The sequence below is a fragment of the Saccopteryx leptura genome, chromosome 8 (assembly GCF_036850995.1).
Source record: "Saccopteryx leptura isolate mSacLep1 chromosome 8, mSacLep1_pri_phased_curated, whole genome shotgun sequence".
NCBI classification, from domain to species: domain Eukaryota; kingdom Metazoa; phylum Chordata; class Mammalia; order Chiroptera; family Emballonuridae; genus Saccopteryx; species Saccopteryx leptura.
In genome coordinates, this window is record NC_089510.1 from 2,945,667 (window position 1) to 3,016,206 (window position 70,540).

At 51.3% G+C, this 70,540-nt stretch overlaps 1 protein-coding gene across 9 annotated transcripts; it reads left to right on the forward strand.

The window, feature by feature from the left end:
* Positions 1–4,290: 4,290 nt before the first annotated feature.
* On the forward strand, positions 4,291–28,901 carry DIPK2A (divergent protein kinase domain 2A). Of its 9 annotated transcripts, none has more exons than XM_066347237.1 (5): positions 13,242–13,578; positions 14,255–14,405; positions 15,134–15,405; positions 22,034–22,337; positions 27,746–28,901. In XM_066347237.1, exons 3-5 carry the CDS (start codon positions 15,352–15,354, stop codon positions 28,075–28,077), a joined length of 690 nt encoding a protein of 229 aa, XP_066203334.1. In that variant the 5' UTR covers positions 13,242–13,578; positions 14,255–14,405; positions 15,134–15,351; the 3' UTR covers positions 28,078–28,901. The 9 variants fall into 9 exon arrangements, with proteins under 9 accessions (XP_066203340.1, XP_066203332.1, XP_066203339.1 ...); XM_066347239.1 differs by having other exon boundaries at positions 15,134–15,393; XM_066347240.1 differs by lacking the exon at positions 15,134–15,405.
* The last annotated feature ends 41,639 nt before the right edge of the window (positions 28,902–70,540 follow it).

Genomic DNA, 70,540 nt, shown 5'->3' on the forward strand with positions numbered 1-70,540 from the left:
ATCCTACAGGAATGCTGAACAGTTATTAACAATAAAACTCGTCCTTCAGGGCTATCTTATACAATACATAAGTCAGATCATTCACATTACTTAGAAGAGTTACAATTCACACTGTCAGGTGTGAATGAAATGAAAGTGAAGACCCTAATTAATGTCATTAGAAATCTGCTGAGCTGGAGCTGGCTTAGAGTAGGCATGGCCAACAGTTTTTGCCCCTGGGGCCAGATTAGAAAGAAAATTTTTTTTCATGGGCCGGACGAAATATTAAAAATAAAAAATGTTAAATACAAAAATGATTCATTTAAGTAAACAAAATTTTATTATGTAATTTGTTTATGAATAAATATGAGTGAAAAAATTTTAATATACAATATTATTTTAATAAAAATATATCTTAAGAAAAATATAATTACATACCATATAAATATCAAACTGTATCACAATCAATCAAAACAACATTTAATTAAGAGAATGAGCTTGAAGGGGTTATTTCACAAATAAAACAATTATTTTGTTTTACAAACAGCCTGGACACGTTTTCAGTTATCAACTGCAGCTATTGTCTATGCTACAATGCCACTTGATTCAGCACACTTGACCACAAAAATAACGAATTGTTTCACCTTGGGTGCGCACTGGCAAATTCCCCCTAAAAGAATGTGGGTTTCACATCGCAGCTAAATGTCGAACAGTTTGTATCGAGTACAGATGATTACAAAAGTTGTAAATCTTTATAATGGAATTTTTTTAAAAAAATAAAGAAGTATCGTGAATCCATTCGACCAGTTATTGGAAGTGAACCCTAGATTAGTCACACGTGGAATTCTTTTCCGCGTATCACTATCTTCTTAAATATCTCGATTCCCAATAATCAAAGACGCTTCCGCTTCTGAGTAGCTGAGATTTTAAAGTAGCGGAGAATATTAAAAATTTAATCGCGGGCCACATAAACTCATTACATGGGCCAGATTTAGCCTGTGGGCCTTATGTTGGCCACGCCTGGCTTAGTGGATAGAGCGTCGGTCCTGTATGCAGACGTCCTTGATCTGATCCTGGGTCAGGGCACACAGGAGAAGCAACTATCTGACTCTCTCCCCCTCCCTCTCCCTGTTCTCTCCCCCCCCCCCCTGCCCCCGCAGCCAGGGGCTCCATTCCTTCTGCATGGGCTGTGGGCGGGGGATCCAGGTCAGGGCACCTGTGGGAGTCTGTTCTCACTGTCTTCCCTCCACTCATTCAAGAAATATGCTGATAAATTCTCTGTCAGCAAGTGATTTTCACCATATAACTCAGAAGAAATAAAAAATAACTGAATCACACAAACATTCTTTTTTATTCCCAACTTAAACCAACAAAATAGTCTGGCCTTCACATCTCTAGAAATGAAAAAGAGAAAAAGAATAAGTGTTGAAGTCTGTCAAATTCTAGCAATAAAAATACCCGTTCATGCAAACTTAAGTTAAATGATAAAGAGACCACTCTCATTAAGAAAGACATTTTGCCCCAGAAGGAGGTGGCGCAGTGGCTAGAACGTGGGCCCGGGACCCTGAAGACGCAGATAAGAAACCCCAAAGTCACCGGTTTCAGTGCGGGCTCATCCAGCTTGAGTGCGGGCACACCAGCTTGAGCAGCATTGCTGGCTTGAGTGTGGGATCATTGACATGACCCCAAGGTTGCTGGCTTGAAACCCAAGGTCATCAGCTTCAGCACTGGCTCATCAGGCTTTGAGTCTGGATTGAGTGTGGGGACATGACCCCAAGGTTGCTGGCTTAAGCAAAGGGTCACTGGCTTGGCTGGAGTCCCCTACCCTATCAAGGCACATGTGAGAAAGCACTCAATGAACAACTAAGGTGCCACAACTATGAGTTGATGCTTCTCCTATCTCTCCCTTCCTCTGTCCTCTCTCATAAAAAAAAAATTTTTTTTTCAATAAAATATTTTATAATAATTGAAAATCGTGATATTAGTACTTTGACCAGAGGAAATGGCTTAACTTTTAGAATATTATGATCACAAATATGCAATACATTAAAATATACTTTTTTTTTTTTTTCCTGCAGGAAAGAATGCCAACCAATAGGGCTTTCATGCCCAAACCGCCCTACCTCAGGGAGGAATTCTGTAGGTCTGTGTTTCTCAAGTGACTGGGGAAGAATTTTGGATGTTAGTTTATGACCTGTCAGCCAACAGCCAGAAGTATTCTGTAGTTTATAGGGGAGGTGAGTAAAATATGTTAATTTACCGACCTTTTCCCAAGCCCTAGTCAGGTGCTTTAGAATAATCTGAGTTTATCTAACATAGCTCTCTTTTCCCCCTTGAGGAATGTGTTAAGTTCTTGAAGACGATTTTTCTTGAAAAAAAGTCTAGAAAAGTTCACTGAAAAGCACGGTCAGAGCTTTGACACAAATGTAAAATGTTTAGATAAAAAGCAAGTGTTTTTCAAAACCGAACTTGTATAGACTAGTAACCTTCTTCTCCGTCCACTTACCAAATGATGCCTATACACTCCCAAGGATTTGGAGGCTAAGAGCAGTTTAAGAACTCCAAAGACCTTTTCCATACATAGAAACAGTTCTCCTTTTAAATCCTCTCACTCGTCCCCTAAACAGTCTCTCACTAACCCGGATGGTCTCAGCTTCATCAGTTCACTGGCAAGCCGGCTAATGGATCAATCCTTCTAACTACACATACACAAAATGTATGTGTCGCTTTTGTTGTTTTAAAGCAATTCTGCATAAATTATCTCATACGAATGGAATGCATCTACAGGACAGGTACCAAAAAAAGATGCTAGAGGTAAGAAATTGGCAGCTGAGTAGTAAGTAAGTTGCCAACCTATCAGCAGGAGACCAATCAGGGCTGAACGTTCTCCTTGTGCAATGCGCATCCGAGATTCTGCTCATAACTTGAGGTTGTATGGAGTTTCCGGATGCCTGAGGGCAAGTTAAACCCAAATCACTGTAAAAGGTGGGAGACACAGTCCTTCGCTGAAGCAGCAAGAAATGTCTTGAGTCACTCTGTACTAGGTTTGCAGGCTAAATCTCCCAGTTTGTATTTCATGCAATAGCACTTAAACATCACTTCTACGCTGAATATATTAAATTGTCCAAAGGATATTTTTTTTCAGGTTTGAATTCTTAGACCATGAAGGACAACACATGAATCTCAACAGCCTTTCTCAGGAGGATGGCTCTTTTTACAACCAGACAGCTGCAGAGAAAAGTGAGTCCGAACACACAGTACAGGTATTTCTCACTCAGCCTCTGCAGAGCTGGTCTACACAGGCCAAGTCCTAGGGTCCCCTAAAAATCCCTGCTCAGCCTCTAGAATTAACTCGATTAAGGCCCAGACATTTAAAATATTGTATCGGGAACCACCTATCCGCCGCTCCAGGAGTAAAATGACTTTAACTCTTCCTATCCCAGCGCCAAAAGTAAAATGCATAATAGTATAATTATATTTCCGCAGCTACTGTTAAAGCGTCCGGGGCCTCTAAAACTTATACCCAAACAGGGGGCTGTGTGGTTCGGCGTCTCCGAACCGTTTCTGCAGCGGCAGCGCGCACCTGAGCCCACCTGGCTGCGCCGAGCGCCCGGCCCCGGCCACCGCCCCGAAACGTCCTGGCCCGCGGGGACCCCGGGGCGGCATCGGGGGACCAGGCTGGGAGAGCAGGCGGGGAACAGCGCAAACCTGCCAATGCTCAGCGCGCCGCGTCCAGGGCGGGCTCCTGGCGCCACTGGGGCGCGTTGGCGTTGGCTCCCGTTCACCCTACTGTCCCTTTAACGCGGCGTCCCGACGACTTCGATTTTTCCCGTGTCCACCCTGGAAATCTCTTGAGACGCTTCCACGGAAAGGAAACGCCAAAGACCAAGACTCCAGCTGGTCCCCACGACTCCGGGATTCGCCCCCTGTTCTCGGGAGGCCAGACCCCGCCCAGGGACTTCGGGAACGCTCGAGCCCTCCCGGCACGCCCCGCCCCGCCCCGCCCCGCGCGCGCCCCCCTCCCGTACAAGGCGCGGGGGCGGGGCCCGACGCCCCACCCACCTTCGCCCCACGCGCGCCGTGGAGGTCCTGCAGCTCAGGCCTCCCTCCGTCCCCCGGCTGCACCACGGGACGAGTCGGCCCCGGGGTCTTCAGCAGCCACGGGAGAGGAGCCAGCACTAAAGTCACCACGCCAGCGCGCCGCGCTCCTCCTCCGCCCCCCGCGCCCGAGCTCCGCCCCGCGGGGACGCCCCGCGAGCCCGCGCTTACGCTTTCAGGGCGGCGCGCGACGCGCTCGTCCCCCGGTCCCGCCCCCGTCCGGCCCCTCCGGAGAGCCAGCGCGGACGAGCCGGGCCGGGCCGGGCCGTGCGGCGTCAGGGGCGCGCGGGCGCCCGCTCCACCCCGCCTCCTGCACTGTGGCCACTTTTCGGTGTGAGACGCCGCAGCTCCTCGTCCCCGCCCGTGAGTCCCTCCTTCCCGCTCCCCCCCGGCCGCCACCGCCGCAGCCCCCGCGCACCGAGCGTGCAGAAGGCGTGCGCGCGCGCTAGAGCGCGCGGCCTGGGGTCCCCGCGCGCCCTTCCCCGCCCGCGCCTCTATAACTTGGCTGGCTGGGAGGAGGCGCCGCGGGAGGCAGAGGGCGGGGAGCTGGGAGGAGGAGCGCTTGGAGGAGGGAGCCCGAGAGTTGTGCAGACTAGTGACTGCGAGAAGTCGCCGCCTGCCCGGCTCGTCTCCTGCCCGCTGCGGGTCCCGCGTGCACACCCACTGCGCTCCCCGGCCCGGCCCGCACCCTCGCGCCTCCTCCCGTCCGGGGCCTCTGCGGGTCGCCCTCCGGGTTCCGGCGCGGCGGCGGCGGCGGGGGCGCCCCGCGGGTGCCCTCGCCCTCCGGGTGCGGACGGGCGGCGGCGGCGGCAGTGGCGGGCGGGATGTGGCGCCTGATGCCCCCGAAGCTGGGCCGCCTGTCCCGCTCGCTGAAGCTGGCGGCGCTGGGCAGCCTGCTGGTGCTGATGGTACTGCACTCGCCGTCGCTGCTCGCGTCCTGGCAGCGCAACGAGCTGGCCGACCGGCGCTTCCTGCAGCTCAATAAGTGTCCGGCGTGTTTCGGCACGAGCTGGTGCCGCCGCTTCCTCAACGGGCAGGTGGTGTTCGAGGCGTGGGGCCGCCTGCGCCTGCTGGACTTCCTCAACGTCAAGAACGTGTACTTCGCGCAGTACGGGGAGCCCCGCGAGGGCGGCCGGCGCCGCGTGGTGCTCAAGCGCCTGGGCTCGCAGCGCGAGCTGGCGCAGCTGGACCAGAGCATCTGCAAGCGGGCCACCGGCCGGCCGCGCTGCGACCTGCTCCAGGCCATGCCGCGCACCGAGTTCGCGCGCCTCAACGGCGACGTGCGGCTGCTCACGCCCGAGGCTGTGGAGGGCTGGTCCGACCTGGTGCACTGCCCCTCGCAGCGCCTGCTCGACCGCCTGGTGCGCCGCTACGCCGAGACCAAGGACTCGGGCAGCTTTCTGCTCCGCAACCTCAAGGACTCGGAGCGCATGCAGCTGCTGCTGACGCTGGCCTTCAACCCCGAGCCGCTGGTGCTACAGGTAGGCACGGAGCCCGGGCGGGGCGGCCCGGGGAGGGGACAGGAGGGCAGAGCAGGGGAGGGAGGGACGGCCCCGCTGGCCCGTGGTACCCGGCGTGGACGCGGCCGGCTTGCCCGGGCCAGGCTGCGGGCAGGGGGAGCGGCGGCGCCGGATCCCCCCCCCCCCCCGGGCGCTGTGCCGGATTGCGGAGGGCGACCCGGCGGAGGGGGGGGGGGGGTCAGCGCCCGCTCTTGGCACCTAGACGCGGCGCATCTCGGATTTGAGAGACCACGGATCCTTTCAACGCCAGAGGGAGCGCGTCTTGTCTGCTCCCAAAATGTCTCTCTCTCCTGCGATTGTTCCCTTCGGTTCTCCTCCTTCCTGGGCTTGCTGCTTTAATCTGCCGGCGTGACACTTCCACGGTGCAGCGTGTCCACGAGTCCTGGCACCTCTCCTTAGCCCCGATTGCCAACTGCGTCTCCACCGCGTTTGCTCGCCCCTGTAGCCCCCTGCGTGGCTCTCGTCCTGACTTCTTCGGGCCCTGGAGTCTGTCTTTGTTTTAGTCCTTAGCTCCTCGACCTGGCAAAGTCCTCGGAGGAGCTAATTTGGGGACAAGCTGGGGAAGATGAGAGTAGGAAAGGGGTGAGGGGTTGGGCAGGGGGCGGTTCATCGTGGCCCTTGGCTTGGGTGGGATTCAGAAACGGAAAAAGTTGAGGCTTCTTAGGACTGGGGGCTGGGGCCAAGGTTAAGGCCGGGACAGACATTTTCATCCGGCTTCTGTGACCTGCTGTGGTCATCTGGGGTCTGTGTGGCTGGCTGGCTGCGGGAAGGAGGTGAAATGTTAGGCCAGGGAGGGCGAGAAACTGGGAGGGAGGCCCTCTCGCCTCTCTAGTGGAGTTTTATTGGCTCTCTTGACTTTCTTTTGGAAACAAACGTGCCTTTTAGGGGAGTAGGTTGAGTACTTTTTCCTGGTGACAGCAAACAACGAAGCAGCCTAAAAAAAACATAAAACAAAAAACCCCCAAGACATAAAAAGAACTGTTTGCCTTTGGAGTAGTGAGTTTATAGACATTCCCACAGGGCTGGGCTGTAGGGTTTTTGCCTGGCGTCTTTGGGTAGTGGTTACAACTGGGGGGTGGGGGTGGGGGTGGCGTCCCTTCTGTTAACTGCAGGGAAAGTTCCTTGCTCTTTTTTTTTTTCCCTACCAGTCTTGCTGTGGTATTTTAAATACAAGAGGGAAAGAGTGACTTAAAATGCATCACAAATAAGTTTTGATACAATTTGCAGCCTTTCTGCAATGTCACTGATTGGGAGGGGGGGGTGCTGGTTGTACAGGGTTGCATAAATTAAGAGTGTGTTACATTCATTTATGTTGGCTTTCTTTCCTCAAATTCTGCTGCCCAGTTTAGCTAAGAGTCACCCGTTTCATGGGATTATAATTTTAACACAGAATAAATATTTTGCCTTAAACCAAACTTGAGTGTGGGTCTTGGTGAATTTTAAGGTGTGATTGGATATAGTCTGTAACCGGTGGAATTTAAAATATGAGTCGTGTATACTGCTCTGTTTGACAGAACTGGTTCAGCTTCCATCGAAGAAATGTGTTTGATAGTTTTAAAACTAGTCAGCCGCTAAAGTTTAAGGCTATCGTTATGATATGTACATTTGATTTGACACTTTTTTTTTTTTTCTTTTCATTTAAACTGCCTTTTTGTCTTTGAGAAATGGATGGTTATATGAGCAAGGTGGTCCCTGGAGAAAACTTGAGCCTTGTAGTTCGCTGCGTTAGATTAGTCTCTCAAATTTTCTGGGACCCAAAATTTTAATCAGGAGCCATAGTGGTCGTCATACACATTTTCTGCACTTATCACAGTGGCTGTCTTTTGAAAGATTTTTTTCCCCCTACTGGTGAGTAATTGACAAATTAGAAACAATAAATATTAAAACTAACATTTTAAGAAGGTATGTTATGTGTGCAGTTCTTTATAAACATAGGGCATTTGAATAAGAGAAACTTTGGCATTTGATTGGCAAGAAGGTAAACCTCTATTTGGGAAGGTTTTCAATTTTTGGAAGTTTGAAGTCTTGATGTCATATTCAGTGTACTTCATAGTGGAGGTAGTCAAGTGTGCTTGTATCTTGTTTTGTGAAGACCTCTGCCCTCAAACTTCCTCTTACTTAATTGTCATCTTTAATGATAAACAACTTCTTTATATAAAAAAATCAGTTATAGTCTTGTGATTTAAATTTAGTGACAATTGCTCCTCGTGGGTGGAGAGATGGGTGCTATAGGTAGGACGAGTTTTCAGTATGTGAGGAAATATACATAATGTAATAACATTGTTAGCTGGCATTTTTTAAATTGCATTTTTAATATCGGCAACCCAGTGGTATACATGCTATATGAAATACAAATTCACGGTCTTGTGTACCAGTCATATTGGTGTGTTTATTTTGTTTTGCTTGATGAGCAGGCAAATAGAAGAAGAAGACTTATTTTTAAAGAAGTGATCTTCATACAGCTGCTACTTTCTTTATAGAACCACCTCATCTTTGGTACAAACTATTGCGCTTTAAGAAGTGTGGACACGGCTTTGATGATGGTATAAGACCACTCAGATGGAAAGGAATCTCACAGCTCTGTCATCAGCTGGCTGCAAAGATTGTTACACACCAAGTCAAATCATCATGCTCCATACCTTTTCTTACCTAGACAACTGCATATGATTTTAGTACGTACACTGGTTTCTCTGAAACTGTTAATAGCTGTTTAGGTCAGTTTTGGAATATTACTTGATGATAGCAGAAAAACCCACTGAAATTTGGCCCCTTGTATATATTACTATACATATATATATATATATATATATATATATATGTGGTGCATATATTTTTTAAAATGTTGTAAGGGTGCATGTGTGTTTTACAGTTTAAAGAGGAATCACTCTTTTTTTTTCTTCCCAGGAGAGGGAGCTACTTCTTGAATTTTTTGGACATTTGGTGATAAAGTAGACTTTGTGCCTATCTTACATTGTTTAAAATTTAGTTACTTTGGAGAAAGTGTCTTTTGAACTGACATCATCAAACAATTTTTTAAAAAATATTTTATTTTTTGATTTTAGAGAGGAGGGGGGGGGGGTTGGGAGAAGCAGGAAGCATCCACTCGCAGTAGTTGCTTCTCGTAAGTGGCCTGACCTGGTGGCAAGCCCCGTGGCCTCGAGCCGGCCTCGAACCGGCAACCTCAGCATTCCAGGTTGAGGCCCTCGTCCACTGCGCCACCGCAGGTCAGACGTTGACAATTCTTCACAAAAGTTCCGATGTAACAAACATGTTTCCAAAGTAAACATTTAAAAAAATCTCCTTTCATAAGGTACTAATGAAAGAATTGAAAAAGATTAGTATCTGAATTTAACTCATTAAACTCACCTCAGAGTTTCTCTTCATCCTAGAAAGGATACATATACTAAACGGTAGGTAATGTCTAGCACAAAGGTACTTTATCTGTGTGGGCTACATCTATTTGTAATGTAGACTTCCCACTTGGCACGGCAGAGAAGCTCAACTATCTCTCCGTGGTTGGGTAAGCTCCCCTTAGTTTAGAGCAGCTTATCCAGAGAACTATTTTCTGAAAAGGCTTTCTAAACATCAAGCAACAAGGTAATGCTAGAACCTTTCCCTCCTCCTCTGATGCCTCCTTTTCATCCTGTTTTTACTTCACCAAGAAGTTATCACCAAGAAGGACTTTGTTGACTTGCAGATTGTGTAATGGCATTCTTCACATACTCCAGGGTGGAGGTGCTGGAGGTATTTGGTAAGATGCTGGTGTGTTTTCTGTTCCTGAGCTTGTAAATATTCTGCCCGTGTTTGTTCTTAATGTCCTTGGACGTGTGGACGTTGTGTGGGTGAGAGAAACACGGTGTCTGGGTTTCCCGACGTCCAGACTGTGCCTCCGACCGTATCAGCTGGAGATACGGAAGATGGTTTTGTTGATAGAAATAACGCAAGCTCTTGGCTGCGGAGGGAGGTGGAGGGGAGAATTTATATGACTGCTGTGTTTTGTAGAACTTGATTGGCCTGAAGTTTTCTGAAGCATGGTTTTCACGGGACGGATTTCATTTTTACAGTACGTACCTGTCATGATTTTAAGCGGTGCATTTTAACCCTTCATTTTACGCTCAGAACACCTTACGTAGTTAGTGCCTGGTGGATTGATTGGAAGCACTCCGTGGCTGCTAGACATTCAGTAGGTGTAAGGAACCTCAGTGCATTTGATCTGCTGTTCTGAAGTTCATTTGGATATGGGTCACCTTCAACAGGGACAACTGCTGCTATCACCCTTATCTTAGGTTGACTTAGTGCATTCCTGCATTATAGGATGAATTTTTACAGAAGACTTTGAGTGATTGTTGTTGGTTTTGCCCTTATAAAATGCATTTCCAGGGGAGCAGAACGTATTTTTAGGCTGGACTGCGTAAGCTGTACTTTTTTTGAAGATAACAACGTATTATGACCATTTAGCTAGCGACAGGTTGTTAAACTCTTTTTGTGGGGTTCGTTTTACTTCTCTTGTCAAACGAGACTTGGTTTAGATTCCTTCCCTGGTCAACCCCCAACATCCTGTGACTTTCCTAACTCTTCTTGACTTGAGAAAGTTTTTTTCCTACTTCTCTTCCGAACTTGACTTTCATTTGTGGGTTTAAACTCTTCTCCAGAGGGGGTTGAGTCCTTGTTAGGGGGACAGGTTGGAGGCCAGAATGGATAGATAATGCTCTTTCATGTTTGTTTTCCTACCCCCAAGTGTTTACACATGTGACATCAGATTAAAACAAGACTGCCTCTCCAGGAAAAAAAAAAAAAATGGCGGCCAAGGTAGCCAGTGCTGTGTGGGTCTGTGACGTTTAGAATGGACGGTCTCCGCTTGGTGTCAGAAGTTGCTTTTCCCACAGCAGCTCCGGGAGCCATGTGCTTCCCCGCCCCTCGTTGCTGTGGCAACTGCGTCCCCAGGCTTAGGTGTCCGGGGAGACAGTTGGACCGAGGGAGTTCTGCGTAGAGCACTTTATATAATAAACTCATAAGCTTAAGTCTGGAGGGCTTCCCACCCCCTAAACCCCCTTCACCCATTGGAGGCTTCCTTGATGCTTTTGACAGTTGAATGTCCTTCATGAAAAAGCGAACAAAAGTAATAAAATAATTCTGTGTACCTCAGGTCCACACACAGGAGGAAGACTCGTGTTTTGGAAAGACCGCAGAAAGAGAGAGAGCACCCCCCTAGGGAGGCGTCCCTGTTGGGTCGGTGGAGGGAAGTCGTTTGTCTGCGCTGACCTGCTTTCTGGGTTAATCCCTGTCTTCTGACCGTTGGGAGCCCTGGGGGTTCTTTCTGTGCCGGCCTCTAATCTCTCAACTCTCTGTCTTCCCCAGGCTTCCCCTGCCTGGGTCAGCACGTGTTCCTCCAGCCTGCTGCTGGGGACTAGAAAGCTTAATTTTTTTTGGGGGGGGGGAGGGTCTGCTTTCTGGGCATGGGGGTCAGTTTCTCGGGGGAATCTTCAAACTGGTTTTTTCTTATTCTCTCTCTCTCTCTGGCTCATGGTCTCTGGCTGATTTCCTGAGTTGCTAGCATTGCTGCTGACTTGTCCCAGAAGGCTGGCTTTTTTCATTTTCTTTCTTTCTTACCTTTTCACTCGTGATGCGTCTGTTAAACTCATAGGGCCTTAAAATATAAGCCCCGCGTTGCTACTGACACGTACGGTGACCTTTTGTTGGACGCGCGGTCATCAAATGTCTTAGACTGAATTGCTAGTGTACGACGATGGAGGGCCATTGTGCGTCCTCCTCATAGGCCCTGAAAGGCTTTGAATTAGGTGATCAATCTGTAGTTTATCCAATTTGTTCATCTTTTCTTTTCTTTTTTTTTTAACCTGTGAAATAGCTGGAAGCGCTTTGGGCTCACAGTCCTGGAGTTAGAGAGCGAAGAACTGAATTTATTTGTTCATTTGGTGGACAGTCTGGTCTCAGGCCTTTGGATCGGAAGGCTCTGGAAGGTTCTGGAAGGCTCTGTCTAGGCAGCTGAGGATGTGAACAACTAGAATCAGGGCAGTACAGCATGCGAAGTCCTGTGGAAAAAATGAGTACAGGACTCCTTATCAGATAAGTTATTTCGGGCAGGAGAGCTGGATGTATCTTCATGGGAGTGAAGACCAGGGAAGAGCTCTCAGAGGAGTTGCGTTCTGGAGGAGAGAAGTGGGGGTTCTGCCCATAGATGGGGGGCGGGGGGGGCCGGAGCTGTGACGGAGACTGTGGAGGGGGGTGGCATTCCATGCCCGCCTAAGGTTACTGGATGGCAGTGAGCAAGTCAGTGTTTTAACCAGTCAGATGGGAATGTTAACATGTATCCAAGAGAATTGTTTTCAACATTAAAGGAGATAGGATTATTTAGATACACAGAATATCGTCCCTTGTAAAGTTTTTTTTTTTTTTTTTTACAAAATACTGTTACTCTCTTAGCCGGGGAGCTCGGTTGGTTGGCGTGTTGTCCCAGTACACCAAGGTTATAGGTTCAATCTCTGGTCAGGGCACACGCGTGCGCACACATACGCTATACATGTACATGTACATATATATGTGTGTATACATATACGTATACATGTACATATACATATACGCGTGTACATACACGTATACATATACATGTGTGTATACATATACATATACATGTGTGTACATACACATATACATATATATGCACGTGTATACATATACATGTGTATACATACACACATGTATGCATGCGTGTATACATATACGTATACATGTGTGCATACATACATATACATGTGTGTATACATATACATATGTGTATACATATACATACTTACACGCATATATATGTAAATATTTTGTAAGAGATCTTACTCCATTGTTTTTTTTTCCTTTTAATTGACTTTATTTTTATTAAAATTACACAGGTTTCAGGTGCCCACTTCTACAACACGTCATCTGTACACCGTGCTGTGTGTTCCCCACCCCGAGTCAAGTCTCCATGGACCTTACTCCATTTTCTAGACAGCTAGAGACGTTGACGAGTTCTTTAGGGTGTTATGCTGACGTCCGTCTTAGAAACACGTACATTTTACTCTTCCGATCACAAATGGGCCAGTCTCACTCTCCCTCGACATAGACACACGTCCTGATTATCTGTGTGGCTGCTGCTTCAGGCTCTCATATTCTTTGGAATAGTAATTAAGGGGGGGGGGTAGGGACCTGTCCCATATAAAGTACAATGACTAGAGTATTGTAGGAAACAGGGTTTAGGTAAGGATTCCGCAGTACAGAACACATAATTTTAGTTTTTGTCTGTGATCATTGTTGCAGCTTCGTCATTCTACTTCGTACACTGATGAATCATTTTAAAAATAGAGGGGAAGCCTCGGTTATTGGTGGGGAGTTCTTAGACTCGGGGACAGGCTCTTAGAAAGGTGTGCCGTGCGAGGCGGGCGTGCCTCCTGGGGTCTTTGTGGTTTTCCTTCCCAGGGCTCCCTTGGAGCGAGGACTGTCACATGCAGGGGTGTGACAGGTTGGCGCGGCCTTGGGCTGCAGTGCCAGGGCTCGCCCTCCCGCAGGCCCTCGGGACACAGCCCACGCTGACAGGCGGAACAAGGGACAGTTTGTGCGGCCTTTGCTCTCTGGGGCGTGAGGTGTGGACAGCAAACAAGGTGCAGACACCAGCTCATTGCAGAAGTCCGTGCTGCAGAAGGAACAAAGCAGGTGCCTGCAGTGGGGAACTGGTTTGGGGAGAGAACGCTTTACATCGGAGGGCCGGCAGGCTGGCACGAGGTGTGAGAGGCAGGGAAGAGCCGGGGGCCCAGGGGGCCAGCTTCCGAGGGCAGAGGGCTTTCAGGCAGGACTCACGGGGGATGAAGAGGCCCCCGAGCCGGACCGCGCCTGGGACCAGGGAGGCGTGGCAAGCTCCAGGGTCGCTGAGGAGGTGGACAAGGACCATATATCCTACGGAGCCTGACTTCCAGCCACGCGTCACGAGTTCAAGGTTTTATTTTCAAAGCCACGGGGAACAACAGAAGTGTTTCTAACGGGGCCTGGTTTGTGGAGAATGTTTATTGTTTTGTGTTTTTGTTTTTTTGTTTTTTCCTGTATTTTTCTGAAGCCGGAAATGGGGAGAGACAGTCAGACAGACTCCCGCATGCGCCCGACCGGGATCCACCTGGCACGCCCACCAGAGGCGACGCTCTGCCCACCAGGGGGCGATGCTCTGCCCCTCCGGCACATCGCTCTACCGCGACCAGAGCCACTCTAGCGCCTGGGGCAGAGGCCAAGGAGCCATCCCCAGCTCCCGGGCCAACTTTGCTCCAATGGAGCCTCGGCTGTGGGAGGGGAAGAGAGAGACAGAGAGGAAGGAGAGGGGGAGGGGTGGAGAAGCAGATGGGCGCTTCTCCTGTGTGCCCTGGCCGGGAATCGAACCCCGGACTTCTGCATGCCAGGCCGACACTCTACCACTGAGCCAACCGGCCAGGGCCGTTTTGTGTTTTTTTTTTTTATAAGTGGTGAGAACTAAGTATATAGTTGTGGGAGAAAGCTGGGTGGTGTGGATTAGGATGGTGACGCCAGTATTTTTTTGGAGAAATAGCTGACGACTTGTTAAAGGGTGTAAGGTGGGAGGAACAGAGAAAAATAAAGGCTAAAGGCTATATCTCCCGGGTGTTTAGCCTGATCACCTACTGACTTGACAATCCCTGATTACGGCGAGGGGCCCAGGGAAGGAGCAGCTGAGAACAGGGGACCCAGCCAGCCAGCAGTTCTGCTCCGGCTGTTCATGAATTGAAGGCGCTTGGCGGCTGGTTTGCCCTTCTTCTGAAGGTCAGTGTTCTTTCAGCCTGTGTTTTAAGGGAACCAGGGAAGGTTGTCCTGTGCTACTTGGCAGAAATCAGACATTGACACACCAAACGAAAGTAGCCTTCTTAGGTGATGAGGCCAGAATGAAGTTTATGTTTCTTTTTTTTTTTTCTTTCTTTTTTTTCTTTGAATTTTTGTTTTATTGGGAGTCAAGTGTTTCAGTATGGTGTTTGTAGGTATATTTCCAACTTAGAAATGTGGATTACAATGGCTCGTTGTGAGAGTGGGTGAGAACCAGTGGAGACCAGTTTATGCAGATTTAAAATTTATGGCCACATGATGTTTTTGGGGTTTTTTTTGGGGGGGGGGGGCGGGGTGACTTTCTTAAGCCAGTGTCAACTGACGATTTTTTTTCTACTCAACCGAGTTCGTTATTTTTGTTGTTGTTGTTGTCGTCGATGTGTTTTGACGTTAGCTTCCAATTTTAGCTACAGCTGTTGGGTATGCCTCGCCGTGAACGTTACTGTTACTATTTTCAAGGCATTGCTTCATGGTGCTGGAATCTAGGTGGGTGGGACGTAGCATTCAGCAAATCATTTGTGGTGGATTGTGGCCACTATTTGGTGTAGTATATGTTAAAAAAAAAAAAAAAAAAAAAGAAAAGAAAAACTTAAGGTCTCAGAGTAATGTTACCGAAAATTAGGTAACCCTTAAATTATCCCAGTAATTGTACCCTCTTCCCTCCCCTCCAGACGGTTCCCAGAGCTGTGAACACATTTGTCTGTCACCAGGACAGTTGACTAATCTCCACGAGCAGCTGTTACAACATGCATTCCTGCCATGAAATGTGGTTCAGACTCAGGCTCTTACGAGTCGTTTTGAAACTTCAGCCGAACCTGGACGCGCGTGTGTTCTGTGCTTCGGCGAATGCTTAGTGTAATGAAATCTGCGTGTGCGCGTGAACGCAGCCATGGGGCGGTTCTGTGGACGGCCAGTCACCGGATCTCAGAGTGTATGTTTTCAGGTGAAGTCCATTTCTTCCGCACTGGGAATTTCCTTTTTTTTTTTTTTTTTTCTAAAGAAAACAAAACAAAAGTTTTGTAACACGTCTCTTCCTCCTGTTGGTTACAAGCCACTCATTGTAAATAAATAAATAGGTGCGTAAAACCCAAAGGTCACTTCAAGTGTACTTTTTAGTCACGGCTCCCCTGTCTCTTGTGTGTTTTCCTGCCTGTGTTCTGATTCGTAGCATCAGTGACCTGGTGGAGGATGTCTGTTGATCAACAGGTAACTGACACTGTAGAGAGCGGATGTTGGTTCATTCTCGTAGGTCAGGCAGCTCTGAAGGTGAATTCAGGCTTTGGCATCTCTGTGGGTGTTTTACGGTGGGCGGACCTCGCTGAGGACTTGGTCTGTGTTCTGTTCTAGCGTCTGGCCCTTCTTCCTCCTCCGGACTCTTGATACTTCAGCCGTCTCCTCCTCGCTCAGGGCACTGCGGCCACTGTGCCCCCCACCCCATCCTCCGTCTGTCTCGTGTGACCCTCAGCCCAGGTCGCACTTCCTGAGAGCACGTTACCCTTTAGTACGCCGTCCAACATCGGTCTCTGCGCTTCCTTGATGCACGCTTCTCCTCTGGGCTTAGTAACACTTTCCCTGTTTGTCACTTGTGTGTGTTTAATAACCGGCCCCCCAGCGCAGGCTGACAGTGCCCCCCGAGACCAGGGGCTGCTGCTTCCTTCACCTCCCGTGGTGGAGGGAGGCTGGACCTGGCGTCCACTTCCCCGTGCCTCCCTCCACGCTCTCTCCCTGCCTTCTCTCTGCTCCAGCTGGCGTGGGGGCGTCAGTGAGAACACGGGGGTTAGCCCACCGTCCCTGGCTGGCAATTCCAAATCTGAGAACCTGTTGAAAATAGGTTTTGTCAGATTTAAAATAATAATAATAATAATAATAATAATAATAAATGGGGGACCACATGAGGTAATGTGTGTTCTCTCTCCCACTTAGGATGAATAAGCTTACATTACATTTGCAGCATACGATGGTGGTGGTGTTTTTTTTTTTTTTGTTTTTTTTTTTTTGCGAGGTGCTGTCCAGACAGCTTGGAACTGTTGCATAATATGCATATGAAATGAGCACACTGTTTTCTTTCCAAAATCTGGAAACTTCTGACGCAGAAGGGTCCCAGACGGAGGGGTTGGATTCGCCTGATTTTTTTTTTTTTTTTTTTGGCCTCTTACTACCGGTGTGAGTTGAGGTGAATCCCTTCCACCGTGATGGATAAGGCTGAACTACCTTCGCAGCTCAGGTGGGCAGCCACCGTCTTGACTGGTCACACGTCAACATGGTATTGTGCTCGGTTTTCGGTCAAGAGCCAGGTGACCGGTTGTTTCCGCAGCTAGAATTTACTTTGTGCCGCCTCATGGTCAGTGGAAGGCAGAGTTGCTACGTTGTATTTATGTGTATCTGTGTTGTACCCGGTTGTAAGTTTCGTGTTTTTTTTGTGTGTGTGTGTGCCTGTGGACGCCCTCTCTATTTCTCAGAGAGTTTTAGAAGTCCGGTAGCTAATCTACGGTATCCCGTTGTAAATGAGAGACCGCTGGGAGGCAGGGGGGAGATGCCTCTCTAATTAAGGGGTTCTTGGCTCCGTGTGGAAAGGAGTTCGTTATCGGTAGATGGTCGATGCCTTTCAGGTAGTAGGTGATCACAAAGGAAGCATACCTCTGGATGGCGATCTCGATTTTTTTTATTTTTTTTATTTTCCCCAACAGATTTAATGAGGGAGTATTGAAGTGTTCTGGTAGGCTATTCTTTTATCAAGTAGTGTTCAATCTGCAAAGAACTTTTCATGCCTTTCTCCTGTAGTCCGTGTATTGCCGTGCTGAATATGTTGGTACGAATGTTATTCCGGCTCTACAGGGGAAGACGCTAACGCTCTAAGCTGTTTTGGCTTTGACGGGGACACAGACCGAGTGAGATATGAAGAGAAGGTGGGACCCTGTGGGTTTTAGGTTCGTTATTCTACTTACACGCAATATTGTCCTTTCAATGTAGAGTTTTATGCGACATACCATAAGGAATAGAAGATCATCTAGATTTTCTTAATCTTGATTATGGACATTCATGTCACCTTTTTTTCTTTTTTTTTTAATTAAGTGAGAGGCAGGGAGGCAGACAGACAGACTCCCACATGTGTACCGACTGGGATACACCCAGCAAGTCCCCTTACAAGGCTGTGCTCTCCCATCGGCGGCCACTGCTTCATTGCTTGGCAACCAAGCTATTTTAGCGCCTGAGGCAAAGCTTTGGAGCCATTCTCAGTGCCCGGGCCAACTTGCTCGAACCTTTTGAGCCATAGCTGTGGGAGAGGGAGAGAGAAAGAGAGAGAGAACTGAGAGGGGAAGGTTGGAGAAGCAGATGGGCACCTCTCCTGTGCTCCCTGGCCAGGAATCAAACCCGGGACTTCCACACTCCAGGCCGACGCTCTACCATTGAGCCAACTGGCCAGGGCCTTATTTTTTCTTAAAACGAAAGGTGACTATAGTAGTTTCGTTTGTTTTTGAAACCCTGTTTTTAAGCTACTGTTAACGCATATGAGATGGTTATTAGTATTATTTGGGTTTTATGATAGCCAAGAAATAACTTATGGTTTTCTGTTTAAAAAAACAACAACAAAAATATATCTAGACAGGGTGATTTATCATATGTTTCCTCTTTAAAATGCTTCCTTTATTTGTAAATTAACAGTGAGGGCAATTAACATTTCTTTAAATCTTAGCAGTTAACAATGTTTGGCTTGATATTTTTACAAATTTACGTTTAATATTTATATTGGTAGTGATACTCAGGAGACATTTTCCTTGAAAAATACAGTACTGTTATAACTGTTTTGTGCAGTTGTACAATCTTAAACTAATATTTAGTTTGATAAACGTTACATATTATACTCTATGACACACATTCAAGCTTGATGGAAAACCCTGAACTGTTCGTTGGAGTGCCTCTAATCCAACTTTAATTTAATTCACTCCACATGGAAGGACTCCTTCTGAACTGGAAAGTATCTGTATGCATTTCTTCAATGGTAAGTAATTCGTTAAAACGCTCACATTTTATTTCAGGTTACTTGCAACTATGTGTCTGTTGTTCTAATCTTAGCAGTGTGAAGAGCTGATGCTAAGATTTGGTTTCAAGTTCAAAAATTGCAGACCTCAGCAGTAGACTTCCTATCCGAGCTACTGTAGTTCATACACTGTGACCTGTGGTGGCACAGTGGATAAAGCGTTGACCTGGAAACGCTGAGGTCGCCGGTTCAAAACCCTGGGCTTGCCTGGTCAAGACACATATGGGAGTTGATGCTTCCTGCTCCTCCCTCCTTCTCTCTCTCTCTCTCTCTCTCTCACTCTCTAAAAAATTAATTTAAAAAAACCGCAAAAAACATACACTGTGGGAGCTTGGTGACCAGGAAGCAGGAAGTGTGTTTCTTACTGTTCGACATAACGTAACAGATCCGAGTTCCGACGTCTTAAACTCTGGTCTCCTGAGCTCCGCGTGAGGATGGTCATTTTGTTTCTAAGCCAGGGCTGTTTTCACAACACTCACCGTGAACGTGGGGCTTCCTTGCGCTACGTGCCGTGTGTGTTCAGTCGACCTCTCTTCTCGTTAATGAGATCGGACGACTGTGGCCATCCCACGAACAATTCTTTACCATAGACGCGACGGGGCGCGAGTTCATCTATTCAAAGTTCCTCCGAAAGATTTAGGTGGCGGACTCTGTGCGGCTCTCCGGAGAAGGAGGCTGAACAAGGGTTCCGGGGAACGTTGCCAGCCGTCCCCGCGTGGCCCTAGAGCTGCCCCAGGTGACCTGTGTGCCTGTATTTTTTTTTTTTTTTTTTTTTTTCTACTATTTTTTTTTTTTTTTTTTCATTTTTCTGAAGCTGGAAACGGGGAGAGACAGTCAGACAGACTCCCGCATGCGCCCGACCGGGATCCACCCGGCACACCCACCAGGGGCTACGCTCTGCCCACCAGGGGGCGATAATCTGCCCATCCTGGGCGTCGCCATGTTGCGACCAGAGCCACTCTAGCGCCTGAGGCAGAGGCCACAGAGCCATCCCCAGCGCCCGGGCCATCTTTGCTCCAATGGAGCCTTGGCTGCGGGAGGGGAAGAGAGAGACAGAGAGGAAAGCGCGGCGGAGGGGTGGAGAAGCAAATGGGCGCTTCTCCTGTGTGCCCTGGCCGGGAATCGAACCCGGGTCCTCCGCATGCTAGGCCGACGCTCTACCGCTGAGCCAACCGGCCAGGGCTGTGCCTGTATTTTTGTCCTCTCCTGTGTGGGACTCGGGGAGCGAAGTCTCTGACTTGTTCCTTGCCAGCTGTAAAGGCTCCAACAGCAAGGGCGGCGCTGGCCCCCGGGCAGAGCTGGCAGGCTCCCCTCCTCTCCTGTGGTCAAAGACCGTTCTGTCTCCACACAGATAGTTTGTGTCTGTTTGTACAACGTGGCGTGTGAGTCCTGGGCCGCAGCTGGCCGGAGGAGGGCTGCTGGGCTTCTGCTCTCTGCCTGCTGACGAGCGCTCTCTCCTCACAGCCTTGACTGATTGTTAGGGATTCTACTTTTTCTGCCGTGGCTTTTAATCCGGGAATCATTCCGGGAAGCAGTTACATCTTTCCGGGTAAACGTTGTGGTCTGTAACGACATTTTCAAGGTCGTGTGGGTGATGTTAAGCTGGGAAGGAGGTGTTGGCGAGAATAACACGTGGCTCAGGAAGTAGTGTGCGCACTTCTCACTGGGGACGTGAGGCCCGTCGGCCACTCTGCCCAGAGCCCCAGCGGAAAAGGGGATAAGAGTAAGAATGTGCTTTTTTCTAATTGCTGCAGATGGGTCGCCGTTTCCCCTGAACTCGCTAACATGGAATCAGTTCCCCCTACTGTATTCAAAGATTCGTACTAGCATAATCTAAAATTTTAATTCGCGTAATGAGTGTTTTATTGCCAACTGAAGATACTAAAATTTAAAGACGTTATATCCACAGACAAGTCGTTATTATTTATTGATGGAGGGGTGAGGAAGCCTAAATAAAAACAGATCATTATTTTTGTTGAAGTTGAGTTTTAAAATTCTTTTTCATTTGAAAGTGTGATAAAAATTTTAATGTAAGACTGTTGCGTTTTGTCAGTTAGAATGACTGGACTTTTTATATTTTGAGGGGTCCAGCAGGAAGAGCCTCCTCTCCAGTTCTCGTCCCACAGGTGGAGTGCTGACCTTTCAGCTGTGGACGTGGGCTGTGTGTCCGTTCCGTGGCGTTTCGCCTTATTCCTCCTGCAGTCGTTGTAGAAATGCCGTGTTCTCCGAATACTTCATTTCCTCTTGAAGGAAAGGCACTCAGCTGAAGGCGTGGCTCTTAACAACCCACCCCCTCTGGTCATAACGGTCGTCCAAGAAGTTTCATTTGAAATACTGCTTCCCGTTCTCCTGCGCCCAGCAGTCCTGTGCGGGTGGGTGGGCATCGGAGCATGGGGCAGTGATGAAGCCTGTCGTTCTGTCTGACCTGAGGACAGCTCGCCCCTGCTCCTGCTCCTGCCCCTGCTCTTTACAACATCTATCAGAGAACCTGGTCAGATAGGAGAAGAAATCATTTTGAAGTTGGGCCATCGGTGAACGGAAAATGGGGTGTCGTGCACGTGACCCAAGAGTAACTTGGAGTGGTGGCTGCATTGATTGGATGTCAGAGTGCTGTTTACCAGACTTTAGGAGTAGGTTAAAAGACATTTCCGGGGCCTGGCTGGTTAGCTCAGTGGATAGAGCATCAGTCCTGCCTATGGATGTCCCAGGTTCGATCCCCGGGCAGGGCACGCAGGAGAAGTGACCATCTGTTTCTCTCCCCTTCCTCCTCCTCCTTCTCTTTCTCTTCCCCTCCTGCAGCCAGTGGCTTAGTTCATCCAAGCATCAGCCTCAGGCACTCAATATAGCTCAGTTGAAGAGAGCATCGGCCTCAGATGAGGGTTGCCAGGTGGATCCCAGTCAGGGCACAGGTGGGAGTCTGTCTCACTATCTTCCTTTCTCTCACTAAAAAAAAAAAAAAAAAAAAAAAAAAAAGCCACTTCCGAGAATCCTTCCCCGAATTCCACCTCCAGGACCCGCAACACTTTTTAGTAACTGACACTGATTTGGTGTCTTTTCTTCTCTTCTGAAGTGTTTTCCTTCACTCTCATTACCAGCCTTGCCCAGAGCCCGGTGCCTGGTCCACAGGAGCTGGCCAGCAGGCCTGCAGTGCTGTCATTCAGAGGGACAGGGTGGTGGCTGCACTCACACAGATCAAAGGCCAGATAGGGGGACACATACATTCTTTCAGATTCGTTAAGAAAGGTGTCTTCTGTTGGTTGGTCAGTTCAGTTCTGTGATTTTGATAAGCAGTACGTACTCTGTCTCACCAGCTTTATAACGTAACGTGACCCACTTAAAAATTTATTTTTCAGATCCCTGGTCTGGTATGAGTTGGAAAAGAAATTAAGTGTCCCTCCGTTGAACTATTGATTGGACACAGCGGGAAAACCCAAGCTCGTGCCTAGTGGCGGTCTCTCCCGGGAGGGTCCGGGGCCGGAGCGAGGACGGACTGGTCGGAATCTCTAGTCACGCTAAGATAATTCTTTTGTAGAGCTTCCCGTCCGACGAGGGCTGGCCGTTCGCCAAGTACCTGGGCGCCTGCGGCCGGATGGTGGCCGTGAACTACGTGGGGCAGGAGCTGTGGAGCTACTTCCACGCCCCGTGGGAGAAGCGCGTGGACCTGGCCCGGCAGCTCATGGAGATCGCCGAGCAGCTGACCAACAACGACTTCGAGTTTGCGCTCTACCTGCTGGACGTCAGCTTTGACAACTTCGCCGTGGGCCCCCGGGACGGGAAGGTCATCATCGTGGACGCCGAGAACGTGCTGGTGGCTGACAAAAGGTTAATTAGACAGAGTGAGTAGAGAACCCCGAGATGTGTGTGTGTGTGTGTGTGTGTTTGTTCTTTCTGTGCAGGAATCCGCTTTACATTTCTAGGAGGCAAGTCTTTAATTTCCTCCTGAGAGGGTCATCTTGCAGCTGTCTTTGTTTCATGGGGCCGGCATCAATAAACAAATGCCGACTTGCTGTACAGGTGTTTTTAGTCGGTTTCTCCGTGTTGAGTAAGTATCCTTTGATTCCCTCTAACACTGTACACCCTGAGTACGTGTGCACACACGGTACACCTGGAGAGTGTGCACACGGACACAGCACACCCCAGGGGGGTGTGCTCAGGGCCAGACATAGCACACCACAGGTGTGTGTGCTCACAGACACAGCACACCTGGAGAGTGTGTGCATACAGCCAGACACAGCACACCTGGAGAGTGTGTGCTCACAGCCAGACACAGCACACCTGGAGAGTGTGTGCATACAGCCAGACACAGTACACCTGGAGAGTGTGTGCTCACAGCCAGACACAGCACACCCGAAGTGTGTGTGCTCACAGCCAGACACAGCACACCTGGAGAGTGTGTGCTCACAGACACAGCACACCCGAAGTGTGTGTGCTCACAGCCAGACACAGCACACCCGAAGTGTGTGTGAACGCAGTCAGACACAGCACGCTCAGGTACATGTGCACGTCCCCTTCACACGGTCTGCTGTCCTCTGTGGTGAGCAGTCCAGTGCAGAAGGAAGTTTTACTTGCCGGTTTAGGTTGCCAGGGAGATGGTGCAGTTCTCGGGGCGCTTTGCTTGTCCGTGATGCTCTGTGTGGTCCCCACAGTGACCTTTTCCCCTGTGAGCCATTCGGTGGTTCCTGGTGCTGCAGGTCCCCAGCATTGGCTTGTCATGGGTCCATCTCGCCCAAATCCTGGCCGTCCACGCCCTCGCCAGCTCTTTGAGTGTAGGTGGGCAGCATGTCTGACGTGGTTTTAAATTAAACGCTGGAGGAGTTTTACAGCGGGGACCAAGCCAGTAATTCAGTTCTAACCTACTTCGTGTGAAGAAACGGAAGGGCTGTAGCTCCCGGGGAGGTCCTTGAGTTTAATTCCCCCCCTCCCTCCCAGGGACCAGGCACCTGGGGACGGTGCCCGTGACCGCAGTCCCCTCGGTGACACTCGATCTCCGCTCCTGGTCTCCGCTCGATCCTGGGCGGTGCCGGCTCTCCCTGGTGCCTTGTTCTGACTCCACACTCCGCAGACCACTCTCTGGCTCTGCCCCGGCTGCCCTGCGGACCCCGCACCGCTGGCTCTGTCCCGGCCGCCCTGCGGACCCGCTCCACTGCCACCATCCTGGACGGATGTCCTGCTGGGACGTGCTCTCTCCCCACTCACCTCTCCCCACCCCGGGAAGGTCGCGGCGGTGTGCCCCCTGCATCCCCTCGGAGTGCACGACTCATGGTTTCTATTCATTCCCGTGTTTGCACAGAACAACAAAAACTTTTTGTTACTTTCTTGATGTGGACTTTCCAACGCACAGTTTCCTGTCAAGGACCCCTGACTGGAGAGCCCCCGGCCAAAGGCACCGCTCTGGGGCCGCTGGAGCCCAGCGGTGCTCCCCAGGGGGCTCTGGGTAGGCAGGACCCTCTGAGTGCTGTCTCTGTGTACCCGCCCTCTCTTCTTTCCTCCCAGCGCCTTCTGTAAAGGACCCTTGTTTTCCTCCTTCCCTGGGGAGGTGGAGGTCCGGGTGGGACGTCTCCCTCAGTTCCCCTCCAAGCAGGTAGACACAGGACATCTTCCTCCCTCTTCTTCCTCCCCAGCCAGCCTCCTCTGAGGAGCTGCTGCCTCTGTCCCCCCTTCAGCGCCCCGCCCTCCTCCTCAGCATCCGTCTCTCCCCTGAGACAGGGTGTGTGAGACCCTTCCCTGTTCCCCATACTTCCGGCCTGTTTTTCAAGGTGCTGCTCCCCCCCACCCCCCCACCCCCGCCGGTCTCTGCTCTGCCCCCCCCCACCCCCGCCGGTCCCTGCTCCCCACCCCCCACCCCCCAGCCCCCCCCCACGCCCCCCACCCCCGCCGGTCCCTGCTCCCCCCCACCCCCGCCGGTCCCTGCTCCCCCCACCCCACCCCCGCCGGTCCCTGCTCCCAGGCCTCCGGTCAGCCCTGCACCACCACCAGGACCACGAGGCCTCGGAAGCCTGCGCCCCCGTTAGTGGCCCCGCGCTGGCCGGTTCTTGATGTCGGTGATCGGTAGCGAGCTTTGAAAAAGGGAAACAGAAACCTGACCTTGTCACTCCCTGGCGTCCTGCTCTGAATGACAGCCCCTTGTTCTCTGCGTGGGGAACTCGGACTCCTCCCAGGCGAGGCCTGCGTGGCGGCCTGACCCTGTCCTGGGACTCCGTGGATGTCCCTCTGGCCGCGGCGGCCTTTGCGTTTCCGGAGAGAACTGAAGCTGTCCGCCTCTGGGTCTCCCGTGTGCCGCCCCGTGCCCGTCCGACCAGCCCTAGCTCTTAGGGGTCAGTGCTGAGGACGCTTGACCACTGCCTCTCCCAGGGAAGAGGGTGGTTTCTCCCGCAGACCTCCCTCCTGTTAGACACCCTGCTCCCTTCCTCACATCCCCACGTGTACGACAGACCCTTTCATTTCCTCCCCGGGTTTCTGTGTGACATCCTCGCCCTGAGCCGGGGAAGGTGGGCGCTGTCCTGACCGTCCATTGTCCTGGCCATCGGACACCCTGCCCGCGTGTGTCCTCGGTGTCCGGGTGGTTCCCGGCTGAACGAGGGAGTCTCTCCCACTCACCTGCCTCTCGCCGCCCCTTACAGCGAAGGTCCTGCCCTCAGTCCCCCCCACCCTGGCCCCTTACAGAGAAGGTCCTGCCCTCAGTCCCCCCCCACCCCTTACAGAGAAGGTCCTGCCCTCAGTCCCCCCCCACCCCTTACAGAGAAGGTCCTGCCCTCAGTCCCCCCCCACCCCTTACAGAGAAGGTCCTGCCCTCAGTCCCCCCCCCTTACAGAGAAGGTCCTGCCCTCAGTCCCCCCACCCCTTACAGAGAAGGTCCTGCCCTCAGTCCCCCCCCACCCCTTACAGAGAAGGTCCTGCCCTCAGTCCCCCCCCCCTTACAGAGAAGGTCCTGCCCTCAGTCCCCCCCCCACCCCTTACAGAGAAGGTCCTGCCCTCAGTCCCCCCCCCTTACAGAGAAGGTCCTGCCCTCAGTCCCCCCCCCTTACAGAGAAGGTCCTGCCCTCAGTCCCCCCCCCTTACAGAGAAGGTCCTGCCCTCAGTCCCCCCCCCCTTACAGAGAAGGTCCTGCCCTCAGTCCCCCCCCACCCCACCCCTTACAGGGAAGGTCCTGCCCTCAGTCCCCCCCCACCCCTTACAGGGAAGGTCCTGCCCTCAGTCCCCCCCCACCCCTTACAGCGAAGGTCCTGCCCTCAGTCCCCCCCCACCCCTTACAGAGAAGGTCCTGCCCTCAGTCCCCCCCCACCCCTTACAGAGAAGGTCCTGCCCTCAGTCCCCCCCCCCCCCAGCTTTCAGCGTGTTTTCCAGGACAGTGAATGTCTCTCTGGGCCCCATGGAGCCTTGTAGGCTGAGCCGGCTGGGCCGCCTGCTGCCCCTGTGATGTCAGTCATGGGCGTGGGGTTTGCTGAGGGCATGGGTTACAGGTCCACCTGCAGGCTCGCAGCCACTTGCTGGTCATTCATAGATGAAACGTTAGTGCAGTTATGTGGTCGGTCATCTGATGAGAACCGGAGGCCCCCCCCACACACACACACACCTGTTTGTATGGTCCAGCTTTGTTTTCCAGAACCTCCTTTGGTTGCTGTCCAGTTCATGTCATAGTCCCTCCAGCCTGCAGCCTGGAGTGACCTTTCTGTAGAGCGGATCATGGGCACGACCCCAGAAGGAACGGCGCCCCTCCCTGCCCGGTGCTGGGCTCACACTCTGGCCGCAGTGAAGGGAACGGTCACCTGAACCAGCCGTCCCCATCCCCGAAGGCCACGTGCTGACGCACAGACTGACCCCTGGGCCTGGAAGGCCAGTGTTTCCTCCCCGTTTTAGGCTGGTATAAGGCCTAGGTCAGATGTCTGCCCCAGGCAGACGGACAGAGCTCCCTGTGTCCCCGGGCCAGGCTGCTGTGTGACATTTCACAGGAGGGGAGGTCCCCCGGTGGATGGAACCTTCGGCAGAAGGGACCTCGTCTGACCCTTCCACCTGGCACTTGGTCCGTAAATGATCTTTGTATGTAAATTCATATACGTAGATGTCTGAAATGATAATGCAGTTTTAAGAACAAATATGATTGTTCATCAGGTGACTGGTTGTATTTTGGGAAGCAGTCAGAAAGCTCCTAACCTCTCTCTCTCTCCCTCTCTTTCTCCCCCTCTCTCTCCCTCCCTCCCTCTCTCCCTTTCTCTTTCTCTCTCCCTCTCTCTCTCTCCCCCCTCCTTCTCCCTCCCTCTCTCTCCCCCTCTCCCTCTCTGTCTCTCCCTCTCTCCCCCTCCCTCTCTCTCCCTCTCTCCCTCTGTCTCTTCCCCTCCCTCTATCTCCCTCTCTCCCTCTTTCTCCCCCTCCCTCTCTCCCTCTCTCCCTCCCTCTGTCTCTCCCTCTCTCTCTTTCCCTCTCTCTCCCTCTGTCTCTCCCCCCTCTCTCCCTCTCTCTCTTCCTCTATCCCTCTCCCCCCTCTCCCCCTCTCCCCCCATCCCCCCCTCTCCCTCTCTCTCCCCCTCCCCTCCCTCTCTCTCTTGCTCTATTCTTCTCCCCCCCTCTCCCCCTCTTCTCCCTGTCCCTCTCTCTCTCCCTCCCTCTCCCTCTCCCCCTCCCCCTCTCTCCCTCCCTCTCCCTCTCCCTCTCTCCCCTCTCCTTCTCTCCCTCTCTCTCTCTCCCTCCCTCTCTCTCCCCCTCTCCTCCTCTCCCTCTCTCCCTTCCTCTCTCTCTCCCCCTCTCCCTCTTTCCCTCCCTCTCCCTCTCTTCCTCCCTCTCCCTCTCTCTCCCTCTCCCTTCCTCTCCCTCTCTCCCTCCCTCTCTCCCTCTCTCCCCCTCTTCCTCCCTCTCCCTCTCTTCCTCCCTCTCCCTCTCTCCCTCTCTCTCCCTCTCCTTTTCTCTCCCTCTCTCTCTCTCTCCCTTCCTCTCCCTCTCCCTCTCCCCTAACCCCCTCTCTCCCTCTCCCCTCTCCCCCCTCTCCCCCTCTCCCCCTCTCCCTCTCCCTCTCTCCCTCTCCCCTCTCCCTCTCACCCCCTCTCCCTCTCCCTCTCTCCCTCCCTCTCTCTCCCTCTCCTCCTCTCCCTCCCTCTCCCTCTCCCTCTCTCCCTTCCTCTCTCTCTCCCCCTCTCCCTCTCTCCCTCTTTCCCTCCCTCTCCCTCTCTCTCTCCCTCCCTTTCTCTCCCTCTCCTCCTCTCCCCCTTTCCCTCCCTCTCTCCCTCTCTCCCTGCTTTCTCTCCGTGGGCAGACAAGCCCGAGAACTGGGACGTGTGGTACGAGAGCAAGTTTGACGACTGCGACAAGGAGGCCTGCCTGTCCTTCTCCAAGGAGATCCTCTGCGCCCGAGTCACCGTGGACCACAACTACTACGCCGTGTGCCAGAACCTGCTGTCCAGACACGCCACGTGGCGCGGCACGTCGGGGGGGCTCCTGCACGACCCCCCGAGCCACGTCGCCAAGGACGGCCGGCTGGAGGCCTTGCTGGACGAGTGCGCCAACCCCCAGAAGCGCTACGGCCGCTTCCAGGCCGCCAAGGAGCTGCGGGAATACCTGGGACAGCTGAGCAACAACGTCAGGTAGTCCAAGGCCGGCCGCCCTGCTCCGGTGGCACCGCCGGCACCGAACCGCGGAACCGCCGTGGACATGACGCGGTCCCGGGGCCGCCCGCGCGCACGGACCGACCCTACGCTGACCGCTGACCTCCATCCAAGTGGGGCGTGGCTCCAGACACCGTGCGCGCGCCTCCCACCCGCGGGTTTGCCCGGCGGACACGCGGGCGGCCGTCAGACACGTGGGCGGCCGTCAGACACGCGGGCGGCCGTCAGACACGCGGGCGGACGTCAGACACGTGGGCGGCCGTCAGACACGTGGGCGGCCGTCAGACACGCGGGCTGACGTCAGACACGTGGGCGGACGTCAGACACGTGGGCGGCTGTCAGACACGTGGGTGGCCGTCGGTGTCTCTGGGCCGTGGGGTCTCCGGAATGCCCCAGTGGGTCGGCGTCCGGCCGGTAAGCTGCTGGAAACGGATCTGACCGCCGCCTGGGCTCTCTGCATCAAGGGTCCTCGGTACTTGACTTAGTTCACGTGGTTGCTGTCTCATGATTTTGTGAATCTCTGAGCGTTTACTTTGAATATCAAGGTAGATTGGCCTGTTTTATAGGCCGGTTTGTTTGTTTTTTTTCTTCCAATGTGTAGGGTTTTTTGTTCTAAGTCCATTTTTACGTTTTTTTATTCAGTCTTGACCCATTCAGGTGACTGACTGTAGGTGTTTAAGTGCGGACTAGTTTGCACTCCGTGCTGTGCGGTACGTATTGGCGGCTAGGGCAGGACTCCCGGGGTTTACTGTGCGTGTGTGCGTGTGTGCGTGTGTGTGTGTGTGTGCGTGTGTGCGCATGTGCGTGTGTGTGCGCGCACATGTGTGTGTGTGCGTGCGCATGTGTGTGCGCGCGCGCGTGTGCGTGTGCGTTGTGTGTGCATGTGTGTGTGTGTGTGTGGGCATGTGTGCGTGTGTGTGTGTGTGCATGTGTGTGTGTGTGCGCGTGTGCGTGTGCGTGTGTGTGCGCATGTGCGTGTGTGTGCGCGTGTGTGTGTGTGTTCTCCCAGAAAGCTGAACATGTTACTGTGTAAATAGCTCCCACTTTCTGTGGTCTCACCATTGCATGGCGTCACCTACGGACCCGGACCACCGGCTACGCCCCCTCTCTGCCAACCGCGACGCACGAGTCCGCTGGACGTGAAGATGGCACGTGCTGCGAAAATGTCCTTTCGTCCTTTCAACAACTTTAAGAAGAGGGGGGAGTGGGTCAGCAGTTTTCACCTTGATGTTAATTTTGAGGGGGAAAAGAAAAAAAAAAATCACCCAGTGTTTTTAAAATGGTAAAAACTAGTCCAAGATAGGAATGCCTATGCCAAAGAAATCCTAGACCTAGTTCCCTGGTGAGAGTTTAAAAATCGGTCACTTGCTCGTTCTTTTTTTTTCTAAAATTTTATTTATTAATATTTAGAGAGACAGAGAGAGAGACATTGATGTTATTGCTCCTATTCATGCTGTCACCGGTTGATTCTTATCCGTACCCTGAATCGGGGATCGAACCGGCGGAGCCAGCCGCCCTGGGCTGACTCATCATGCTTGTTGTCCCGGCTCCGAAGCCTTCTCTGTCATTGTGAAGGTCCCTTCTCCTTGGTACCGCTGTTACCGTGGAAGAGCTAGGTGACCGCTTCCCAGTGTAGGGAGCCTTAGAGACCCTCGACCCTTCTCCGTGGGCAGCTTTGCGAGAATGACCACGGCGGTCACCGGTTCAGTGTCCTTGGGTGTCGGCGCCGGCTGTCCGTGGCTGGATGAGTAACCGTGACTGTAAGCAGACAGTTTAGCTGGTCTTTTTTAACTTGGTCTTCGTCACACGGTCGCCAAACACCGAAAAGATACCAACATCTAAGCAAATTTATGGATAATAACGCATATCTGGAATGTGCAGGCTATTTTAAAAAGTTATAATTTATTTATACATGCATGGGGGTGGGCGGGTTCTCGGGTGACGACAAGGTTCCCATTCCTTACGACAGTGACGTGACCCAGACTTCGGTGTGGGTGGGAACATGCCCTAGCCCTACGCTCCTTAGCTGTCCTCACGCAGTTGTCATCATCTAGAACATAAAAACGCAGCTAAGCCCCAGGAGAGGACATGAACATTACCCTATACTGTACTGTCGTAACAGAAAAAAAATGACAGAAAATGAGTGTAAAAAAAAAATACACAGCACTCAGTGCGTTAGCCAGAACACTTCTCGATTTTTAAAGTTTCTACGGGAGCGAGCGTCACAGACTGGAAACGTCACCTGTCCAGACGGCCACACCCCGAGGGAACCCCCTCCCAGACTCACTGACAGCTGTTTTTCTGCTTGAACCATCGCTTGTGCTCACGGTGGAGTTTGGTGCAGGGCGCGCAGTGTGTTAGTTCTAGACCGACCTTCACGCTTCACTAGAAAGCGATGAAAACGCGCACAACCAGAGCCAGGTTCTGTTCTTTCATTTCCTTCCGTTTCTCACTCACTCAGCGGCTGTTTGCAGAGCCCGCGTCCGCGCCAGGCAGGCGACCAGCTGCTTGCTTACAGGCCGTCTGCGCGGGGACGTGGCCGAGCAGCTTGACCGTGATTGTGAGATACGTTCACGTAGTAGGCTGTTTCTCAGGCCCAAGTGGCGTTTCTAGACATCGGAATGAGGCGTTCGTGGGACCCCTTCCCGTGGGGATGGGAGGTCTGCTGGTCCCGTCCCTCGCTGGGCTGCTGGCTGTTGGAAGAGGCGGGTTGTGAAGAAGAAACAGGTGCTCCTAGGTTACACCTGGAAGGAGGGGGCAGGGAGGTGACCGCACGTGAACGTGTAGACGTCGGTATGTTACATACATACACACATCATTACATACATGCACACATCGTTACATACATGCACACATCGTTACATACATACACACATCGTTACATACTTACACGCGTCGTTACATACTTACACACATTGTTACATACATACACACATCGGCTGGCCCTCGCCCCCCTGTCAGCGCTGGAGGTTTTTACAGCTTTGGAAAAATCTCTTGAGGGGAAAACAGGTACAACGAACTTGTCAGACTGTTGTTACTCAACACTTCAAACGAGAGACGCCTCGTATAGAATGGAGCGCCTTTTCCGTTTGGTCAGCATCCGTGACGCATCTCTGAGAGCGCCAGTCGCAGGGGCCGCTGTCCCTAGTGGTCTAGCTCAGCTTCTCTTTCCTTTCCCGAGTGGGGGGAGGGGTGGCAGAACAGGGAGTTTGGAGGAAACACCCACAGGGACACACACCCCCCCCCTGCCCGCGGTTGGAGGGAGAATCCACCATGTCGCCCCCTCCCTCATGAGATTATGTGGAGTTTCCTTTTGATCTTTGGGAGAAGATTGAGGAGATAGTGAAAGAATTAGGAATTTGAAATTACAGGGAAAAAAAAATGTATGTGAAAAGCAATAAAATATTTTGTTCACTTTGCTATCCAGATGTTCACTATCAGATGTTTATTATACAGCAGCGATTTATATTTTTAATCATTGCCCATTAAATAGACGCAGTGAAATATTTTTGAATCAGACATGCGGGGTTTGTATGTGCATTCAAGTTGTCTTTTGTACTGTAAGTTACTGTTTAATTTGACTATTTTATCAGAGCTGTCTCCTTGTGCCTTTACAAGATAAAGTTGGTTCTGCAACTTTAATGATCTTAATAAAGAATACTTTAAGAATCACACCTGTCCGACTCTTCTTCTCTTGAAATGTTGAAATTCTTCCCGAGTGGAAAGGGAGGTTGTGTCAGTAACCTCTTTTTTTTTTTTTTTTTTCTTGAATGTATTTTCATATAATTTCCAGAAGTTCTCTGGGCATGAGCTGGACTTAATGCTCTTCTGGTTTTCTATACTCATGACATTTTTGAATTCTGCTAAGATGGTATGAAACTTGATTAGAGAATTTTTCAAATGTGTACGGAAGAATAATATAAGGAAAAGGAGCGTAACTAGGGTTAATACATCAAAATGTGTTTTCCAAGCTTGTTTCTAGACCCCGACCTACATGCCATCAGCTGATTTTGAGAAAAAAATGAGATGTTTTGATTCAACTGTTTTACGTATTAGGCAGTTTTCCCCTCTCACAAAAGCACAGTGTTCTCTCACATTTAAAAAATTAACAGTCCTGCCTCGGTTGATCACGGATGCGGAAGCGTCCTCAGATACCACTGGTGTTGTCTCAAAAGCCGACGACTCACCTGCAGAAAGGGTTCTGTCAATGGACCCCTGGCTCTATCCAGGGATGGGTAAATCGGTGGTAACAGAAATGGATTGTAACACATTCAATATGGAGATTGTGCCTTCAACAGGCTAACAGCCACCCAAACAGAGAACCAGCTGAGGCTTCCTTGGGAGGGTGCTGAGGAATTATTCTGAGAACTGGTGACTTTGGAGAGGAGGAAGCATTTCTCCTGCCTTCCCCCGAGGTCTTGGGCTGATTGCTTGGCGGGAAAAGAATCTAGACCGCGTGGAATCATTCCAGTCGGTGAAGGCAGAAAGGAGTGTTGTGAGGATGTGGCTGGTGTGCAACTAACTCCTCATCAATTGACCGGAGCCGGGTAATGATTGTCTACGGCTGCAAACGCTATCACTACTTGGAAAGCAGCAGATGAGGAATTTTGTACGGCCGCATCAGGATGTGAAGACCTGAATTTACTGGTATTTCTTTTCATATTTAAAAGCTAATTATTGCTTTTAGTTTTTGTCATATGTCTTCAGTTTTCAAGCTATGCGAATTACTTAACGACCCTCGCAGGGTCCTACGGACTTCTCATGAAGGTATTCTTTGCCCTTTTGAATATACTTTTGGAATATTTGGTTGGGGGGGGGGGGAGTGGTGAGGAAAGTGCCCTGGCCCCAAATTATTTTCTGAGACTTGCTCTAAAAGCTGTGGTGTCAGTTGTCACGTCAACAATCCTAAAACTCAAACTTTTGAAGTTTTTTGAATCCAGGCCTGTAAGTTTATATATAGTTCATACCACGGGTTGAGTGTCTTTGATTTTCTCACTATTATTGGGACACTATAGATGTATGTATAGATTAAAAAAAAAACTTTATGTATATAATAAATAATATTTTTATTTTCACGTTTTTATAATATATTTGTGTGTTTTATATATTATGTATTAAATACTATGTAATATAGTACTATAGGTATTAAAGCTGTATATACGACTATATTACATATTTTAATGTACCGTACATATTTAATTATATATTGATATATGTATAGTGGTCCTTTTATGTAATGATTTGAAAACATAACTTATTGTCAGATATCTGGGGAAGGAGACTGAAGGGAGGGTTAGAAGGACTCGCAGGCAGCAGATTCCGGTCACCGGGAGACTGGTTAGTGGTAACACAGACCCCGTGCTGAGACGTGATGAAGTCTGAGGGTCGTTCTTCCCCACCTTCCTGGGACACCAACATTCGTCCTTGCTGTTCTTAAAGGCATCATTAGACATCCCCAACGCTGGCCGCTGACTGTTGGCCGTGATAAAATAAATCGTGTCTCTCTGATGTCCTTCTAGAAAAGGCGGTTAAAGAGAGAGGAGAGACAAGCACCTTTGAACTGGTAAAAACACACACGTGGGTGGATCCGAGGGAGGGGGGTATGCATCTCTTCTCTGACCCTGCGGCTTGTTCCCCCTAGGGAAATAAATCCCTTCACATCTCTGAGCTAGCGTTCACGTTTAAAATGGACGGGCTTTTTATACTCAGGAGGGCAGGGTGACAGATATTAAAAACACATGTCAACAAAGGAATGCCTGAGGCAATGCCGGGAACAAAAAGTGGGTTTTTCTCATGTTTAATGTCACTACAATAAAAAAAATAATAATAAGTTAAAAGGTATAGAAGCCTTTTCAAACTTCTCACTTGAGTCTCGTTTTCTTGTTGGGAGGGAGAACTTTCTCGAGTTCAGAATGAGTTTGGAGAAACTGTGTTCATAAGTGAAATCATAAAATGGAGTTCTGAATGATACGCATGCTGTTGCCATCTCTAAAGTCTAGGTGAGTCTTGGCGCTCGTGGGGGAAACTTTTAAAATCTGGAGGAACTTTGGCAATCACAGGGAAAACTGTTCTGAAATCTGGGTGAATCTTGCCTGACCGAGGCGGTGGCGCAGTGGGTCGAGTTTCAGCCGGCGACGCTGAGGACCCAGGTTCGAAACCCCAAAGTCACCTGCTTGAGTGTGGGCTCCTCCAGCTTGAGCGTGGGGTCCCTGGCCAGAGTGTGACATCATAGACATGACCCCTTGGTCACTGGCTTGAGCAAGGGGTCACTGGCTCAGCTGAAGACGCCCAGACAAGGCACATATGAGAAAGCAATCAATGAACAACTAAGGTGCTGCAACGAAGAATGGATGCTTCTCATCTCCCCGTTTCTGTCTGTCTGTCCCTGTCTTCTCCTCTCTCTGTCTCTTTCTCTGTCTCTGTATCTCTCAGAAAACAACAACAAAAAACACAACACAATCTGGGTGACTCTTGGTGTGAATGGAGCCAGTTGCTCTGAGATCTGGGCACTCACGGGGAGAATTGTTCAGCTCCTGGGTCTTGAGCAAAGTGCTCTGTTGTTTTGACAAAGCTGTTCAGACTGTCGAAAACATATTTAGGTGATTGGGTCCCTGAAGAAAAATCTTACTTATGTGATATCTTTGGATGAAGATACCCTTTAAGGAAGAGTTCAGTGGTTGGGATTCCACCAGGAAGTTTCAGATCTTCTTTTCCCCCCCGTAAGTGGTTTTACTAACCCAGCACTCACTGTTTTCATTAAGAAGCACTTACTGCCTTGGCGTGTGTGTTCTATAAGGATATAAAAAGAGTGATTTAATAAACTAGACCTTCAAGCCATCGATTTTTTATTTTCCCTTCATGTACGGTTTTGACACAAATTCTAAATCTGAGTTGAGATGACCGTAGAGTCCTGTGCCTATTGGTTTTGTGTTTCCTTTTCAGATGCTCTTAGTCACCTGTGAGAAGAAGGAGCCCTCGGATGAGATTAGCCTCTGAGTTTGCTGCCCCCTCAAGGTGTAATCAGTGCTCCGGGCAGAAAGGTTTCGTGGGACTGCAGATCTTTCAACTTGGTTCACATTTTTTGGCAAGTTTTTTTTTTTTTCTATGTATGTGATTGTTGTTTCCTCTTGGCAAGTTTCTGACAATGTGGTGCTTTTGAAAATACGCATCTGTGATGTGTGATCCTCAGTACTTGTCTTGCACCATTTTCTTTTTCTTTCTTGACATTTAAAACATCAGCTTTTACCAGCGTCCACTTGTACCAGGCCTTGGGCTCAACAGAATAGAGCAGGGGTCCCCAAACTACGGCCCGCGGGCCACATGCGGCCCCCTGAGGCCATTTATCCGGCCCCCGCCGCACTTCCAGAAGGGGCACCTCTTTCATTGGTGGTCAGTGAGAGGAGCATAGTTTCCATTGAAATACTGGTCAGTTGGTTGATTTAAATTTACTTGTTCTTTATTTTAAATATTGTATTTGTTCCCGTTTTGTTTTTGTTTTTTTACTTTAAAATAAGATCTGTGCAGTGTGCATAGGGATTTGTTCATAGTTTTTTTTATAGTCTGGCCCTCCAACGGTCTGAGGGACAGTGAACTGGCCCCCTGTGTAAAAAGTTTGGGGACCCCTGGAATAGAGGTTCGTCAGGCATTGCCACATTCGGAGAGGGTGTCTTCTCTTCGGAGGGAGTTTCTGTTCGTGGATGGGAGTCCTGGGCTGACCCGGGTGAGATCCTGCAGCGAGAACCAGCCTTGCGAATCACAGGAACTCAGGCTTCCTCGGTGACACCTCCTGTCCTCAGCCCCAGCAGGAAGAAATTCTGGAAGAGTTTTCAGCCTGACTCTTTCCAAACAAGAGACCGCTGTGTGTGTGTGTGTGGGTGGGGGGGGGGGGACCATTCTTAAAATAAGAAAAATTCCTCATCTGAAAAAGCGGGAGATGTTCATGAATTATTTTTTACTGTCTGTTTACATTTGAAGTCTTTCGGCAAGCACGTTTATTCTTACCACTTCAAAGTCACTTGAAAGGACATCAGTGTGGGTTATTATTGCATCATAGTGGACTTTGAAAGTCCTCTAGTTTTAAGTTAAAAATTGGGGAAAATGGTGAGTTCCCCCCCCGCCCCCGCCGCGCCTTTTTTGTTGTTGTTGTTCAGAGCAACTTCCTTGTGAATAAATGTGCCTGGCTGGTCAGTAGGAGAGCTGGCAGAGAGAGAATGTGTAGGGCTTTGCTTTGATCTTGAATGGGACAAAAGCAAAGGACAGTTGTGTGCTTTGCTCTGCAGGGTGCGAGGGGGCGGTCCTCAGCCAGTCCTCTGTGGTTCCCATGCTCTTAGGAACTTTCTAGTCTTCTGTTCTTATGATGTGACAGATTGAAATTCCATCTTTACCCACTTTCCAACTCCTTCGCCGCCACCCCCAGGTCTGAGTCACCCTGAGAATAATCTCTCTCTCTCTCTCTCTCTCTCTCTCTCTCTCTCTCTCTCTCGTCTCTGAGGCCGGGTCAAGCCTGGAGGATAACTTAAAGGAAACACCTTATCCGTAGGGTTGAGTTGAGGTCTTTGGATTGCAGAAGAGATGTCCTTTGCCAAGAGTTGCTACTGTGTTCCACCTGCGATGGATTACTCTTCGTAGACCAGGGTGCGACTGTAATAACTACTCTCTGTTCTAAAATAACCAAGTTACGGCTATACCACCCTGAACGCACCCGATCTCGTCTAAAATAACCAAGACTGCGTTCTTGGGGAAGTCCTATGGGGCAAGTCGCCGAAGAGTTGTTAAGTATTCTAAAATATTTTGATGAATAGCGATTCCATTGAGGAACTGGACACCCGTCGTCATGATAGGAAGTGAATGAACACTTACCACTCTGGTACGGGCCCAGGTGAGCAGTGTTAGAAGCTTGGCGGCGGGTTGGGAGTGCTCTGTGAACTGCCCTGGGTCCTCGCCAACTTCACATGAGACACGGGTTGGTGCAGAGAGAGAGAGACCCAGGGGCAAGTTCTCAGAGCACTTTCTCTTTCCTGTGAGGGATGTCAGCACCTAAATGAAATGTGTGTCTGCTTTCTAGATCTGTGCGTGTGTGTGTGTGGTGTGCATGCATGTGTGTGCATGGCATGCCACTTGTCAGGGTGGGGGATGGCACTGATGGAGGTGACTGTAGGGATGGCCCTGTTGCTAGATAAGCAATAGTCTCTGGAAGTTGGTGAAGCTTTTTGATTTATAGGAGCTGGTTTTAAAGCATTATAAAATTGTGTTTCCTATCACGTTCTTCGAAGTCTCCAAATAGCTGTGCATGCTATTAGATCCGAAACTCATCAAGATTCCCATTTGGTTTCTCTGAAATATTTGTTAAGCAGCCTAGTGTTCACATTTGAAACAGGACACGGATGATGTTCCTCTGTGGAAGAAGATGCGTCAAAGACGACAGCACCCTTTCCTGGGTTTGTTTTTGTCCATGGCCCTTCTGGTGGTCTGTGTGCTGTGTATTTTGGTTGGTTGTTTATCTCCACTCGAAACAAATGACTCCACGATCTTCGCCCCATGTGCGTTGGGCATTTAGAAGATAATAGTGTAAATGACTAAGAGACTGGCCTAATGCTTTCATAGCTATAACAGATAGATGTCTTAATGAGATTGCCTCTTTACTAGATGATTCTATCGCCCGCCCGTAATGAGCGTTGAACACCAAACTGCGAACACATCACATCTCTAATGTGGTTTTTTCTTTATAGACCTGAAATCAGAGTTTCTATTAGACATCACTTGTCTAAAGGTGGTTTGTTATTTCTTTAATTAAAAGTCCTTATTGGAATAATTAAACCGCAGGTCAATGGATTACTGAACCTGTCTTAGAAATAGTAATTAAGCATCACTTCTTCTTACTGGGACAGAAGGGGACTTAAAAGCCTGAGTCTTTCCCCCCAATGTTTGTTTCTACTTTCCTTCTGTTGAGATGGTTCTTCCTGAGGAGGAATGACAGTGGTCACGGTGACGGCGAAGTCCCCGTTCTCCGGAAGCCTCCTCCTTAACCAGGAAGAGCTTCTGAAAGTTATTTCCTGTGAAATATGTGGTTTCCAGCGCCTCTTTCCCTGCGAAGTGGAGCATCTCTTCCTGACTTTTATTTTCATTATCTACGCTGCTCAGAAAAACGAGGGGGTTGGGAACGTGCAGATACTCCGGTACCTTCAGCCTCGTGGGCAGTGCGTTTTCACCAGTGAAACAAAAGCTGGCGTGGCCTCTTATTTGCATAATCAAACCACGTTCTTTTGACGTGTCGTTTGCCTTTCTGATGTTTTTGTTTTAATAAAAAATAAAAATCAAAGGCTTCTTTTTTTTTTTTTTGGATCACTTCATAGTCGTGATGAAATTTCCCCTCATTTTTGTGGGCAGTCTGTCTGTCCCTGAGGTTAAAACTGACGTCGTCTTGAATGCCTACCAGACGCACCGCGCGGAACTTAACAAGCGGGAAGGAAGATGTGACATTTCCCTGACACGTGATTGCTGATCAAAGGCCAGCATGGGGGTGGGGTCTTTTGCTCCAAGGGCACCACTGAGAAATGTTCCGTTGGTATCAAGTCAGATATTCTAAGAAAGTTTGTTACAATGTTTATAGGAAAGGAGGGACTCGGGGCCACAGGAAACAGTTCAGAAAAGCATCACAGCCTTGAAGAGAAGCGGGGACAGGAACACGTCACTATCAACGGTCGTCAGCCAGCAGAGGAGAGGCGTGAGGCCAGCAGCAGCTGGGCCTTTGGAGGGCTCACTGTTCCCAGCGTTATGTTTAGAAAACAGCGTGAGCTGCTACTGTTTCAAAAAATGACAAGACTGTGTCCAGTGAAATTTCTCCCCCACCAGGAAGAGAGTGCGTGGGAAGGCTGAGCAGGCGTGGGCCTTGTCATTAGGTGCAATCGCTGGTACTTGGAAAAAGAGTAAAATTGTTACGACTCTTTGATGCTATGTAACAGGAACTCAGGCTTGTTTATTTAAAAAACAACAACAAAAGGAAGTATTTGTAGTATTTATGACAGGTGGCTCTTCCTCCAGCAGCAGGAACTGTTGGCCGAGGGAGTGAGTTTCAAGGTCCTGGTGAACGTCGGTGTCTCCTGTTTCTTATCCTCGCCTTTTCCTGTCAGCGCGACGTGAGCGCAGGTCTGACTCCGGGCCGGGAAGACGCCCGGAGACCATCTCTGCAGCGACGTGTGGGATAAAGTTAACGGAAGACGCCCGGAGACCATCTCTGCAGCGCCGTGTGGGATAAAGTTAACGTGCTGCTCGGAGCGCTGAGCAGCAGCAGAAGGTTGGACCCGGGTGGTGGCTCTTCCACACCCCTGCGGGCCCTCAGGGCTCGCTGCTCAATGCGGGAGGAGCCGGTGGGCAGGTGTGGGCCGGTCACAAGGTCACTGTCAGGAGACCGGATGCCCAGGAGGCAGCGGCTCCAGAAAAGGACCGTAGGCCTGGCTGGGGTCCTCCGGAGCCGTACCTGGTCCACCTGCTCCTTTCATTGGAAGGAGGCCCGTGCCTGGGCTCCTCGTGGGGCTTGCGTCTCACCTCAGCCCAGACGTCACCGAGTCAGAGAGGCCTTCCTGACCCCCGCCTCACGTTCAAAGTTCTAACTACCCTGTTTTATCTCCTTTAAAGCACTTACTTTTCTGAAATTATCTGTTTATTTTTCTCTCTCTTGCTCTCTTCTTTTCCAAGTGAGAGGAAAGAAGATAGTGAGACAGTTTCCCACATGTACCCCAACCAAGATCTGGCGACCCTGGTCTGGGGCCAATGCTCACAATAGAGCTATTTTTAGCACCTGAGGCCAAGGCTCCAGGGAGCCATCCTCAGTGCCCAGGACTGATAAACTCGAACTACTCAAGCTATGGCTGCAGGAGGAGCAGAGAGAGAGAGAGAGAGAGAGAGAGAGAGAGAGAGAGAGAAGAGGGAGGGGTGGAGAAGCAGACGGTCACTTCTCCTATGTGCCCTGACCGGGAATTAACCTGGGACATCTACATGCCAATTGAATGCTCTCCCGCTGAGCCAACTGGCCAGGGCCCGAAATTATCTTTTTTTTGTTTACTTCTCTATTATCCATTCTCACTTTTTTTTTCCTCTTCTTCATGCCATCAGAGGCCTTGGCTGACTCGTCCTCCTCTGTGTCTCTGTCACCCAGTGCCATGTCTAGCGTGTCACAGGTGACCCCAAACACCTGTGGTGTAAACGACCAGGAGTGAGGATCGCCAGTGCACAGTGGGAGTGAAGAGGTAGGTGTACGTGGTGCTGGGAACTAGGAGATTGTCTGGCGCCCTGACGTTCCGGAGCAGAGAGAGGATTGTCCTCAGACTCTCAGAGGCAGGGTCTGCCCTTCCACGGTCTCAGGAGGCCTTAAAGTATTTATTTATTATTTCTGTGCTTCCGTGAGGTTGTAAAGTCGAGACTGGTAGGTCGGCAGGGGGTCCAGACTTAGTCTAGGGCAGGGGGTTCTGTGCTCAGAGGGTAAAAGAGCCCAGGGTGTGTACTGCTACGACCTGCGAGGAAGGACTTGGCCATCGCTGACACATCCTGGTTTCGTGGTTATTGATGGACAACGGCCACATTCAAGGGAGTTACAGATGGGGTCTTTGACAGAGGAAGAAGTGGCCGCCGCTATTGGTCTGGGTTTCTAAGTAGAGATTTTTTTGGAGGGAGGAGAGAAGGGGGGATAGTGAAACAAGAATTTATTTCAAATCATGTCTATGCATCGGAGAGACTTGAGTTCGAGTCTGTGAAATGGTAGGACGCATGAATGTTGGCGTTAGGGCATCATGTTCTGATAAAGTGTATCGGTGTCTTTGACATCCTGGAAATCAAACAAGGTAATATCAGTATACAGGTATCTTTCTTTTTCTCTTCCTTCCTTTTGGGCTGGCTTTCTGAGGAATGGACTTCATGAAAATAGAAGGTATATTTCCATTTAGAAGGGAAGAACTTCTCTGAGAAGGAAGTTGGCGTAAGTCAGGAGGAGAGCAGAGAAGCCCATCAGTTAATCGTCAGTAACGACTCTTTCACGAGAACGTGAACTCAGATGGCAGATTTTTGGTCATACCACACTAAAAACAAAATTGTGTGGCATGTTGGTTGACATTCTACCCAGAATTTTTTTTTTTTTTCTGGAATGGTCATTTCCTTAATGGTTTATACTCTAAGAATAGACTCGGTTCTGCACAACCAGGAAACATTCTTCTCTTAACTGTCAAGCGTCAGCAATCTCAGACTAAACAAGTGAGTCGGACGTTGGTAGCTTGTGGCTCTCGCTGCAGCAGCAGCCGCCGGCTTCCTGTACTTACTAATATATGAGTCCTCTTCCATTCTGGGGGGAACCCGGTAATGCAGTGAAGGAGAGAGAAATCTTCTTTCACGTGCCAGGCTTGCCTCTCTCACGGCCAAGTTCCCATTTACGGGACGACGAGGAGGTGAGCCAGTTCCCTTCTTGTTCACATTCCCCCGGAATAGACTCTCACACCGGGATCCCCCACCCCCACCCCGGGTTGGCTTGAGTGGCCGCTCGCTGTCCACGGCGACTCTGGGACGATCGATGTAAGGGCTCCATCAGCAACTTCTTTACCTATAGGTTCTTCTCGTCTTTATCTCCACCCGGTGCTTTAAAAATAATACTATAAGATCAGAGGAACCCTATCCCTATAAAAATAGGTATAGTAAACAGAATTCATCGGGTTCAACTGATGCTCCCCAAACGGTACTGAAAATGGTGTTCGCTTTCTGCCTCCTGGCCCATGTTGGACTCAAGCCCTCGGTGGGATTTAGGATTTGGAATTAATGACACTACTCTCTGGTGCTGCAGGGGTCACACCCTTTGCCTTCCCCCCATGGGATCTAAGGCCTCTGAAAATATGGTTCCTATTAGTTCTCTCTCTTTTAAAAAAAAAAATATATATATATGTTCACTCTAAAATTTGTACCAAGCATGGATAATATACGAGTATGCGCTTCCTGGAAAAATCATTCCATTTTGTCATTTTCATTGGGCATTGGGATGTTTCATTTTCTATCAGCTGGACAGTGAACACCAATGTTAATACCATCCTTCAAACGGCAGCTTTACTGTATCTCAGGAGTTTAACATGTGCTAAGAAGTCCGTATTAAGCATCTGTATAAAGGATATTGAAACTCTTATAAAATACTGAGTGCTCATTTATATTTCTAAAACATTTCCCTTTTCTAGTGAGAGAAGTTTTCATGTCCCCCAGAAACTCCACTTGGAGGACCAGCCTGGAGTGGATCTTTGTGACAATTGTACAGTGGTACCTTGAGATACGAACGGAACAACATGTGAATTTTTTTAAGATACGAGCTGCGACTCGGTCCGTATCTTTGTTCGAGATCCGAGTGAAATTCCGAGATACGAGTCGTGATTCGGGAAGCTGCCGCTAGTTGGCACATTGGTGCACGGGTCGAGTATCGGCAGTTTGATACATGAGTTGACTGACTTACGAGCTCGGTTACAGAACGAATTAAATTCGTATCTCAAGGTACCCCTGTAGTTCTGAAGGAGAATTGGGGTTGGAACTGACCGAAAGTTGTAGTCAGCCATGGAAACTTATATCTAATAAAAACTTGCCTTCGGATGTTTATAGCAGCTTTATTTATAATTGCCCAAACTTGGAAGCCACCAAGATGACCTCTGGTAGACGATGGATACATTGTGGTCCATCCAGGCAATGGACTATTATTACTCAGCACTTAAAAGAAATGAGGCCCTGGCCAGTTGGCTCAGGGATAGAGCATTAGCCCGGCGTGTGGATGTCCTGAGTTTGATTCCCAGTCAGGGCACACAGGAGAAGCACCCATCTGCTTCTTCACCCTTCCCCCTCTCACTTCTTTCTCTCTCTCTCTCTCTCTCTCTCTCTCTCTCTTCCCCCCCTTCCCCTCCTGCAGCCATGGTTTGATTGGAGCAAGTTGGCCCTGAGCACTGAGGATGTCTCCATAGCTTCCACCTCAGGCGCTAAGAATAGCTCAGTTGCTGACCAACAGAACAATGCCGCAGATGGGCAGAGCACCACCCCCACCTGGGCTTGCCAGGTGGATCCTGATGGGGGCGCATGTGGAAGTCTGTCTCTGCCTCCCCTCCTCTCACTGACTAAATTAAAAAAAAAAAAAAAAAAAAAAGGAAACGAGCCATCGAGCCACCCAAAGACACAGAGGAAACTTAACTGCGTTCGACAGAGTCAAAGCAGCCAATCGGAAAAGGCTGCATCCTGTGCGGTTCCCACTCCCTGCCAGCCAGGACGGGCACAACCATGGAGACCGTTGCGATACCAGGGGCAGGAGGGTGGCAGGCGGGAGCAGGGAGAGCCCAGCGGATCTTTAGGAAAGTGAAACTATTCTGTGTGATACTACAGCGACGGGCACTCATAGGCCACGTATGTCACCACCCACAGCGTGGGCGGGACAAGCACACCAGTCTGGCGGGGACCCTTATGGAGGGAGCCTATGCATCTACAGGAGGGGTCTCCTTCCATTGAGCTTCTGCTCCGTTTTGCTGTGTATCTAGAATTTTTCTTCTCTCCCCCCCCAAAGAAAGTAGTTAACATCAACCAACGAATAAACCAGGACAAATGCCTGTTTCTGGCATGGTGGCACTTACTCATGTTGCATGTGAACATTTTAACTTAAGGCATGGTAAGACCTTTAAGATCGTGGCCCAGGGTAAAGCAGACCAGGAACCGGATACCCTGGGAAAAGCGTTTTAAAAAGACAGCCGGCTTGCCCCGCCTGAAGCTCGTCTGAAGCGGCCGCTCCTCATTTTTGGATGATTAAACTGTTACACGAATGTCCTTTTGACTCACTTTTTTTTTTTTTTAACTTATTAGTTGACCTCAGACCCAACTAGGTTAGAGATGTCACAGAAACATGGTGAATAACTCTGTCAGAGAAGTTGGGATAGATTTCAAGTGACTTCATCATGTCATAGAACAGGGGAGCTGAGTAATACGAACAGTTATAGCAAAAAGGATGGCAGGAGATTTTTGTAAGTGGATTTGATGCAACATGGAATCTAGACACAATGACATCTGAGGACTAGGAGTGCCAACATGGATGTTTAAAAGGGCGCAATGCTGCGTCCCCTTGTGGAATTATAATAAAATGGGTCATCCGACTGTGAGGGTAAGGGTCAGGTCGGTCTTTTCCATGGTGGGGAAGCGACCTGTCTTCTATATTTTTCAATATATAAGTAATTCCCAACATAAAGGAAGACACAGCACACCCTCTCTGGGTGTCTTGAATTGCTTCTCACATATCTTCTTAAATTTTACTCGTGAACTATCTTAACAGGAGCGGGATGAGATGATCATTGTTGGAGAGTAAACGCAATACGTTCTTCATGGTTTTTTAAAAAAAGATGTGTATTTTCGAGTAAAAGAGAGAAAGAATGAAGGTTATTTCCCCTGTCCTGGCAGTGACTGCGTCGTGAGCGACTGGCCGACCCAGGGGGCTCTCTGTGTGGATGAGACGTGGAATTCTACAAACCAGCCGCGCGTGAGACTGTTCATGGCGCGTTGTTGTCACAGGACACCGCCCACGCTAGTTCCAGATGTGCTTAGAGCATTTCTCACGCAGGCGCGCTGTCCGCTCAGACCCCCCATTCTCAGCTCCAGCCTCCCGGTCACCTGGGGTCCTCTCTGTAGCCCCCCACCCTCTCTGCCGCTGGGGGGCGGACCTTTCTCCCGTTCCTCAGCGATACGTCCTGGGTCATTGTGGACTGTGCCCTCTCCACCGCCTCTCGTATTGAATGAGCCGTGGGGTCCCGTTTCCTCTTCCCGGGCAATGCCCCCTCCCTCCCAGCCCCCCAGCTACGGCCCTCAATGGACTCCCTGTTACAAGCAAGCCCCTCTTCCCCTGGGTTTTCTTGACCTCCGACCCAAAGCTCACCACGCACTTTTGCCGGCTTAATCCACGTAAGGCGTTAGTTACCTGCATCGTGGGCGGGAGAACTCCCCGTTACTTACATCGCTTGAAGTTTTTGCATCCGGTGGAATCTGATGACGCTTTTCAGGGTCTCGTCTCACTGATTTAATGTGACTTACATTGATGACTTCTGACTCGTCTGCTGTCACTCGGGTGCGTCCCCGGCGCCAATTGAAGACTGATTTACGTTTTGGAAAATGGATCCCTCTGTAGAAGTAAGTTCATATTTAAAACAGCGTCATTTCAGAAATCCTTTGGAGATTGGGATCCATAGCTACCCCAAATCACCTTAATCGCACGTGCTATACAAACATGGTGAGACCACGTGATTGGATGAATGAATCTTCCCTCCCAGGTGGAAAGCTCGGGGCTATGGAAACGTTGTAGTGTCAATAGCTCCGGGATATTGAAACATTGTGTTCCACTACAGGAAATCCTTTTGCCACCTCTCATTTATGCTTCAGAACTCGGACAGCTTTGCTGTGTGGGCACTCGGGGACCCTGACATGGCCTTTTTTCTTGGGCTTTTGTGCGCTTTGCTGGGCCTCCCTGGACACGTCTTCTGCCAATCAAACAGATGGGGCCCCCTGCTTTGGTTCAGGGGTTGTTGCGAACTTGTGTTGCAAAAATCTGTGTTGCTACACTTCCCATTTGCTTTAAATTCTGGATGGGGGTGGGGGGGGTGTGTGTGTGGGGGGGGGGGAAGATGTAACTCTTTAACTTTTCTTTGGAAGAGGACTTCAATATGGAACCCTGGGCACGTGCTCTTTGTGAAAGCTGCTAAAATTGATACAATTGGAAAAAGGATTTCAATGAGCGCCCATAGCCGCGATGGACTGTGTGCATGCATGTCTGTAAGCTGTCCTGGGGCCTCGTTTGCCTAATGAATGGACTCGACAGCTGGGTTCTTGGGTGCGTTAGCCACGTTTCAGAGTGGAATTCAGGATGCGGCCACTGACTCGCTCATGAGTTCCATCGTGTTTCTAGCGACGTTATCCGTGGAGATTATATGCTGAAGTCCAGTGGCGGGGGGGCGGGGGGGGGGCTGGATTAATTCCTTACTTAGAGTTTAATTTCGTGGACTGAAATCTCAGGATGCTTTCTTCCTGGGTTATGCTAGCCTTAGGGAAAACACGTTCTTTTAAACAGGGATTGTTGAGACAATGAAAACGTTAGAAATATCAGAAAGTGAGATGAAGAAGTGGGTGAAAAGTAGAAAGCATTCATTTTTCACACGTGTACACAATCTGCCATCCTTTTTAGAGCTGCACAACTCTAAAGGGTATTATATGGTGTATTTTCTGCAAACTGCTATGCAAAAATTTTATTTCTCCGTGAGTTCTTAAGGTAGAAGCTAAATCAAGGTGGTTGTCTTTTTTTTTTGGTGGGGGGGAGGTGGTCTGAGAGCTTTCCTTGCTCTTGCAAAGCCTGTTTCATGGTCTGCTAGAGTCTAATGGAGATGGTTGGCAATGAGATAATATTTATTTATATAGAAACTATATTTACAACGGAGAGCAGAAAAAGCATGTAAGCAGCTTTAAAAAATTCATAGTGAAACCACAGGAATGTTTCTGGCTTCCCCGAGGGAACGCATCTTCTCCACGGACACCCACACGCACACACACAACTATAAGAAACCCACGCCCGTTCCTATCGACAGATACATGTTTCTTTTAGTCGTATTTACACGGGCACTTGGGAGTGTCCTTGTGGGTGGTTCTTGCTACGTCACTGAAGCTCTTATTATCCTGAGAACGGTTTATCAGCCTGACACGTTCCTTGGAATCCATCACTCACAAGCGTTGAATTCATTTGCTGGGAGCGAGTTCTTTCAAGGCGCACACCAGCCACGTGACTGATAGTCTGTGCCGTCACCTAAGTATGGCACAAGGCACATCTCCAGGGTCTTCTGGTGACTTCGATAGCCGCGTGCGTAACCCGTCCGGCTATCCGTGGACAGCGGGCGCCCCGCCCAGCGCTCTGTAGTTAAAAGTTACCGTTACTGCTGCACAGCCGATGACCATCTTCCTTCCTTAAAAGCGCCCGCATTCTCAGATCCTGGTTGGCGTCTGGGCCGCAGGATTGCAAACCACGCTCCCTTCCGCCGCGCCTGGGAGAAGCCCTCCTCTCCGGGGGGCGTCCCGTGCTGTGGGGCTTGGTCAGCAAGCCCTCTGGGAACTGGGCTCCTGTAGGGTTTCTCTGGTGCCCCTGGCGGTCTTCAAGCTGGAAAGTGAAGCTCTGTGTGTGGTCAGGTCAGCCTCCCCCCGACAGAGGCAGATGGGACCGCAGTGAGCAGAGTCAGGAGGCTTGCAAAATACGTTTCACCACCTTTCTTGCCTTCACCCCCCCCCCCCAAACCACGGCCTTCCTGTTGTTCTCGTTACTCTCAACGTGGTTGCCAACACAAAGGTCTGAGTAGCTCTGGCTGGTAGCACCGGCGACTTGCCCAGCGGACCAAACGGCTTAGGGTGCTCACGTCACAGAATGACAATCCGCGTCCTGAGGTTGGCCGGCAGACTGTTTTCCGTTCAGTCTTCAGTGTGTCTGTGCTGTTTGCTTTACTGAATTTGTTACCAATGTTTAGAATGACAGGCAGGTCCCGTTCACGTAAAGATCAGCCTCTCTCTTGAAATAGAAGAAACTTCTGCAGTAGTTACGGCATCCGGACCTCCGCTCCGCCACCCTCCGGTGAAGTGGGGCGATGTCTGTCCCCTGCAGATGGGGCATGTCCTCTGCAGTCAACATCCCCTGACCCCTCCTCCACAGCTTTCGTCCTTCACGCCCTGCGCTGGCCCCGGGGGCATTTGCTTCGACTCTTGTATTTAATGAGCATCTTACCCTCAGTAGCTACTTATGAACCAAAATTGTATACCTGCTTATTCAGATTGTGAAGGGAAAGATCTGGTTTCCTCTTAACAGAATATCAGGCCTGACCAGTGGTGGTGCCGTGGATAGAGCATCAACCTGGGATGCCGAGGTCCCAGGTTTGAAACCTTGAGGTTGCCGGCTTGAGTGTGGGATCATAGACATGATCACATGGTCGCTGGCTTGAGCGTGGGGTCGCTGGCTTGAGTGTGGGATCATGGACATGATCACATGGTTGCTGGCTTGAGCAAGGGTCGCTGGCTTGAGTGTGGGGTCATAGACATGATCACATGGCCGCTGGCTTGAGCGTGGGGTCGCTGGCTTGAGGATCATAGACATGATTGCATGGTCGCTGGCTTGAGCGTGGGGTCGCTGGCTTGAGTGTGGGATCATAGACATGATCGCATGGCCGCTGGCTTGACTGTGGGGTTGCTGGCTTGAGTGTGGGATCATAGACATGATCGCATGGTCGCTGGCTTGAGTGTGGGGTCGCTGGCTTGAGTGTGGGGTCATAGACATGATCACATGGTCGCTGGCTTGAGCGTGGGGTCATAGACATGATCACATGGTCACTGGCTTGAGCACGGGGCCACTGGCTTGAGTGTGGGGTCATAGACATGATCACATGGTCGCTGGCTTGAGCGTGGGGTCGCTGGCTTGAGTGTGGGATCATAGACATGATCACATGGTTGCTGGCTTGAGCGTGGGGTCGCTGGCTTGAGTGTGGGGTCATAGACATGATCACATGGTCCCTGGCTTGAGTGCGGGGTCGCTGGCTTGAGTGTGGGGTCATAGACATGATCACATGGTCGCTGGCTTGAGCGTGGGGTCATAGACATGATCACATGGTCACTGGCTTGAGCACGGGGCCACTGGCTTGAGTGTGGGGTCATAGACATGATCACATGGTTGCTGGCTTGAGCGTGGGGTCGCTGGCTTGAGTGTGGGGTCATAGACATGATCACATGGTTGCTGGCTTGAGCGCGTGGTCGCTGGCTTGAGTGTGGGGTCATAGACATGATCACATGGTCGCTGGCTTGAGCGTGGGGTCGCTGGCTTGAGTGTGGGATCATAGACATGATCACATGGTTGCTGGCTTGAGCGTGGGGCCACTGGCTTGAGTGTGGGGTCATAGACATGATCACATGGTCGCTGGCTTGAGTGTGGGGTCATAGACATGATCACATGGTCGCTGGCTTGAGTGTGGGGTCATAGACATGATCACATGGTCGCTGGCTTGAGTGTGGGGATCATAGACATGATCACATGGTCGCTGGCTTGAGTGTGGGGTCATAGACATGATCACATGGTCGCTGGCTTGAGTGTGGGGATCATAGACATGATCACATGGTCGCTGGCTTGAGCAAAGGGTCTCTGGCTTGAGCGCGGGGTCGCTGGCTTGAGTGTGGGGTCATAGACATGATCACATGGTCTCTGGCTTGAGCGCGGGGTTGCTGGCTTGAGTGTGGGGTCATAGACATGATCACATGGTCGCTGGCTTGAGTGTGGGGTCATAGACATGATCACATGGTCGCTGGCTTGAGTGTGGGGTCATAGACATGATCACATGGTCGCTGGCTTGAGTGTGGGGATCATAGACATGATCACATGGTCGCTGGCTTGAGTGTGGGGATCATAGACATGATCACATGGTCGCTGGCTTGAGTGTGGGGATCATAGACATGATCACATGGTCGCTGGCTTGAGTGTGGGGATCATAGACATGATCACATGGTTGCTGGCTTGAGTGTGGGGATCATAGACATGATCACATGGTCGCTGGCTTGAGTGTGGGGATCATAGACATGATCACATGGTCGCTGGCTTGAGCAAAGGGTCTCTGGCTTGAGCGCGGGGTCGCTGGCTTGAGTGTGGGGTCATAGACATGATCACATGGTCGCTGGCTTGAGTGTGGGGTCATAGACATGATCACATGGTCGCTGGCTTGAGTGTGGGGATCATAGACATGATCACATGGTCGCTGGCTTGAGTGTGGGGATCATAGACATGATCACATGGTCGCTGGCTTGAGTGTGGGGATCATAGACATGATCACATGGTCGCTGGCTTGAGTGTGGGGATCATAGACATGATCACATGGTCGCTGGCTTGAGTGTGGGGATCACAGACATGATCACATGGTCGCTGGCTTGAGTGTGGGGATCATAGACATGATCACATGGTCGCTGGCTTGAGTGTGGGGATCATAGACATGATCACATGGTCGCTGGCTTGAGCAAAGGGTCTCTGGCTTGAGCGCGGGGTCGCTGGCTTGAGTGTGGGGTCATAGACATGATCACATGGTCGCTGGCTTGAGTGTGGGGTCATAGACATGATCACATGGTCGCTGGCTTGAGCAAAGGGTCTCTGGCTTGAGCGCGGGGTCGCTGGCTTGAGTGTGGGGTCATAGACATGATCACATGGTCGCTGGCTTAAGCAAAGGGTCTCTGGCTTGAGCGCGGGGTCACTGGCTTGAGTGTGGGATCATAGACATGATCACATGGTCACTGGCTTGAGCAAAGGGTCTCTGGCTTGAGCGCGGGGTCACTGGCTTGAGTGTGGGGTCATAGACATGATCACATGGTCGCTGGCTTGAGCAAAGGGTCTCTGGCTTGAGCGCGGGGTCGCTGGCTTGAGTGTGGGGATCATAGACATGATCACATGGTCACTGGCTTGGCTGGAGCTCCCTGGATGAGCTCCCTCTGTGAGCTCTCATATGTGGTCAAGGCACCGATGAGAAAGTAATCAAAGAACAACTAAGGTGATGGAACTATGAGTTGATTGTTCTCATCTCTCTCAATTCCTGCCTGTCTGTCTGTCTTTGTCTCCAAGAAAAAAAAATAAAAATAAAAAAATAGAAAGAGAAGATCAGACCCCAGGAAGTCAGCCTGTCAGGCTCCACATCACGAGCCCCCTGACTATGAAAGGAGGGTCCCTGCCGTCAGAAACAGGAGGGGCGCAATGACACTTCAGTTTTCTCCCCAGACGACCCCTCCCGGTCTGTCCCTCCCTCCACCCTCTGGGTCACCGGGGGCAGGTACCGAGGCGGCCGGACCTGGGTGCAGGTGACTTCTTCATCCCACCCTCCCCCGGGTCGGCTGGTGAGCCTTATCCGTCTCCCCTTCCCCACACCATCCCCCCGCCTAGACTGCAGGGCTCTTTCTGAGTTTCTGCCGCGATGTCTGCCCTGGACCTTGGGGGACCTGGTTTATGTTCTCCAGCAGGTCGGGTGCCGTTTTCTTGAGCATTTTGTCATGTTTTTATACTGTATGCCATCTCAGTTTTTATTTTACCCTCCCCCATGAAGGTCTAAATTTAGCAGACACCTCCCTCTCTTGTATTATTTCCCCCCCATCTTGCTTAGGAAGTGCGTGATGAATCTGTCTGTCGCCGGGAGCCCCTCTGGTCACTAACGGAGGTGTCACCGCCCGCCCAGCCTGCACTCCCAGCCCGCTGGAGATAAGCCTGCAGGAAGGCTCCTGTTTCCAACGGGTTTTCTTTGCTGAATTTCTCCCCGGTGCGCCCTTTCCGAGCAAAGGAAGAAAAATGTCGTTGTGACGCTGACATTCGGGTCATTTAAAAGCGGCCGGTTGTGTTTGTACATCGTCGCCGCTGCCGCCTCCGGCCACTTCGTAGCTTGGCCGGTTCTGGAAACCTCTTCGCCGTCTGGTTCTGGCTTCGGTGGGGCTCTCTCGTGTCCCGCCCCACGTCGGGTCGTGCCGGCCGGGCCGTGAAGGTGGGCAGTTCTACCCCTCTGGACGTGGGGCAGTGGGATGGTCCTGATCTGATTATTCGTCTGGGCGTTAGTTCTAAGAGCGCGGTGCCTCTCGAGAGGGGAGCGTCGCCTTCTCCCGTGGCTTAGAGACAGAGACGCAGTTGGGGCAGCGGGTCACAGCGGTGCCTCTCGAGAGGGGAGCGTTGCTTTCTCCCGTGGCTTAGAGACAGAGGTGCAGTTGGGGCAGCGGGTCACAGCGGAGCCAGCTCAGCCCACTGGCCAGGACTGCTGTCCCCGCGTGACTCTCCCGACCCCCTGCGCAGAGGCAGGACAGAGGTGGGGGTGTGGATGGGGCAGTCAGAGGAGTGCATGCCGGCCAGGACTCTGTCCCCGCGTGACTCTCCCGACCCCCTGCATAGAGGCGGGACCGAGGCAGGGGGTGTGGATGGGGCAGTCAGAGGAGAGCATGCCGGCCAGGACTGCTGTCCCCGCGTGACTCTCCCGACCCCCTGCGCAGAGGCAGGACCGAGGCAGGGGGTGTGGATGGGGCAGTCAGAGGAGAGCATGCTGGGACACAGAGAGAGGGACGTGTGACGGGGGACAGAGACACGGCAGGAGCTTCAAGCAGAAACGCAGGGAGCTGGAGTCACGGTCTTTTAATTCTCCCACGTGTCCCTTCCATGTCACCGCCTTGCCTGAATACATGAACACTCCTGAGAGTTTTCGCCCAGGGTCACACTCTCGGTGGAAGACGAAGTCACCCCAGGAGGGTCACTGGGTCTCAGGCGTTCTGGGAAGCCCAATGGGGTAACATTTTCAGCAGAACGAGGCAGGGCACCTGACCTGTGGTGGCGCAGTGGATCAAGCATCGACCTGGAACGCTGAGGTCACCGGTTCAAAACCCCGGGCTCGCCTGATCAAGGCACCTATGGGAGTTGACACTTCCTGCTTCCTTCTTCCCCACCCCCTGCCACTTCTCTCTCTCTCTCTCTCTCTCTCTCTCTAAAAATGAATAAATAAAATCTAAAAAGAAAAATAAAAAAGAACAAGGCAGGGTAAGGGGTACCGAACCCCCACACTGTCAAAAATTTACATATACATTGTGACTCCCGGAAACTTCCACTCGTGGACTAGACAGTGACATGAGGAGACCGCCGTGACACCAGTCAGATGGCATCAGAGGAGTTTAATTTCCGGCTGTGTTTTTCTCACCCAGCTCTGAGCCTCCGTACGGCACCCGAGGCCACTTCTGCTGGGACCCTGACCCAACTGGCCGGCTCCCTTGGGATGTCCGCGTGCTGGGGGCGGCGGCTCCATGTTCCCCCTGGTCTTTTCCCTCCACAGGGACGGACAGACGGACAGATGGAGACCCGTCCTTGCTTGGGTCCTGGCGCCGAGCTGTTAAAACGTGTCGTTGTCCTAAGCGATCGGAACACCAGAGGGTCGTCTTTTGTTCCTGATATTCTGATATTCAGTCTTGGACCCTGGTTCCTGACCCTGAGCTCCTTATTCCCTTGGCGTTTCCCGAGTGACAGAGTCTTTTGTCTGAATGAGGTGACGCCTGGTAGGCTTGTGGATGTCCTCAGACGGGGGCCGGTCACTCCAATGACCACGCCAGGACTAGGAGTTTAGAACGTCCAGACGCACCCTGGTCCTCCTCAGGGGGTTCGAGGGGCCGCAGACTGTGTTAATGACGCGTGATGGCTATCCGATGACACCTCATGTATATCCCCAGAGCACGGGGTGCGAAGAGCTCTCGGGTTGGTGGCCACATCTGCACGCAGGATGGGGGGACAGCACACTCCCACTCAGCGGGGACACGGGAGCCCTGGCACTGGGGACCCGGCCGGAACCTGCCTGAGACATCCCTTCACCTGGCTGCTCGTGCGTTTCCTTGAACACATTCTGCGCAGGAAACCGACAAGAGTCCATGTGGCCCTGAGTCCCGGGGGCCACTCTGACCCGTGACCTGACCCGAGGGGGGGCCGTGGGGACCCTGATCTTCAGACAGTGGGGTGGGGGGAGGTCGGAGGAGAGCCTGGAACACCATGTGACCGGGTCTGAAGCGGGGCGCCCTGTGGGCCTGCGCCCCTCACTCGTGGGGCCAAGGCTCCCTCCAGGTCATGGCGGGGTGCCCTGTGGGCCTGTGCCCCTCACTCGTGGGGCCAAGGCTCCCTCCAGGGGGACAGCGGGGTGCCCTGTGGGCCTGCACCCCTCACTCGTGGGGCCAAGGCTCCCTCCAGGGGGACAGCGGGGTGCCCTGTGGGCCTGCACCCCTCACTCGTGGGGCCAAGGCTCCCTCCAGGGGGACAGCGGGGTGCCCTGTGGGCCTGCACCCCTCACTCGTGGGGCCCAGGCTCCCTCCAGGTTGACAGCGGGGTGCCCTGTGGGCCTGCACCCCTCACTCGTGGGGCCAAGGCTCCCTCCAGGTTGACAGCGGGGTGCCCTGTGGGCCTGCACCCCTCACTCGTGGGGCCCAGGCTTCCTCCAGGGGGACAGCGGGGTGCCCTGTGGGTCTGCGCCCCTCACTCGTGGGGCCAAGGCTCCCTCCAGGTCGACAGCGGGGTGCCCTGTGGGCCTGCACCCCTCACTCCTGGGGCCAAGGCTCCCTCCAGGGGGACAGCGGGGTGCCCTGTGGGCCTGCGCCCCTCACTCGTGGGGCCCAGGCTTCCTCCAGGTCGAAGGCAGCAGTGTGGACCGGGTCCCAGACACCACCGGTGTGCCGGAGAAGCGCGCGGCGTGGAAGTGCTCGCGTCTGCTGCTGGAGCGCGGGCGAGCGTGTCGGGAAGGGAAGCACAGGCGTGTTTTCCACAGAGAAGGGGAAAAATACCTTTTGTGTGTGTTTCTGCTTGTTCTATGCTACCTACTTTTGAAGGCTGAGCTTAAATGTCACCGGCTCCATGAGGATTCCTTTCTTTCTTTCTTTTTTTTTTTTAGATTTTATTTATTCTTTCTAGAGAAGAGAGAGAGGGAGAAGGTGAGAGGAGCAGGAAGCATCAACCCCCATATGTGCCTTGACCAGGCAAGCCCAGGGTTTTGAAGCCACAACCTCAGTGTTTCAGGATGATGCTTGATCCACTGCACCACCACTGGTCAGGCTCCATGAGGGTTTCAGGCACAACTCATCAGAAGTCATCAGTCGGTCCTGGCTGGTTGGCTCAGTGGTAGAGCGTTAGCCTGCTGTGTGGATGTCTCAGGTTCGATTCCCAGCCAGGGCACACAGAAGTGCCCATCTGCTTCTCCCTCCCTCCCCCCTCTTCTTTCTCTCTGTCTCTCTCTTCCCCTCCCGCAGCCAAGGCTCCATTGGAGTGAGTTGGCCACAGACACTGAGAATAGCTCTGTGGCCTCAGCCTCAGGCACTAAGAACAGCTCAGTTGCTGAGCAACAGAGCAATAGCCCCAGATGGGCAGAGCATCGCCCCCTAGTGGGCTTGTGGGGTGGATCCTGGTCAGGGCGCATGTAGGAGTTTGTGTATCTCTCCTCCTCTTACTAAATTAAAAAAAAAAAATCACTGTCTAACCTTCGTCATACAAAACACAGGCTGACTCCTGGTTATTGATTTGTTTTGTTGTAGTTGGTAAGAACAGTCACACTGATAAAGTGACAGAGCCTTGGGCTGTGACCGGAGCTGTTCCTCGGTCATTGGGTCCTTTCAGTGAGTCTCAGGAGCTGCTGACGTCAGGTCACTCAGACGGTGCCAGCCTCTCACCACCCTGGCAGGGGTACAATGCCAGGAAAGTGAGTCTTGGGCCAAATCCCACAAGGAAGCTGTCACTTCTGAGCAAAGAGACACTGTGCAACCTGTTCTTGAATCGTAAACACCGGCCTCCCTGTCGTCAGGCACTTGATTAATGAGACGCCGGGCTTCGCGGCCGCTCTGCCGTGAACGCAGGGAAAGGGCAGACAGGCGGCCGTGTAGAACCGCGGCTGTTTCTCCTCGTTTTGTTTTTTATACATGCGCAGGGAGCAAGGGCAGCATGGATCGGTCAGAGTCAGACTCCTCAGCTTTGGGAGAGAAAAGTGGCTCAGATACGTACTTGGTGAAGAAATGCAGGTCCACACGGACAGAACCGGGACCTGTGCTGCTATTCTGGGAGGAACCAGGAACACTGTGACCTGGAAGGACTCCTGACAGTCGGTTCCAGAAAGTAAATTGAAAGAAGGAATTGGGTGTATTCATTTATTTATTTTTATTATTAGCGAGAGAGAGGGACAGACAAGGACAGACAGACAGGAAGGGAGAGCGATGAGAAGCGCCAACTCAGAGTTGCGGCACCTTAGTTGTTCATTGATTGCTTTCTCCTTTGTCCCTTGACCGGGGGGCTCCAGCTGAGCCAGTGACCTCGGGCTTCAAGCCAGTGACTTTTGGACCCAAGCCAGGGACCATGGGGTCATATCTATGATCCCACACTCAACCTGACGACCCCGTACTTAAGCCGGTGACCTTGAGGTTTTGAACCTGAGGTCCCCAGCATTCCAGGCTGACACTCTATCCACTGCACCACCCCCTGGTCAGACGGAACTAGAATTTGTACAGCCCACACTATACCTTTCCGGTGATAGCAGAGGGACTGATTTTTTTTTTTTTTTTTGTCCTCATACTGTCTCCTCTTGAGATATAATAAGTTATCCACACATTTGTACCTGTTTGTTCTTGTAGTCTTCTTCCCTCTGCCTTCCCGGACACTCTCCTCGTTCACCGTCAGAGACGCCCGGGCAAGGGTGCAGGCCGTGAGACGTGGGTTAGAAATAACTTCTTGGAAGGCAGCAGAAACCACAATTGTGTGGGAGGGGAAGACAGATGGATCCTCGAGCCCCCACGAGGGTGACGCCTTTCCACATGCCTGAGGCCACGCCGAGGTCCTCTGGGGTCCCCGGGAGGTTCCTCGGACGTCCTTGCAGTCGTGTGGGGGGTCAGTCAGGGTTACCCCAGAAAAACAAGAGTCCTGTTGACTGGCTCTGGTGGGACTGTGACAGGACCCCACCGAGTGTGAAAGCTTCCTGGCTATTTGGCCGGTAGGATGACCTTCCTTTGTCTTGTACCTTCCGGCCCGAGACAGGCCATTGGCCACCTTTCAAAGAAGACGGGGAGAAGTACTCTTGTCACAGAACCTCCTGCTGTAAGCGTACATTTTATTTTTTTTTCAATTTTTTTTTTTTTGGTATTTTTCTGAAGCTGGAAACGGGGAGAGACAGTCAGACAGACTCCCGCATGCGCCCGACCGGGATCCACCCGGCACGCCCACCAGGGGCAATGCTCTGCCCACCAGGGGCGATGCTCTGCCCACCAGGGGGCGATGCTCTGCCCATCCTGGGCGTCGCTCTGCCGCGGCCAGAGCCACTCTAGCACCTGAGGCAGTGGCCACAGAGCCATCCCCAGCGCCCGGGCCATCTTTGCTCCAATGGAGCCTTGGCTGCGGGAGGGGAAGAGAGAGACAGAGAGAAAGGAGAGGGGGAGGGGTGGAGAAGCAGATGGGCGCTTCTCCTATGTGCCCTGGCTGGGAATCGAACCTGGGTCCCCCGCACGCCAGGCCGACGCTCTACCGCTGAGCCAACCGGCCAGGGCCTGTAAGCATACATTTTAGCTGGAAAGAAGTCTTTTATTTATTTGCTTTTTGTCTTTTTTTTTATTTATTTTTTTAATTTTTGTAAAGGCGTGAGATCGTCTTGCTCCGTGGGCATATTTTTCCACGGGAAATTCCTAATGCCACTCTATCCATCGGCATTCCTCGTTTGACACTTGATTTTAAAACACTGCCTCGTGTGTTTTTACACTGTACGACCGTGGGTATAAATACCGACGTGTCTGACGGGATTATAGATTCCTAACAGAATTAACATTATTAGGTGTTGACTAACAAGACCGTGGTTCCAAGACAGAAACAGTCACCGTCAGTGCGAGCGGTGATCTTCCTGGAATGAAATCCAAACATTTCTGCGTGTTTCCTTTTGTCTGTAAATTGCATCACTCCGAGGATTGGCAGTCAAATGGCTTTCTTCTGGAAATGAGACAGTCTTTGTGTGGCTATATAATCAGCAGGGGATGGATAGTTTGGTCCGATTGTTTCCATCAGCTTTCCTTTGAAGGACCTTGACACACCATCCGCTGATAATTCACATTCTTGCCAGAGTGGAAACTTTTTTGCGGCTCCTCTCTTCTTGGTGGCTGTTGTCAGCTCAGAAAGACAAAGGTCTGTCCTAGTTGGAGATAAAACAAAAGGCAGATGATAGCTCAGTCTTCGAAATTCGAAATTCATCATCTATAACATCGTCACCCCCAAGAAAAACATACAGTTAAACTATATATAAACATATAAATAAGTATCCCTGAATTTCTAGAATATCAGAACCTACATATTTTTATATACCTAGTTATGTATACCTACACATTATATATATTTTATTTGTTCAGAGGACTTTTTCTTTTCATTTTAAATTTGCTGATTTGAGAGAGAGAGGATGGGAGAGAGAGAGAAAGACAAGAACATCAACCTGTTCCTGTCTGTGCCCTGACCAGAGCTCGAACCCCGAACTTTCGCACATCAGGACGATGAGCTCTTGGGCCAGAGCTACACTATATGTATTTTAAATTCTGATAGATCATCTTCGGACCTTCCAAGCTTTTAAATTTACTTTTGTTTTCTTTGCTGAGCTACACACTTTTTATATCTCCCAGTATGTGACATTCCCTTAGCCCAGGGGTCGGGAACCTATGGCTCGCGAGCCAGATGTGGCTCTTTCGATAGCTGCTTCTGGCTCGCAGACAAATCTTTAATAAAAAATAATAATGTTAAAAATATAAAACAGGCTCTGGCTGGTTGGCTCAGTGGTAGAGCGTCGCCTGGCATGCAGAAGTCCCAGGTTCGATTCCCGGCCAGGGCACACAGGAGAAGCGCCCATTTGCTTCTCCACCCCTCCCCCCCTCCTTCCTCTCTGTCTCTCTCTTCCCCTCCCGCAGCCAAGGCTCCATTGGAGCAAAGATGGCCCGGGCGCTGGGGATGGCTCCTTGGCCTCTGCCCCAGGCACTGGAGTGGCTCTGGTCACAAAAGAGCGACTCCCCGGAGGGGCAGAGCGTCGCCCCTGGTGGGCGTGCCGGGTGGATCCCGGTCAGGCACATGCGGGAGTCTGTCTGACTGTCTCTCCCCGTTTCCAGCTTCAGAAAAATACAAAAAAAATATATAAAAGATTCTCAGGTATTACAATCCATTCATTTCCTACTGCTCATGTTCATGGTTGCTGGTGGCTGGAGCCAATCACAGCTGTCCTCCGGGACAACACCAAATTTTTATTGGATAATGCATAACGTACACAGGTTGTATGGCTCTCACAGAATTACATTTTAAAATATGTGGCATTCATGGCTCTCTCAGCCAAAAAGGTTCCCGACCGCTGCCTTGGGAGCTCAACTCCTGGTGACTTGCACGGTTTCTGCAGAGTGTACGATACCCCCATCCAGATCTCCCTGTTGGGATCACGTTGACCTCCTGTCGTCCAATTCCTTAATTCTGCTCCAGAGATAACAAGGTGACGCCTCCTGTGTGACAACTCGCAGTTCCTGAAGAACACCACGGAGCCGTGCGTTTCAGGTTCTGGCTGGACTCGTGGGTCAGAAGCACCTACCTTCACGTTTATCACTGGTACCCTTAGTTTAGTAACGAGGACTTTACCTTCGACAGGGAAGACGCACACATACGTCTTTTCCAGCTCCAGATCATTCGCAACCTGTCGGTTTTCCACAAGTCCGTAACTCCCTTTCCAGGGTCTGTTCTGTCCGCTGTAAGTCGGAGTGGCCACCACTGCCCGTGAATGCTATGGCTGTGACCTCCTCGGGTTTAAAAGCTTTGGTAATAGTGTTTTCCGTATTTACTCTTCTGTTGAAATAATGGGACAGAAACTTCTCTGGCTTCCCCAACAGGAAAATCCGGCCTCTTGTGTGGGCTCACTGCGAGGGGGGGTACAATTCTAGGAGCAAAGCGGACTTATTCTTGCTGTCATTGGGTGTCCCAGTATCCACACCCAGCGTCTCACAGGCGTTCCTGTTCCCTGCAGTCCCGTGGGGGGGGGGTACCAGGCCCACGCCCCTTCCCAAGGTGTGAGGACTAGGGCTCATATCCCATTCCCAGTTTCTTCTCTGTGCATATCTCTCTCTCTCTCTCTCTCTCTCTCTCTCTCTGTATTTAGTAAGATTTCCAACCTCTTCCAGACATCTGAGAGAGAGTCCATTACAATTTGACTTTTATTTATTTGTTCACGTGTTTTCAGAAGAAGGGTGTTCGATGAGAGATGCAGACAGCAGAGCAGGGAGAAGTTCACTGGCCAGGGGAGGTACACTCGGAGGCTTCCGTGTGGGCAACGCTGACTGAATCGGAGTGCCCAGCTTGGTTAGGGAGTGAGAGCCTCCTGGTCGTCTGGGCCCCCGCCCTGCCCCCGGCTTCTCCTCCCGGCTGGTACATTCCCGGCCCCTGTCTGTGTGCATCATCCCGGCTTCTCCTCCCGGCCGGTACATTCCTGGCCCCTGTCTGTGTGCATCATCCCGGCTTCTCCTCCCGGCCGGTACATTCCTGGCCCCTGTCTGTGTGCATCATCCCGGCTTCTCCTCCCGGCCGGTATATTCCTGGCCCCTGTCTGTGTGCATCATCCCGGCTTCTCCTCCCGGCCGGTGTATTCCTGGCCCCTGTCTGTGTGCATCATCCCGGCTTCTCCTCCCGGCCGGTATATTCCTGGCCCCTGTCTGTGTGCATCGCTGCCCCCGGCTTCTCCTCCCGGCCGGTATATTCCCGGCCCCTGTCTGTGTGCATCGCTGCCCCTGGCTTCTCCTCCCGGCCGGTATATTCCTGTCTCCTCCCGGCCGGTACATTCCTGGCCCCTGTCTGTGTGCATCATCCCGGCTTCTCCTCCCGGCCGGTATACTCCTGGCCCCTGTCTGTGTGCATTGCTGCCCCTGGCTTCTCCTCCCGGCCGGTATATTCCTGTCTCCTCCCGGCCGGTACATTCCTGGCCCCTGTCTGTGTGCATCGCTGCTGGCACGGGTGGCCGGAGGTCTGTGCCATCTGTGTTTTGGGGTCATAGGCATGCTTTTATTTTTTTCCCCTTCCACATCTAATGTCCTTTGTGGGAGGTCCGCCAGTGGCCACGGCCGTGTTTGTTAGACGCTGTGCGCACTCTTCCCACGGGGGTGCCACTGCCTTGAGAGCCGTCAGGAACGTGAAGACCACAGCCAGCCCTCTGTTCCCAGCTGATGGTCATAGCTAAGGTTGATATTTCCTGTCCATCCCTGTCCCCCTCACCCGGCTCTTGTCTGATGAGCTACCCACTGTAACATTTCTCTTCTCTTATATCTGATCCAGGTCATATTAATCTTAGACGTCCTCAAGGGAACACCTTGGGTCATCTCTGGGACGCCCAAATGATGCAGAAAAGAGTCCATTTACTGGGGAATAACTGAGCAGGGGTAGGGCTTCACCTTTCTGACGCTTGGGCGGAGGAGCACCCGTAAAAAGTGACCCTCGCCTTAGGCTATCTAGAAAAAGTGGTTGATGGAACTTGTAGGCTCCTGGGAACATTTACAGAGCATTTACAGATCATGCACAATAGACAGAAAGCATTCGGACAGACTTATGTGGGGTGAAAGGTGTCGTGCACGTGGAGTTCAGAGATCAAGCACCAGCTTGCACAGTGATTCGATAAGATCAAACGTCATGTGTTGTGTACTTCCGTTTCCGGCTGGTGAGGTTACCGGGGTCCCCAAATGTAAAAAGGTTGAAAACCACTGAATTATGATGTTTTAGCAGAATATTACTTGCTTTTCAGGCAACGGTCTATCTCATCGAATCACGCCGTACAGGGTGGGGGCCCAGGGAGGTTGATGGTTATGAGGACGTAAAGCACAGAGTTAATTCTTGTATCCTTCCTTCTTAACCACTTTATTGTTTTCCGTATGCACAACCGTTGACCTCCTCGGGCCCCGCCCTGTCTTCTGGGACACATTCTGACTCAGTGACCCGTGTTCATGGAGAAAACTGTTACCTCGATGACATCCTTCCTCAGAATTTTTCACCACCCCACCCCCACCCCCCATTTTGTGAAAATAGGACCTTCGACTACTTAAAAAATGCAGGGGGAATAAACTTCAGGTACTACAGTTATTAGGTCACGCTTGACAACATCGTGGGGTTAGCCAATGGTGGGACGCGGGACACATCCAGCCTGTCACCTGTTTGAGTTAAACAAGTTCTATTGACTCACCGTCACGTTTGTTCTTCCGGGGACGGTCCGGGGACACTTTTGTGCCACAAGTGCCGAGCTGGGTGGTGGCCACAGAGACCGCAGGGTCCGCAAAGGCGGAAACATTTACTCTCTGGCTTCTAATAGAGAAGGTTGGTCGGCCCTTGGCCTTCCTTGTGCTAAGCTGTGACTTCCGTATCGTGTTCTTTGCTAACACACAGAGAACACCGAGGAACAAAACGCCTTGTTAGAGCGACCGCTATGTTTCCGTTTTTCAAAATGGAGCTGTTTTTAAAAAAAATCCAACCCGCCTGTAATATTTTACAAACGCACATCCCTTTGTATTTATATTGACCCAACAAATAGACTTCAACCTTCTCGTGTGTGTGAACTCGTCTTCTGTGATCATGCTTTCTAAAATATTGGTATTCTCCCGCTGACGACTGGTTCTGAGCCTCACAATATTTTAATAGTTTAGCCCGGCACACAGTTGTTTGTCTTGGGCATAGAGGGGCCTTTGCCGACTGAGGAGTCAAGACGATTTCTGTCATCTTTCCCTGGGCCCGCTTTCTGACGGTGGTTTGCGAAGCTGCGTTTTGGTAAAGTGTGCTCCCAAACAGAATGAGGCCAGAGTTCCCATTACTGCGAGAACAGAAGAGACTTGCATGCTTTCCTACCTTGCACAAAGAGCCTCTTTTATCTCATGAACTGGTCACTTGCAGGAAGGAAAACTTTGGGCATTATTTAATTAAGAGAAGGCAATTTCTGAAAATGCCATGTCTTTCAAATCCACATAATTCCAACGGTAGCTTGATTAAGTTTCCCAACTCTAAGCCAAACCTCTGTCTATAATTCTTTCTTTCAGTTTTTGTTTTTTTTTTTAATTCACGAGTGGCTCTGTGGGCTCCTGACTCTATTGAGATGCTCCCAGTGTTCAGTTCTGGGCTGTCCGCCTTCTTCCAACAGGTGCTCGCCGAGGGATTCTTGGGTGCCAGGGCGTTGAGTGGCGCTTACAGATGAAGTCAGCGAGAGGATGCTGGGAAGAGCCCCTGGCTGTCCTCGTCCCTCTCTCTGCCTGACCAGAGCCCTGCGCCTGGCAGAAAGCTCACGTGCTCTTGGGGAGGGTGGCAGGGGCACCAGCCTCGTCCCTCTCTCTGCCTGACCAGAGCCCTGCGCCTGGCAGAAAGCTCACGTGCTCTTGGGGAGGGTGGTAGGGGCACCAGCCTCGTCCCTCTCTCCACCTGCCCAGAGCCCTGCGCCTGGCAGGAAGCTCACGTGCTCTTGGGGAGGGTGGTAGGGGCACCAGCCTCGTCCCTCTCTCCACCTGCCCAGAGCCCTGCGCCTGGCAGAGAGCTCACGTGCTCTCGGGGAGGGTGGTAGGGGCACCAGCCTCGTCCCTCTCTCCGCCTGCCCAGAGCCCTGCGCCTGGCAGAGAGCTCACGTGCTCTCGGGGAGGGTGGTAGGGGCACCAGCAAGGCACTCCAGCTGGTCAGAGGCTGCTTCGACTGTGGGCTCCAGCTTCTCGGCCGACAAGGACATCGCCTGGGCTGCCGGCTTCCGGGGCTCCCCAACCTCTGGGCTGTCTCCCCAGCCCCAAGGTCACCGAGGAGCCCATCGCGATCCATGTCTACCTTGCATCGGCCCCGCTGTTCCCCACAGAGCCTGCTGCTGGGAGGCTCAGGGGCTGTCGCAGGATTTGGGCTGTACACCGGGGTTCAGGGGGTCAGTGGGTCCAGGTACCGCCCCCACGCGTGCTGCGTGTGTTCAATCCCTAACGACTTCCTGCTTGTTTCTTCCGAGCCCGGGCCTTGAAACCAGCCAGGAGTTTCTGATGTGCTTGTTGTTGTTTGATAATCCAAAGTCACACAGGGGACTGGGGACCTTGTGGGATTGAGTTAAGGCTGTCTAGCTTTAGACACAGTTATAGGAGAATCCACCCACGGCTGGCTCTCCCTTGCCCAGAATATGCCGTTTCAGAGCACGATTGTTCGTCTCAGCTCTTTTATTTTTATTTTACTTTTTGGTCCTCATGGAGAAGGAAAGGGTGAACCCCCAAACTGAACATGCTAGAGTACTAAGTGTGCATGCAGTTCAGGAGAGGGGGCTCGTGGTCCTCGTCTGTCCTTGCTGTCTGTCCCCTGCTGAGCCCGGCTGTGGCCGAGAGCATCCTGTCAATGTGGTACCATCAGAACACCCCACCTCCATTTTTTTTATTTATTTTTTATTATTTATTTATTTATTTATTTGTATTTTTCTGAAGCTGGAAACGGGGAGAGACAGTCAGACAGACTCCCGCATGCGCCCCACCGGGATCCACCCGGCACGCCCACCAGGGGGCGATGCTCTGCCCCTCCAGGGCGTCGCTCTGCCACGACCAGAGCCACTCTAGCGCCTGGGGCAGAGGCCAAGGAGCCATCCACAGCGCCCGGGCCATCTTTGCTCCAATGGAGCCTTGGCTGCGGGAGGGGAAGAGAGAGACAGAGAGGAAGGAGCGGGGGAGGGGTGGAGAAGCAAATGGGAGCTTCTCCTGTGTGCCCTGGCCGGGAATCGAACCCGGGTCCCCCGCATGCCAGGCCGACGCTCTACCACTGAGCCAACCAGCCAGGGCCGATTTTTTTTATTTTTTATTTTGCCTAATTGAGAATGTGAGGCGATACTTTTCTAAGTCGTGTTGAAAAAATAAAAATTATTCAAAGAGCCTTTGTTTAAAGAAACAAATACCAAAGCTGTGACCAGAATCCTGCTGGTGGTTTGAGGAGTAAACCCGAGATGGAGGTTCTGGGTCCCCCGACTCCCCTTCTAGGCGGCAGGCGAATGATGTGGTTCATGTGTGTCCCGTGAACTTGACCTGTATCCTCCCTGTCCGTCTCCATCGACGCTGACCCTGTGAATGAGATGGGGCATCTTCATCCACTGGTAGAGGACTCAACCTTCAACTCGATCTCAGAGCAACAACCCTCAGGGACAAATGCGTTCAAAGCCGGGGGGCGAGGGGGGGCTGGTGGTCCTTCCACATCAGAACCTTCGTAGTTGATCGTGCGTCCCTCGACATTTTCCACTGCATAATGTCTTCTCTCCCTCGTGCGTGGACATGCATGTTCACGGAGATTAAAGTCAGCGCCCTGAGAAGGACTATCATGTCACGTTGTAAATCAGGGTCCCCAAACTTTTTACACAGGGGGCCAGTTCACTGTCCCTCAGACCGTTGGAGGGCCGGACTATAAAAAAAAAACTATGAACAAATCCCTACGTACACTGCACATATCTTATTTTAAAGTAAAAAAACAAAACGGGAACAAATACAATATTTAAAATAAAGAACAAGTAAATTTAAATCAACAAACTGACCAGTATTTCAATGGGAACTATGCCCCTCTCACTGACCACCAATGAAAGAGGTGCCCCTTCCAGAAGTGCGGTGGGGGCCGGATAAATGGCCTCGGGGGGGGCGCATGCAGCCCGCGGGCCGTAGTTTGGGGACCCCTGTTGTAAACGACGCTTGGCCTTGACCGAAACGGAGCCTCAGTCACACAGGCAGCAGCGACCGAGCGACAGGCACTTGTCTCGAGTCAGGGTCGCGGGGCCGGCACTAAACGGAAGGTCACTCAGTGACGGGAGCACGGCAGCCCGTGCTGGACGCTGGTCCCCCCAGAACTCCCTGAGCGGCGCCCGCTAGGATGGGACTTGGGCAAGTTAGACGCCCTCTGTGCGGCCGGAGGTTGAACACTGTCTCGCCTCTGATGCACACCTGTGTCGTCGACGGCCACGTCCGACAGGCGCTCGGAAGCACCTGACCGTGTTTTCAGGGTCTCAGTTCCTGAGCGAACCCTCAGGCCCTCAACCCCGGGGGGTGGGGTGGGGGTTAGGAGAAAACAAGAAGGATTGTCATTGTCCCTCTAGGCAGGTGAGCTTGGGAGGGGCCACGTGATAGGAATTTCCAGCATGAGAGCATTCAAGAGCGGAAGTGACTCATGGGCACCTGCGACTTTCGGTGGCTTCTGTGGGCTGGGATTTAAGAATCCCAGAGAAAGCCCCCACCCCTGCCCTAGAATGCCCTTTCTCTCACTGCTTCTGCATCAACGAGAGATGAACAACAACAGAGCGCAACTCCGAAAAGCAGCTGTTCGTGTTTTATGTGGGTCGGTCGACGAGCTTCCTCATGCCCCACGGCAGGTGGCGGAGGGCAGGCAGGCGGGTGTGGGGGGGTCCCGCTGAGGAAGGGGAGAGGCTGACCCTGCCCAGGGACTGAGGTCGGAGCCAGGCTGGGGCGGGTTACTGTGGCATTGGGCGGGTGGGCGCTGTGGGAAAGAGGGAGATGGCCACAGTGTCCGGGGAGGAGTTTGAAAGGCTCCCGTCTGAATCCTTGTTACTCCAGCTGTGGCCCGTGCGGACCAGAAGTGACAGCGACCCCCCTGGAAGGGTGTGAGGAGCTCAGGACCCAGACCTGCCTGCCGGTCAGAAGGGGCGTTCACCTGATTCCCCGCACACGCGCACAGGGGCGAGTGGGAAGGACCACGGTGTCGTGCGCTTCTGTGGTCAAAGATCTGTTTGGGGGAAGTGTGGTTCTGGGGTCTCCCGAAGGCCCCTCTCAGGTCCTCAGGAAACCCCCTCGAACACAGAGAATAACCAGCCACCATGGAGAATCGGCCACTTGCTGTATTGTCACGTCCCTTCACAGCTATCGATCCTTCCGCAGAGAGGAGGGAGAGGAAAGCTTGTCTGTTGCCACGGATGAGGCTTTCTTCGAACTGTTAGGAAGGACGATCGAAACCGGTTAGAGACCAACCACATGATGCCGGAAGGGAGAGTTCAGTATTGGCTACAAAGGAGCAGGAATTGGCCTGCACAGGAAATTGACAGGTAAATGGGACAGGGTCCCTGTCTCTGTCAACGCGGGGAAGGTGGTCTACATGAGACTTAACAGTTCTTCTAGAACGCCTCCTTGATTCTCCCATGGGTGGTGCGTTCGCTCCTATCTCTTCCCCATCACCTAAATTTATCATTTGGGGGGGGGGGGAGAGGGTAAAATTAAATCCAAAATGGGGACCAGACTTGAGAATTCCCTGAGCAGACACAAAACAATTTAAGCCCTGTCACATAAGCAAAAACCAAACCCAGCTGGTTTCCTGAGCAGAAGTGAAACTGAACTTGGGTGATTTCGTGTAAATGCCTCAGAAAGTTAGTTATACCAGAAACTGAAGTCATCTTCCTACAAGTGGTATAAAAGAATCACTCTTAACCAACCCCCTGACCTCTGGAAACCCTCCTGAGTAACAAGTCATTGTGAAGGTGGACAGCTTCCCCATTTTCACGGAACACGCCAGCCTGTAACTTCACCCCCTGCCCTGAGATTCCTGTCCGTCCTCAACTGTGAAGGCGCCCAGTTCGCGAGCTGTTCTCTATACAATAAACTCTGACCACATGCTATTCACTGATTTGATGGCATTAACTTTGTTATTTCTGGAGTGTGGGCCTGTGTAAAAAAATTGTTGGATGAATAGTGATCAGACACCTCATTTGAAACTTATATTTGAATTGTGGAAATTGGTTTTAATATCTCTAAAAGCTCTAGGGAGTTCAGAGGGGTGTGGGCAGTCTGTTATGAAATGATGTACATAACTTATAGGTGCTTCTCTATCAAAGTCATATGCAGTTAGAGTAGAAATATTGAGAAAAGTTTTAAAAACATAAGAAAATAGAAATCATCAATAACGACACCCAGAAAGTAAACAGACGTATTGTCTTCAAATATATTTTATGTGGTATTCTGTATTTGTATTATTTATAAAACTTTGTAGTAATGTCATTATTTTTCTCATCTTTGCATATTTAAGAACAGAAGATATTTTGTATCTATTAAATAGTGTATCTATGAAATACTAAGAATAAAACACGCATGCTTTTTATTTAATAAGTTAAAGGATATCTTTAATTTGCTCTTAAATGTTACTCTTTCTTTTGTCACCCAAGTTTCTGTCCATAGCTGGCTTTGGTTAGGGGCGGAGTGTTCGCATGTTCAAGAAAGAGAAGAGAGAGAGAGAAAGAGAAAGAGAGAGAGAGAGGGAGAGGAGGGAGAGAGGAGGAAGAGAGAGAGAGAGAGGAGAGAAGAGGTAGAGGAGGGAAAGAGAGAGAGGAGAGAGGAGGGAGAGAGATAGAGAGAGGAGGGAAAGAGAGAGAGAGGAGGGAGAGAGAGAGGAGAGAGAGGAGAGAAGAGGGAGAGAGAGTGAAGAGAGAGGAGGGAGAGAGATAGAGAGAGGAGTGAGGGAGAGAGAGAGGAGAGAGGAGGGAGAGAGAAAGAGAGAGACAGAGAGAGGAGGGAAAGAGAGAGAGAGAGGAGGGAGGGAGAGTGAGAGGAGAGAGGAGGGAGAGAGAGATACAGAGAGAGGAGGGAAAGAGAGAGAGAGGAGAGAAGAGAGAGAAAGAGAGAGAGAGGAGAGAGGAGGGAGAGAGAGAGAGGAGAGAGGAGGGAGAAAGAGAGAGACAGGGGAGAGGAGGGAAAGAGATAGAGAGAGGAGGGAAAGAGAGAGAGAGGAGAGAGGAGGGAGAGAGAGTGAAGAGAGAGGAGGGAGAGGAGGCAGAGAGAGAGAATCCTACCCAGTTTCTCCTGTGCAGGCCCCTGGCCATGGACCTGACCTTGCTGGTGGGGTGTGAATCTTCATCTCCATCTTTCCCGTGTGAATAATTAGTGTGGCTGGAAATCGTCATCTTTCTTTTAAGTAAATGCTTCACGATGTTCCAAGCACTTATGACTCCACTCTCTTATTTAAATCTCAACTTATCCCTTGAGGTTGAGAGAGCAGGTATTAGGAAATCCATTTTATAGATGAAAAGGAAAGAAGAAACCCAACCAGCCAGGTGAGAGCGCTTGGTTTGCCTCTCTGGTTCGCCGAGCCTGTGGAGGGCGTGTCCGAGCCTGTGGAGGGCGTGTCCGAGGCTGTGGAGGGCGTGTCTGAGCCTGTGGAGGGCGTGTCCGAGCCTGTGGAGGGCGTGTCTGAGCCTGTGGAGGGCGTGTCTGATTCTGTGGAGGGCGTGTCCGAGCCTGTGGAGGGCGTGTCTCTCTGTGGAGGGCGTGTCCGAGTCTGTGGAGGGCGTGTCCGAGCCTGTGGAGGGCGTGTCTCTCTGTGGAGGGCGTGTCCGAGCCTGTGGAGGGCGTGTCTGATTCTGTGGAGGGCGTGTCCGAGCCTGTGGAGGGCATGTCCGAGCCTGTGGAGGGCGTGTCTGAGCCTGTGGAGGGCGTGTCTCTCTGTGGAGGGCATGTCCGAGCCTGTGGAGGGCATGTCTGATTCTGTGGAGGGCGTGTCTGAGCCTGTGGAGGGCGTGTCTCTCTGTGGAGGGCGTGTCCGAGCCTGTGGAGGGCGTGTCTGAGCCTGTGGAGGGTGTGTCTGAGCCTGTGGAGGGTGTGTCCGAGCCTGTGGAGGGCATGTCCGAGCCTGTGGAGGGCGTGTCTCTCTGTGGAGGGCGTGTCCGAGCCTGTGGAGGGCGTGTCCGAGCCTGTGGAGGGCATGTCCGAGCCTGTGGAGGGCGTGTCTCTCTGTGGAGGGCGTGTCTGAGCCTGTGGAGGGCGTGTCCGAGCCTGTGGAGGGCGTGTCTGAGCCTGTGGAGGGCGTGTCTCTCTGTGGAGGGCGTGTCTGAGCCTGTGGAGGGCGTGTCTGAGACCCGAGCTGGGCTTCCTGCGGTTCTCAGCCCAGTGTCCTTCCCTCGCGTGGGCGTAATGAGGAGAGAGCCTTCTGATAACCATCTGCTGTGTGTTTGATGTCGGGGCCCTGTGTTGTGTAATCACACCGCTTCCCCATCAGGTCCTGTGGGTCTTGTGTCATGGAAGTGTTGACTTAAAAAAAAATCGTGTGCTAATTTGAGATTGGGGTGACCAGTGAAATGCATAGCGTTGCGTAAAACAGAACCTCTGGTTCTTCCAAACCAGACTCATTATTTTTCAAGTTTATTTCCCTTCTCACAAAACCACATGGCTCCCCACCACTTGCGGAGGGCTGCCCACCTGGGTTCCCCACTCTTCCCTCCCCCACGGCTCCAAGTCTGCCTCAGGGAGAGGTGAAGGCCAGGGACTCTGGCTCCCAGCTCTGCCCTTCCAATCGCTCTAATAGAGTCTTTGACACAATGAAAGGTCTCCTCCAACAAAGGAAAATGATTTCATATTTCCAATATGAATGGCTTTTTCTTTTCTCTCGTTCCAAAGTTCTTGTAGGGTAACCTTCATCTTTCTTTTTTTTTTCTATAGCTAGAGAGGTCTTTTTTTTTTTTTTTTAATCTAGAGTTCTATTTGAACAGTTGTGTCAGGGTGTTGGCAAGAGTTATAAAGCATTCACATTTTATTCTTGAAGGGCTTCTGGTTGGGAAATTGAATGGCGCACCTGCTGAAAGGCTGGCTTGCCGTCGACAGAGAGGAGCGAGCAGAATGAAATCACCACGGATAAAAATGTGATGTCCTTTGCTTTTTATCTGTTAGGGACAGGCCTGAGCGACGTCTGGCTTCTTTGCTGTGGGGAAGAAAGAGAGCCCAAGTGAGGGGATGAGATTTTATGCGAAAGACCAAAGAGAGAGAAAGAGAGGGAGGGAGAGAGAAAGAGAGAGAGAGAGAGGAGGGAAAGGGAGCTCTACTTCTAAATTTTCTCTTTCAGGAATTATGTTGAACTTAAATATACTTTCCGTGTTAACCCTTTCGGTACTACAAACATT

Coding starts and splice junctions, on each gene's coding strand:
- DIPK2A (XM_066347235.1), top strand. CDS start 4,902: ATGTGGCGCCTGATGCCCCCGAAGCTGGGCCGCCTGTCCCGCTCGCTG. Junction 5,559..22,033: donor CCGAGCCGCTGGTGCTACAG/GTAGGCACGGAG, acceptor ATTCTTTTGTAG/AGCTTCCCGTCCGACGAGGG. Junction 22,338..27,745: donor CAAAAGGTTAATTAGACAGA/GTGAGTAGAGAA, acceptor CTCCGTGGGCAG/ACAAGCCCGAGAACTGGGAC.